Below are 72,089 nucleotides of genomic sequence, written 5' to 3'. Positions count from 1 at the left end.
TTTGTTTATGATTACAAATGTATCATCTACATATCTCAACCATAAATCTATTCCTTTAATTTTTGCTATTATTTCATTGTGTTCGATTGAATCCATAAATATGTCGGCAAGGATGCCCGATATTGGGTCACCCATTGCTAATCCATTCTGTTTATAAATATTATTGTTAAATGTGAAGTAGTTATTGTCTAATACGAACTTTAACAATCTAGTGAATTCTTCTACTTCCATTTTACTAAGATTACTGTGTTTACAAATATTATCATGAATGATATTAACAGTTTTATCTGTCGGAATATTCGGGAACATATTCACTACGTCATACGAACACATCATCTGGTTTGGAAGTTGACTCCGCCCCTTTGTCAGCCTCGTCACATTTGACTCCACCCATCCTCTCCTCCCTTCCGCACTCCCCTATTCCTTCCCCTCCGAGTTCGCTACCGCCTCTGCAGCACAGTTATAACACCAGACTTAGAGCCAACAGACGGGTAGCAACCAACTCAACAGTAGTTAAGAAATAACAACTTCCACTTACATGTAAGTCCTCATCTGTTTCAAAATTATGTAAGACTGAATTCTCTCCTTACGTTCAATTTCTTATTTCTTCTTTTCCTTTTCTTACAGAAAACTTATTTCTGCATCTATTGACATTTTCTGGCAAGGATTCAGCCATTTTATTACCTACCGGTGCTAACGGCCTCTTACAATTTTTCAATAGATGCTTCTGCCTTACTTACTACGAATTTCATCAACGGCCTTGAAAAGATTGTATTCATGACAATCAAGTTTATGCTTGTGTACACGCCCTCATGTCGTTGGCTTTTTATTACTACCACTTTGATTTTCCAATATTTTATATGAACTGTTTTAATTCGAATTTTAATAGAAGTTTTAGTCTCTGACAAGATTATAGTTTAATCATAAGACAGTTTTCCATTAGCATCTTTTTATTTTATCATTTTTCACAATTTTATTGTTCTGAATTTTAAGAACAGACTAAACTTTTAACTTCCACTTTTTATTTTAGTTGTATTTTTGATGATTGTATTTAACGTCCACTTTTAATTTAGTTGTATTCTTGATTATTGTATTTAGGCTGAAGATGCCCTTAATTGAGGGCGAAACATGTCCCATGTAACTAAGAATTTAATTATGTAACAACTATACGTGATAATATAAGTATTGAATAGGTGGAATAAATTAAAACACCTTTATCATTGTTGAACTGTTAAATTTTCAATACGGACCTAAAATGAGGTTTATAACATGTAAGTGGTATGATCCGAGCTGTCAGCGGAGAGATGGCGTGGAATGACATTAGTAGACGAATAGGTTTGAATGGCGTTTATAAAAGTAGGAACGATCACGATATGAAGATAAAGTTGGAATTCAAGAGGACAAACTGGGGCAAATATTCATTTATAGGAAGGGGAGTTAGGGATTGGAATAACTTACCAAGGGAGATGTTCAATAAATTTCCAATTTCTTTGAAATCATTTCGGAAAAGGCTAGGAAAGCAACAGATAGGGAATCTGCCACCTGGGCGACTGCCCTAAATGCAGATCAGTATTGATTGATTATTGATTGATTGATTTGAAAAATGAGAGTAATGGTTTTTAAGCGGTATGTTCCGAGATGGTGTGGAATGACATTAGTAGATGAATAAGTTTGAGTGGTGTCTATAAAAGTAGGAAAGATCACAATATGAAGATAAAGTTGGAATTCAAGAGGACAAATTGGGGCAAATATTCATTTGTAGGACGAGGAGTTAGGGATTGGAATAACTTACCAAGAGAGATGTTCGATAAATTTCCAATTTCTTTTCAGTTGTTTAAGGGAAGGCTAGGAAAACAACAGATAGGGAATCCGCCACCTGAGCGACTCCCCTAAATGCAGATTAGTAGTGATTGATTGATTGATTGATTGATTGATTGATTGATTGATTGATTGATTGATTGATTGATTGATTGATTGATTGATTGATTGATTGATTGATTGATTGATTCCAGTCTGTATGTTAGAATTAGTACACGATACCAGTATTTCGTGCAATGTGATCTTCAAAGCTTGAGGAAGTGTGTTATCCCAAAGTAGTTCACAAATGTAGTGGTAACATTTTGATGCTGCTTGTATCCTATTGTCTATTTCTTGGTTTATGGTATTGTCAGAAGAAAAAAATCTCCCTAAATATTTGAAGTTATTAATAATATCTACTTCTTCATTTTGCACTCGCAGGTAGACTGCTTGAAGATTTTGACTCATAACCGAACCTGATCAGTCCTATTCTTTCAAATTATTCTTGCCAAAGCTCTAGTTTAGCTTATACTTCTGCTTCTGTCTCACTCCATAGCATAACATCATCAGGAAATACAAGTGCATTTGTTATTTGAACCTTCCTTTTCACTGCCTTTATAACCTCATCCAGAAAATATGGACTTACTCTAAAACCTTGTCTTTAAGAATTATTGGTGAAATTCACTTGCCCAATTTTTTTTTTTTTTTTTTTTTTTTTTTTTTACAAGTTCTTTTACATCGCACTGACACGGATAGGTCTTATGGCGATGATGGGACAGGATGCGGCCGTGGCCTTAATTAAGGTAAAGCCCCAGCATTTGCCTGGTATGAAAATGGGGAAACCACGGAAAACCATCTTCAGGGCTGCCGTCAGTGGGGTTCGAACCCACTATCTCCCGAATACTGGATACTGGCCATACTTAAGCGACTGCAGCTATCAAGCTCGGTGCTTGCCCAATTTGAAGTGTGATTATTCCTTTGTGCCTTTCTTGCAGCTGTAGCTTCCAGATAAGCTACAGCTGCCTGTAATCACATTTTGTCTTAACAGTGGTATATCTGAAAATATAAATGGAAAATGAAATAATTGTGAAATTTTCTGCTCCTTCCTGGAAGATACCAAAGTTCCTGATTTGATAGGAAGCACAATAGGATAGGCACAAATATGGTAGATGCAAGAGAAGAAGTATTTTAGAAGTATATCTTCATCAGTCTGAGAAAATGAGTCTTGTGAGAGTTCCAGAAATGTTTCTGCAGTAAAGTTGACTTTTAACATAAGAAATGTCATCTTTTTTGTCATCCGTATTGAACCGAGATCACAAATACTTATAATGTTTGGTATTGAATAGGTGGAACCCCTGAAAAACTTCAAGTTTTTATAATGTTGACTGTCATAACATAATTCTAAAATCTTTTATTAAAAATTAATTTCTAACAATATGTATCACCTTAATGAGGTAAATTGTTATGCTTTATTGTACAAATTTTTATTACTGTATTTGTTCTTGTAATTCATACATTATTTTTATTTTTAAGAAATAAATTATATTTTTCAAACTGTTGTGTATTAATAAGCCACTAATACTAAAAGACCAATAAATATATATATTTAAAATATTAGACTAATTTTTGTTACAGTGAGTTTGAGAGAATGGCTGAACCAATTGACATCGTCAACCATTCTGACAAAAGCAGATTTGCACAAGGTGAAAGCTAGCTACTTCAGTTTTCTACAGATTACTACTGAAGGTGAAAGCTAGCTACTTCGGTTTTCTATATATTTCTTGAATTCCTTGGAATTAAGGGTTTGCCTCCACATATTCTTATTCTAAAGAAAAATTTGAGCCATAGTTATGTTCCTCAGAAATTTGAACGTTTCCCAATGGCTCCCAAACGGAACCAGATTAGGGCCGTATGTAAGAAGTATGTACAAAAATTGTTTAGATTTGGAAATAATAAGTGAAATAAGCTGGACAGAGAGCTGTAATTCCTCAAATTGACAAAACAACATCCGATAAAACACTTCCATTTTCTTTCAAGAGGCATCAATTTCCTATTTTTGCTTGGCATTTTATATCACGATCAATAAATTCCAATGGAGATGAAGGTCTCTATTTACCTCAGCGAGTTGTCAGCTATGGCCAGTTCAATGTTCCAATGTTCAAAAGAGCGATATTTTAAATTTGCTGTAGTGCCAAAAGGTAATTGTACAAGGAACACACCGAACAAGTGGCTGCGCTATCAGCTTGCATTCGGGAGATAGTTCATTTGAGCCCCATCATCGGCAGCCCTGAAGATGGTTTTCCATGGTTTCACATTTTTACTGCTTTAATTAGGGCCGCGGTCATTTCCTTCCCAGTTCTAGCCATTTCCTATCCCATCAGTGCCGTAAGACCTATCTGTGTTGGTGCGACATGAAGAAAATTGTAAAAAAATTAAGTACAAGGAATGTCGTATACAGGGTGAAGCGAAATTCGCGCACTCGGGCATCGCAGCGTGACTCCTCACATACCAGCAATAAAAAAAATGTCTGTCACAAAAGTTTGTCCTGCAAGTATATCCGGGAAGAAAAGGACGTTGAAAAGTGGCAATCTGGCAACAATGGAACCACATATAGGGGAAACTACCTCTGTCAGCACTTATTAGTCATGCTGTAAGCTCAATAGCTGCAGTCGCTTAAGTGCGGCCAGTATCCAGTATTCGGGAGATAGTAGGTTCGAACCCCACTGTCGGCAGCCCAGAAAATGGTTTTCCGTGGTTTCCCATTTTCACACCAGGCAAATGCTGGGGCTGTACCTTAACTAAGGCCACGGCCACTTCCTTCCAACTCCTATCCCTTTCCTGTCCCATCGTCGCCATAAGACCTATCTGTGTCGGTGCGACGTTAAGCAACTAGCAAAAAAAAAAAAAAAAAAAGTCGTGCTGTACAGTTGGTGCAGTGGATAGAGTTTTGGGTTAGCATGCAGGAGGTCAAGGGGGTCGATCCTGGTTTGAGGCGTATGTTTATTATTTCGTAAATATAGTCCAGGTGGTATGGTATCTGGCATCTTAATCGTCAACAGCAATTGCAGCGCGTCCTCTAGAAACCATTTGCACTTACATACTACGATCCTAGAAATACACGAACATTTGTTTTCATTGGTCAGCTTTGAAAGACGCCCTTCCCACGTCGTGGGCGTGAATTTATTCGCACCACTTCATCTACTAGATGCGTTACAACATGTTCAGAGTCACTAAATTTTGTAAATGTAGAATACATGTGACCTAAGAAACGGTGTCTTACTGTATTACAGTATGTAATGTCCGATGGAAATTAGAAAATAAAAAAGTGCGCCTCAACCCAGGATCCAATCCTCGACCTCCTGCATGCTAACCCAAAACTTTATCCACTGCACCAACTGTACAGCATGACTCGTATGTGCTGACAGAGGTAGTTACACTCCATGTGGTTACAGTGTTGCCAGATTGCCACTCTTCAACGTTCTTTTTTCTGCCGGATATCCTACTCGCAGGACGAACTTTTGTGAGAGACATTTTTTTATTGATGGCATGTGAGGAGTCGCGCTGCGATGCCCGAGTGCACGAATTTCGCTTCACCCTGTATAAGGAAATCCTTCAATAAATATTTACCCCATTGACTGTCATGTCTTGACGGATTTCAGCTAGTTAACTTTTATTTCGGCCAGAAAATGTCACAGGCACTCTTTGTTTGAGTGTTATCAATGGCATAAATAATATGAAGTGGGTATATCATATGCATCATATGTATATGCATTCATATTTTAAAGAAAGAATAATACTGAAAATTGACCATGAAAGGAGGAAGATAAGTTATAAAAGGAACAAATATTACTGAATCATATTAATGAAAAGTTGAATGGACCATATTCTACATTGTTGTTTATATCCTCTCTTGTTGTAGAACTGGGATTGTCAATATCTACTTCATTCAGGTTATTTGAAATTGAGTTTTTTTTTACATCTCAATCAGTGGGCCCTCGAACTTTATTCTATTCCATTCCAGCTTACTATAACTTTCTGTTTACCTTCTGTTCCATATGTGCAACTGAGATTTATCTTACCAGCCCTACTGCTTGATTTTCAAGTTTTTGTGAATACAGAACTGCTTCCCTTTTTCCACACTAAATGAACGGAAGGTTTTTTTTTTTCAGAACTTACATTACTCAAAAGTAGTTGGGTTATACGAAGACAATGAACCGTGAGACTGCATCTAAGTTTTCTCTATTTATTTTACGTCTCACGCTGACAGTTCATTTGCAATGATTGGATGGGAAAGTATAATACTGGGAAGGAAGCGATTGTAGTCTTAATTCAGGTACAGCCCCACCACTTGTCTTGTGTGAAAATGGGAAACCACGGAAATCAAACTTCAGGGCTGCCGACAATGGGGTTCGAACCCACTATTTCCTGAATGCTAGCTCACTGCTACATGACCCAAACCACATAGCCAACTCGCCCAGTAAACTGTGCCCTAATATTAAATATAATGACCAAGTCAGTATATTTCATAGTAGAACAGAACGTGCCAGTCTGGCTAGTTCAGGCAGTAGAGCACTGGTCTTTTGAGCCCAGCAGGTTCGATACTGGCTCAGTCCGGTTGTATTTGAAGATGTTCAAATACATTGGCCACATGTTTGTAGATTTACTGGCATATAAAAGAACTCCTCCAGGACAAAATTCAGGCACCTCAGCATCTCTGAAAACCAGAAAATGTAGTTAATGAGAGGTAAAACCTTAACATTATAATTATAGACATAATGGTTTCATTGGTCACTTATGGCCACACATCCATATGATTGTATCTTTTGTATTTAACAACTATTTCAACTGAAGTAAATATAAAACTTGTTTAACAACTGTTATTGTCAACCAGAAATTATGAATACTTATCATGGAAACAGATACTCATAGTCACCACTTTTGGTTAAGCTCTCCAAGCTAAAACTGCTGTTAGCAAAGAATGAAAAACATCCACTGAATCTGTACGTTGGTTCACGTAACTCATTGTGGTGTACGGTTAAGAATTGCTATGGGCTGCTGCTCCACATTTCAGCAGATAAAAAGAAACTGTATTACTTTAGTACCTCATGTGCAAAATTTTAACACACATGATTTATTAAACTCATGGACAAGTTCAAGTTGAGCTCACAGAACATTAGTTTGGCTTCTGCAGAAACGGAGAAATGTGCGATGCAATTCTGACTGAACATATTATTTTAAAGGACAAAATACAGGAGAGCAAGACCACTTTCATGGCACTTATTAATGTGATAAAAGCCTTTGATATCATTGATTGATCCAAGCCCTTTTAGATTCTGAAGGTGATCAAATTGTAAACCGAGAAAGAAGGCATACCAATAAAGTTGGTCCATTATTGGACATTATAAATTTTCCAGCTTCCCAGCGTTTCACCCGAGTGTGCTAAGTTGGGCTCATCAGTTGGTAAATAGCACACCTACCAAGGCACATGGCTAGTGCATACCGTGGAGGCCACTGCGTAGGCTACTTGGAGCCACCGGCAGTGCCAATGCACTATGAGAGACTTTGTCTCATTTTCAAAAATTGATGCCTGGCAGGCACCAACTAAATTGGTGTTATAAATTATAAATTTACTCATTCGGAACAAATATTTCAGGTTCCCTATGGGAATCAACATCTTTATCATCTGATGGCCAGGCAGGCATCAATTTTTGAAAATGAGACAAAGTCTCTCATAGTGCGTTGGCACTGCCAGTGGCTCCAAGTAGCCTACGCAGTGGCCTCCACGGTATGCACTAGCCATGCGTCTTGGTAGGTGTGCTATTTACCAACTGATGAGCCCAACTTAGCACACTCAGATGAAACGCCTGCAAATAGGAATGAGTTAGCTGGAAAATGTATAATGTCCAGTAATGGACCAACTATATTGGTATTATAAATTTACTCATTCGGAACAAATATTTCAGGTTTCCTATGCGAATCAACATCTTTATCAAAAGAAGGCTTATCCGTAATCTGTACAAAGATCAAACTGCAATGATAATCAAAGGATATGAAAGAGGAGCAACTATCCAGAAAGTAGTGTCTTCCCTTGCTTTTTAATGTTTGAATAGAGAAGGCAGGGAAGGAAATCAAAGAGAAAATTAAAAAGAAATCACAGTTCAAGAAGAGGAAATCAAAACTCTGAGATTTGCCAACAGTACTGTTATTTATTCGGGAGAGAGTGGGTTTGAACCCCACTGTTGGCAGCCATTGTCAGTGCTATATAAAGCAAATAAGAAGTTTAAAAAAGTATTATTTTATCTGAGTCTGCAGATGTTCTGGAGAAATTTCTGAATAGTATGGATACAGTCTTCAAGGAGGAGTCTATCTGTTGAGTCTTCAGTCCAGAGGCTGTTTGGATCCTCAAATGCACCACCAAAGATTATGTGGTTATAGGGAAACCATAAACACTGATGATGGTTCCATAATGAGGCATACAGGACATGAGGAGGCGTGAGATAGATTACCATTGCTGTCCTCATTGGGCAAGAAAGTGTTACTGTAGCACGTCCAGTCTGATGAATAGCATCTTTCATAACATCCGGATGCACTAATCATGCTCTGGATGTCATTACTCAGCATCACCCATTCCTCAGCAGCATCCATTGTCACAGCCATAAATGAACCAAGACTTTGTTGGAAACTATATTTTGCTCTGGCCTCTGTCAAGAGACAGATGACCGGGGGAGTTGGCCGAGCGGTTAGTGGTGCGCAGCTGTGAGCTTGCATCCGGGAGATAGTGGGTTCGAACCCCACTGTCGGCAGCCATGAAGATGGTTTTCCGTGGATTCCCATATTCACACCAGGCAAATGCTGGGGCTGTACCTTAATTAAGGCTACGGCCACTTCCTTCCCATTCCTAGGCCTTTCCTATCCCATCGTCGCCATAAGACCTATCTGTGTCGGTGCGATGTAAAACAAATAGAAAAAAAAAGAGACTGATGCAAAAATTCTGCATCCATAAAGAAATAGCAGCAGGCAAACAAAGAGGAGTGTATGTATGTAGAGTATTCATCCTAAAGACTGTTTTAATCCTCTACAGCTCTACCAACAGCTGTCATAGATAGCCTAGGTTTCACTGAAGAGGCATACTAGGGGTATGAGGAGTGAAGTAATTTCCCGTTGCTTTCCTCACCGAGCCAGAAGTTGCTATTACATATCAATCTGCCAAGCCCACTGAAATGCGTGCATTAACCAACCCAATGAGTGATATTTTCATACCATTCATAACAGGGACTGGCTGCATAAAGAATAGTATTACTAGCATATCCCTCATACCTTAGTCACTTTCATATTGTTACGTGCCAGTCCCGCGGTAGCCTCTTTGGGTACTTCCAGCAAGGGGCTAGTGACTCAGACGACCGGGGACCTCCCAGCCAGGTTGTGGGGTGGGGCCGGCCTTTCAGTGTATTGTTCTCGTTGGCTGGCTTACCTGTGTGCTGGAGATTCAACGAGAATGTTCCACCTCTGGCCACCTCGCGAATTTTCTGGTTCCCATCACCCGAGCTATAAAAAGGGTGGCTAGCTGCGGACAGTCAGTGAGGGTTGGGCTCCGTGTTGGAGCCACAGTCAGTGTTGGTGTTGGACTCGGAGTCAGTTCTGGACTCCGTAGTGAAGTCAGTGAGAGATTCAGGGTGTTGGGGTTCAGTGGCTGGGCTGAGGGTGACAGAAGTTTTGGCTGTCGCTAATGTCTTACCAAGGTCTGAACCAGGAGCTATTATTGTGGTGTTGGAGAATCCAGTGAGTAGGTGGGCTGGAGATGACTGAATGGAAGATGTGTACTACCTGAGAGTACTGTGTGTTTGTGTATTTCTGTGGACTGAGGATCGCCTTGAGTCAGCGAGAGAACCCGCTATCGTGAGTGTGAGGGTAAATGGACCTGTGTTAATGTTCACTGTTGTATCATCCTGCTGTTGAATAATGTTGAGCATTTTAGTTGTTCACTGCATGTGACTCTGTGAATTACTAGACTGTCTGTGGAGTTGAACCGATGAACAGTCATTATCGAGTGGCCTATAACCCTGTGTTCAGATCCAGCTGTCTACACACAGCTGCTGTATGAGGTGACTGGACATGTGGAAGTGAAAGTAAGGATTAAGTGTCCCCAGGTATAGCAACGGGCCGGACCGCCTGCTGTGCCGTAAGGAAGAGAGACTTCTATTTAGTAAGTATGGTCATTCATAACTGTGTAGAATTTGTGTGTGTGTGTGTGTGTGTGTGCGTGCGTGCGTGCGTGCGTGCGTGCATTTATTGCATCATCCGGAAATAAATTAGAGTAATGAAACAGACAGAGTTTTTTTCATAACAATATTGTCAAAGCCAAGGATGAAACTGAGAAAGATCAATGAAAGTAACAAATTTATTCTAGCCCATACCAGAAGACATATTGCACTGTAAACATTACATCTCACCAGTAAAGGTATACAAGGAGGAGTATAAGATGAAAATAAATAAATATGCATGCACTGGAATAAAGTCAGGTGATGCAGAAGTATCAGATTAGAAAAGGAAGTAGATGAATATTGTTATTTAGGTCGAAGAATAACCAGTGATGGTAGAATAAATAAAGACTTTCGTGTGGATTGTGGCACTGTAAGCAAGTGAAATACTGTATGTATAATAATTAGCACAGGAAGAAAAAGGTTAGAATCTTTTTTAAATGTGGTGTTACGAAAGAATGCTGAATTGAGATGGGTAGGTCTGATTGCCAATGAGGAGATCCTGAATCAAGTTGTAACAGTTTGTTTGTTTGATGTTAATAAATAATAATAATAATAATAATAATAATAATAAGGTAGAAGACGATAATCAAATAATCATAGTGACAGATAAAATTTTGCTAATTAACAGTAACACTCTGGTGAATGAATAGTTTCGTTATTGAAATGGTAACCTTGTTGAAGTTCGAAAAGGAATGGTAATACTAATATGCTGGGGAAGCGACTGGAAATTTACGAGTTTCCATGGAAGGTACATAGATGGCACACAAAGTAAATTGAAATCACGATCTTTAACAAGATAGTTAACAACATGTATTTAGAATCATTGAAATACAATGCCAATAAGTGCAGGGCCAAAATTTAATATAACAACAAGAATCATTATTTGAAGAAAACAGTGATTTGAGCCAGCCACTGAATTACGATAAATTTTTTCACCACAGCAGAGAATTAAATACACAGTTTACAAATTTGAACAACTAATTGACACCTGGAAAAGAATAGAACCCTCTGAAGTAAAAGGAGAGGGGTCACTCTGTAGAAATGTGGTATAAGGGATTCATCCTGCCAAGAAAACTCCAAAAGGGAAAAGACCTAGCTGAAATAACCATTTACTAATTGATGGAAGGAGTTCCTCAATGTTCCAACCACCTGCCATTGCCGAGTCTCCAATATTTACAGTTCAAAACATAGGACGACTGATTCCTAGCACTCGCAGAAACTTCATAACCATTGGTTCATATAAAGAAAAGGAAAAAATGGGAGGCAAGATGTCAAAGCCTGAAGGGCTGTGGGAATCAAAGTCCAAAAAACAAAGTCTTTACTCACCAAATGTGCTGTTTCTGAGTTCAGGTGAAAGGATGGTAATAATTGCATGCAATAACATGCCGAGTAGCTGGATGCTCTGCCCTCCACACACACCACATTCGAATCTGGACTGATTGTAAGTTGGGAGAACCAGAGTTTATATAGGAGGTGTGTGAAAAGTACTGGAAGCATTTAAACATACAGTTCATTCGAGAAGGCAACGTAACGTAGCGATGATATGGTGAGCAACAGTATAGAGTATAACTGCGTTCAGTTGAATGAAGGCTGCAGGTGCGAGCTGTTGGTGATGTTGCAGTGTTCAGTAGAATGAGGGCTGACGATGCGTGATGTTGTGGCAATGTGAGAACTGCATAATAAGGTAATTTAAATAAAGGTTACAGATTTCTTGTAAGTCTCTATTGAAATTTTTAATTTCATCGCTCAGTCTTTCCGGTTCACTTTGCAAGTATAATTGTATATCGTCAGGTGTCTGCAGCTGTTTACCAACAACTCATGAACAGTCACTCATCTGTTACTCAGGATGATATCATGCTCTTGTTCAATATTGGCATCAGTTACGGCTGCAGATGGACGCCCAAATGTTTCCTCATCCTTCACGCTCGTGCTACCCCTTTTGAACTCTTCAGTCCACAGGTAAACACTTTGCTGTGGCAAAACATTGTCTCTGTATTGTCCTGAAAGTCTTCAATGAATTTCCACTCCTGGTACACCCTCAGACCATAAAAAAATGGATTATGGAACACTGTTCTTCCTTGGTGCAAACAGAGTGTGGCGTGGCCATCTTTACATTGCAACAGCACAAGCTGTACTGATCTGATAATGCTGAAACCTACCACAGGTGTAGACAATGATGCTATCGAGTGACTGGTGAGCACACACCATAGAGCCAACCTAAAGATAATTAGAGCAAAATTGCAGATACTTATTGATTTGCCTGCTTATCTCGTTTTAACACGAGTGGAAAGATTTGTGCTATGTTTGGAAAAAATAATAAGTGCAAAGGAATTCACGATCCTCTGTGGTTCAGGTGGCACCATGCCCGTCTCTCACTGCTGGGTTCCGTGGTTCAATTGTCGGTCGCTCCATATGAGATTTGTGCTGGACAAAGCTGTGGCTGGACACATTTTTTTCAGGTACTCCAGTTTTCCCTGTCATCTTTCTTTCCAGCAACACTCTCCAATATCATTTCATCTCATATGTCAGTCCTTAATTATTGCCCTGGAAAGTGTGACAGGCTTCAGCAGCTGGCACAATTCCTGACCTCACCGCTAGATGGGGGCTTCATTCATTCCATTCCTGACGTGGTAGTATAATCGGTCCGTTACTTTTCTTAATATACGCAAATGATTTAGGGAACAATATAACATCGAAAATAAGATTGTATGCAGATGACATAATTGTTTATAGGGAAATAAATAACATTGAGGATTGCTCAGAATTACAAAGGGACCTTGAGAGTATCCAAGAATGGGTTGAAGAAAATAATATGAAGATTAATGGAGACAAATCAACTGTTACAACATTTACAAACAGGAGCTTTAAAACTGAATTTGAATATACTTTGGATGAGGTAGTTATCCCTAAAGATGGCAAGTGCAAATACTTAGGTGTGATATTTGAAAGTAATTTGCACTGGAAGGGTCATGTTGATGACATTGTTGGGAAAGCATACAGATCGTTACATGTCATAATGAGGCTACTTAAAGGATGCAACAAAGAATTAAAAGAAAAAAGTTACTTAAGTATGGTTCGTCCATTATTGGAATATGCAAACAGTGTTTGGGATCCTCACCAAGAATACCTAATAAAAGAACTAGATGGTGTGCAGAGGAAAGCAGCAAGGTTTGTAACAGGGGATTTCAGGAGAAAGAGTAGTGTATCAGAAATGCTAAAGGAACTTGGTTGGGAACCTTTAAGTAAGAGAAGGGAGAAAACTAGACTTATAGGATTATATAGAGCCTATACAGGAGAAGAAGCATGGAGAGATATCCGTGAGAGGCTTCAGTTGGAAAATAATTATATTGGTAGAACTGACCACAAGTACAAAATTAGAAGGAATTTTAGCAGAAGCGATTGGGGTAAATTTTCATTCATTGGGAAGGGCGTGAAGGAGTGAAACAGTTTACCAGGGGTAGTGTTTGATCCTTTTTCAAAATCTGTACAGATATTCAAGAAGAGAATAAACAACAACAGAGAAAATAAATGAAATGTTAGAGGGCATTCGACCAGTGCAGGATATTGTAAATAAAAAATGTGTGTGATTAAATTAATTCCATCCCCTGGTCTATGGAGTTTGGACAGCCCAAGTAGGGGACTGCCTGTAGGGGTGAAGTACAGTGGGGACTTCGAGGGCCCTGGGACCGCTACGGTAGCTGTGAAGGCCCTTCAGGAACTCTGAAAAGTGGTGGCAAAAGGGGCTCTGGTTAAGATGCAGCAGGTCGTTATGCTACTGATGTTCCAAAATGGGTAAAATATAAATATGTAAATAAATTCAATGTTAATTTTAATCTTATACCAGTTGTATATTATTATCAGAAGTAATTTCACATACTGTATATGAGTTGACTATGTTTGTAAGATATTATAAGTAGAATTTTATAAACAATATAAATTTATTAAGGATGATGTATGTGTTTAATAGAACAAATTATTAGCGTAAATTGTATAATATTGTATTCTAGGAAAATTTTCTTCGTCTCTTGTTAATTTAAAATTTAGTGCTTGACAATAATGTATTTTAGTGTACCATTTGCCACCGAGGTAGACACCTCATTTGCAAATAAAGAGATTTTGATTTTTGATTTTTTTGACTGGAAACAGGCTGAGGATTTTCAAAGGAACTTTTAGTCATTCTTCTGTTTCTCTTGTGACGAGAATTTAGTGTGTTTGTCCCAACACTCTCCTCTTCATATTCAGACAAACTGCACTACCAACCACCACAGAAACACACAATGGTGATTACATCCCTCCACATAGGGTTGGCATCGGGAAGGGCATCCAGCCGCAAGACAGGGCCTAATCCACATGTGCGTTACTGAGACAATATCAAGCATTTTAACTGAAGAAAAGGCATTTGTATATGGCTGATTATGAGTTAAATTACCACTTCTGGAATCCCATAATCCACTGTGAAGTGCAGAAGAAAATATGGATGACTTAAGAAATGTAAAATTTTTGTTAAAATAAGTTTTCTGTTAAAGCAATTTTCTCTGCCCTAATGTAACAGCAAGTATTGTTTGTAAGTAAAATTCTAATGATTTTTGAAACTAAATGTATAGAATTTCTTTCTAACAGTAGACTTCAAGTTAAAAGAAAAATAGATCAGCTCATAAATGTTAATTCACTGAATCACATATACAAGGAACATGCTAATCTGTTTATTGATAAGTGTCTTAATTTGATGATACAGTGTTTTAAATGAGTAAAAACAACAAATCTAACCATAAATATTTAGTTGTGAATTCTAATGCAAAAAAGAAAGATGAACCATTTTACGATAGTGCATTTAATATCTTGAATATATGTCTTATTTTTGCCTTTAAATAATAACCTGTCAAATAATTATTTTTCATGTATCCAGAATCACTTAACGATTTTAAAGATAATATCTTAATAACATTTTCTTTCTAGATGTTACTTGTTTATCCATTTCTGGAAATGAACTTGCTTTGAAATTTAAATTTGGTGCCAAGGTACTATGAGCGGCACTTGCGAATTGTCTCCCGTCGTAACAAGGGTAAAGCAGGAAGTGTCTGGTATTTTTTCTAATGTATTTGATGAGATCAACTGGAGAGCTGTCTGATATGAGAGACAGCAGATGCAGCCAAGGGAGCCAAACAATGTGGCGTTGATCACGTGGCACTCCAGTATCTTCAAGCCCTATGACTGCGCAGGCCAAGGCCCTACTGGACTGTTGCACTGTACAGCATTTCCTTATCCACTGATGACCCACACAACAACAACAACAACAACAACAACAACAACAAAAGAAACCTTCTTCTAAGGGTTGTTGGTGAGAATATAGAGCAGAACCTTCTCCTAGAAAGATAAAGTGTCCACTCTGTGAAGCTTCTAAATCCTCGGATGACATTTGAATACTTACAGCATGAAGCATACAGATAAAATCCAAAGTAGTAAAATTTTAAAAGAACTCATTTTAAATACACTTGAGTTGTTAAGAAAATAGTGTGCAGATTGTGCTAAAAAAAATATGATAGACTTCTTGTGAGTCCTTAGTTTTCTTACAATTTTCTCTTGACCATCTGGCAACTTTAAATTTCTTTCATTGTTTCCTGCAATATATTCAGAGTAAGGACCACACCCTTAAGCCTTGGTTAATTATGACACACCTGACAATGTAAACTTAAACAGTGACCTTTTCTCAACCTACCTACTCATCTGCAGAGTAATTAACATTTCATCCTTTACAGTCATCAAACAGTGAGACCTTAGCTGCAAGAATATTTAATGTAGATACATCTACTTATTTTAATCACTTTATAAAATGAGCTTTAACTGATTTGCAGTACATCAAGAAAGTAAATATGTAAACTGAAACATTAGTTCGTTTTTAATTTCATGTGGCTATTATAGCTGGATACAGACCCTCCAAAGACGGTGGGCAGTATCTGGCATGTATGGGAAATGGTTTATTACTGTGGTAAAGGATAATGTAGTGTGTGAGTTGCAGGAATAGTAGGGATAGCGCAAGCACCCAGTCTTCACAAAACGTGAGGTATCAAATCAAATCACCTTATTTGCAAATGAGGTGACTACCTCAAAAATACACAAAAATACATAATTATCAAACACTAAATATTAAATTAAATCGAAAAGACATTTTGCTAAAATACAGTATTATACAATTTACACTAACAATTTTTCTATACACACAGCTTATCTATATATATAAACTAACATGTACTGACTGACTGACTGACTGACTGACTCATCATCGCCGAGCCAAAACTACTGGACATAAAGAAGTGAAATTTTGGGGATAGATTCATATTAAGATGTAGGTGCTCGCTAAGAGAGGATTTTTGAATATTCCGTCACTAAGGGGATGAAAAGGGGGGTGAAATTTTAAAATGAGTGTATCTATATCTCAAAGCTTTAAAAGTTTACAGATGTAAAAATTGGTATTTAGAATCTTCTTCAAAAATAAGGAAATACATATTTTTTTGTTTTCAGCAAATCCCAATAGGAGGGGTGAAAAAGGGGTTGAATAACTTTAATCAGGATACCGGTACTAATATCTCAGAAACTGAAGATATTACAGACCTGAAAATTGGTATTGATCTCTTTTAAAAATAAAAAAACACGTATTTTTTTGTTTTTGGAAAATCCAATTAATGGGGGGGTGGAAAAGGGGTGAATTTTTTAAATGTGTGTATCTATATCTCAAAACGTTTAAAGTTTATAGATGTAAAAATTGTTATTCCGAATCTTCATTAAAAATAAAGGAACACGTATGTTTTTGTTTTCGGAAAATCCCAATAGGAGGGATGAAAAGGGGTGAAAAACGGGTTGAATGCCTTTAATTAGGATACTTATATCTCAGAAACTGAAGATATTACAGATCTGAAAATTGGTGTTTGGGATCTACTTTAAAAATAAACATGGCTTTTTTGTTTTTGAAAATCCAATTAAGGGGGGTCCAAAGGGGGTGAATGTTTAAAATGAGTGTATCTATATCTCAAAACTTTTAAAGTTTCTAGATGTAAAAGTTGGTATTAAGAATCTCCTTTAAAACTAAAGAAACACGTATTTCTTTGTTTTCGGAAAATCCCAATAGGAAGGGCGGAAAAGGGTGAAAAATGGGTTGAATGCCTTTAATGAGGCTACTTATATTTCAGAACCTGAACATATTACAGACCTGAAAATTGGTATTTGAGATCTACTTTTAAAATAAGGAAACATGTATTTCTTCGTTTTTGGAAAATCCAAATAATGGGGGGTGAAAAGGGCATGAATTTTTAAAATGAGTGTATCTACATCTTAAAACTTTAAAAGTTTACAGATGTAAACATTGGTATTTAGAATCTCCTTTAAAAATAAATAAACATGTATTTTTTTGTTTTCGGAAAATCCCAATAGGATGGGTGAAAAAGGGATTGAATTATTTTAATGAGGATACTTATATCTCAGAAACTGATGATATTACAGACCTGGAAATTTGTATTTGGGATCTATATAAATAAAATTGTAGGGGGTCCGCTGTTTGTTGGTCTGTTTGTCTGTTTGTCTGTTCCACCATCACGTCGAAACGGCTAGATAGATCTCAACCAAACTTCATATTTAGAGTATACTCATCCCGGGGAAGGTTTCGATATGCATATCATTTTAAAATATTTGAATACACGGGGGGTTTATAGGAAAACCAGAATGGTTTTTCCACCATCACGTCGAAACGGCTGGAGAGATCTCAACCAAACTTAATATTTAGAGTATACTTATCCCGGGGAAGGTTTCGACATGCATATCATTTTTAAATCTTTGAATAGACAGGGGTAGAATGGTTTTCCTCCATTTTCTCTTATACTATTGATTTTCCGTAAACTTCGTTTACCGTACGTGAAACGTCTCTTCATTATAAACAACTTTCGTTATGTTCATAATTTACCTTATTCTTCACATGACGGAGAAATTTACAGTTTCCCGCTGGTATCATGCTCTGCATTGAGTGACCGACAGACCGACAACGAACCTACAGGTTACCATGGCAACGTCTCTGACTGCATGCCAGCAGGGAAGTAACGTATTGACATTTTCCTCATTATGCTTTTACATTCGTGGTTGTTCCTTGGGTAGAAGGCAAGAGAGGCGTCAATCGGCCTATCCGAAGGATATTGGCGGAATATCGTTGGATGTTATAACCGCCCTCGAATAGATTAAGTAATAACACCATCAGTCATCTTATTATTTGTTTACCTAGGAATCAGTGGACCTAAATTTCTCCTCTGTTACCGCTTTATTATATACATAACTCACACTAGCATAATTTATTGAGGGGCATTTGATTTTCCAATACATTCACTTGGCATTTACATATTTGTCGTTATCCGGGTGTCCTCAGTTATAATCCATTTTCTATTACTTTCAACTTTCTTAACTGTATTATTTTCTCCCTTAATTACGCCGTATGTACGCGAGTGCTACAAACTACTGGATGTATTTCCACCAAGACTCATATTTAGAATATACACCTGTCCTTGATAGGTTTTAGGGCAAATATTGTTTCTAAATCCCTGAACTGACTGGAGGTTTATACGAAACCGAAACAGTGATTTTGCACTTCCACAAAATATACACAACCAAAGTTAATTTAAATCTACCTGCCTTGGTAGAAATTAATTTCTAAACCTTTTTTCTCATGTGCATCATTTCGATACGAGGATTAATAACGGAGATATCATTAACGGACCGTTTTTCAGTACAAGTCCCATCGGACTTAACTCACGAGCGGGTGCGTGTAAAGCGTAGCCTATTCCTTACAACTTGAAAACTACTGAAGACATTCAAACCAAAATTTATATTTAGCATCCACCTGTCCAAAGGTAGGTTTTAAACGTAAATAAGATTTCATGTTCCGGGATGGACTGGCGGTCTATAGGGAACCGAAATGGTGATTTTACTCTTCCACAATATATACAGAACAAGACCAACCTGACTGGAAATCGACCAAACGTGATGGAATTCCACCTCTAAACCTTTTTTCATGTGCATTTTTTCGTCAGGAGGATTAATAAGGGAGATATCATGAATGGTCAGTTTTGCAGGTTAAGTCCAGCGGACATAGCCCAAAAGGTGTTTTACATGGAGCAGATTCCTTATCAATATAAATCAAATCGTAACGACTGTGTGCCTCTACACTGACTATTTTGGCGAAATTTTCGTACAGCTTTCCGTTTAAGGGGTAATAATGACCATCTCCATAATTTTTGGTTTAGTTTCCTGAAAGTCCTAATTTTTACCCGCCTCGCCCAAAATCCAGATTGCGGCATAATTTGCCAGAAGAAAAAGAAGATAATTGAAATTTGACAAAATTATACGTTTTAGCCTGTAACGAACGGAAAACATCCAAGATCATTAAATTTTTCACTTTTTATCCCCAAAGAATATCGAAATATGCAGGCAATTTTTATGATGGTGCAGACCTTCGGAAATTCCTATCACATAACAGATTGCACAATCTCCGTTCAATTTGGAATGATCTACAACCTTGGTCTTATGACTTTTTGCCGTATCTGTATACATTTTACGTTTGATTTTTCTCTATTAATCGATGTTAAGTCAATTTGGAATTTTCACAGCATAATTCATACTTTCGATTACTCATATGAAATACAGAATCATCAAACTCTTCACGAAAATTGGCCCACCCAGTAGCCATATGTGAGCCACATGCTATGTATGTAGCTGTCACATAATTATCCGAAAAGTAATGTAATGTGAGATAATCTTACAAAAACGTTACCCTGTTCCACGTTTCTAACTCAATCTGACCCAAGAATAGATGACATATCATAGGACCAGCCATTTAGGCCACTAAATCCGGCGTGTCTTATGGTATAATCCTTTGTCGATATGACGTACGTTTAGTAGCAGTTGTGACGATTTATCGCAACAACGTATAGGTTGATTAAGATTCTTTGACAAGACGTTCAAGGAGAAAAGAGCTGGGACCAATTGGAGGTTAGTGGATGTAATAAGAAGAAGAAAAAAAAGTTAATCAAAACAGTATATTGTTTCTACAAAGGAAATCAATTTTAAATTTTACAACTCAAACTTTTGTAACCGGACACACACAAAAGAAAACACTCATCGTGAATGACGTACATAGGATAGAATCCCTAGACCATTTACATGTTATAATATTTGACTAATCAAATGAACGTGGTAACCTATAAGCCTCGGAGAATATGGACACAAATTTCCAAAAGGGTAAACAAAGAGAGAAGAAAGGCACGGGAAGGACCAAGGACGGGGATCACAATAATGGGAGTCGCCTGAGTATAAACATTGCCAAATGCAGGAACAGTTTTATGTGATAAGTTGTACCGTCCAGGCCACAAGTTCAATCACTCACCAACTCTTGAAATTGGATATTACTCAATGTTCATTTGTTAAGAAAAAGGTGTCACTCATATTAGACTTAAAAGAAAACCGGCCACAGCAATGAAGATAACTCCAAAATCCATAGGAGGAGAATAATAGTGGTAATTATAAAATAAATACTCTGTTGCTCACCCAATGCAGCAAATAAAAGAAGTGGAGTTTCCCAGCAAATACTGGGAAGTCCTCAGACGACCCTCCAACCACACTCGGAATCAGTGCTGGACTGAAGACCGAGTATGTGGGGGAAGCCTTTATACCGCTGCAGAAAGTTCCGGAAAAAAGTACACAAAACGTCGAGAAATATCGGACACTGACGTAGCAGATGACGTAACGCAGAGGAGACTCAGTGTGTAGTCAGCAGTTCACCAGGACGGATGCACGGCGCGTCAGCAGAGAAGGTCCAAGGCCGGTTAGATGGATGAAGTATCGGCGAGTATATGAACATAGATGAAGTTGCAGATGACGGTAGCCGAAAATAGGCGAGTGATCGTTACATATTCCCCCGCCGGCCAGGAATCCGAAGGATTCCGGAAGTCAAGATGGACCCGACGAATGGCGACAGGCGAAGAGGAAGGAAGAACAAGAGGAGCTGGAACAAAAACAGACTCGGCAAGAAACAAAGTTTAAATAAACATAATAAAGGCACAAGGAAGGGAAGGGGGGGGTATTAAAAATTTACAATAAACGAACACAATATGGTCTAGGGTATATATTTTTTTTTAACATACATAATATATAAAAAAATAAAACAAAAGAAGGGGAACATTCCCTAATGTTCGCCAAGATGGGAGAGTCCAGTTGACCCGGGTGGGGTTGAAGGGTCACTGGGTAGAGCAAAAGAGAAAAGAAAAAGAAAGAAATTACTGAAAATACTGTTTCAACTGCGAAACATGGGCCTTTTTAATAATGGAAGGATCATTTGCATCCTGTAATAAAACAGAAACCGGAGTAGAGAAGTGAATGATTGAAAAAGGGCCTGTCCAACGAGGGCAAAGTTTAGCAGATATATGATCATTCGCGGAACTTTGAGGATGATTCTTTAACAGTACTTTATCTAAAAGTTTAAATTTTGATGGACGGTGCCCACGGTCGTGAACCCGTCGATGGACCTCCCGTGCCTGGTGCAATTTAGTTAAGGCCCTTTTCCACTCCGCTTGAGTGACTTGATTGGGGGGGCAAAGGAGCAAAGAAGGTAGATCCCATGTTAAATCCAAAGGAGTTTGCAAATCTCTACCCAAAAACAATTTCGCCGGGGAAAAAGAGGTGGAGTTATTGATGGCAGAATTAAGTGCTAGGGCAAAGGCAGGCAATTCAGAATCCCAATGGCGTTGATCTTCGGAATGAAAAATGGACAATAGAACTTTCAAATTTCTATGATATCGTTCGACGAGATTGGCTTGAGGATGGTAGGGGGAGGTAAAGACCTTGTTAATACCATTCATAAAGCAAAAGTTATAAAAGGATTGTGAGGTAAAAATGGTAGCGTTATCCGAAACTAGGTATTTTGGTAGACCAATAATGGGGAAAATTTGGTCATTCAAAAGCCGAATAATAGTTTGAGAAGAAAGCGTACGCAACGGACGCAAAATCAAAAATTTAGAGAAACCATCAAGCAGAGTAAAAATATATGCATTGCCGTGGGAGGATTTAGTGATAGGTCCGACAACATCAATATAATACCTCTCAGCAGGATAAGTAGAAGGTGTGGCGGAATGAGCACCAAAGGACAATGCGTTCCGGGGTTTGTGTTTTTGGCATAAAGTACAAGATTTAACCCAAGTGATGACATCCTTACGCATATTGGGCCAAAAGAATTGAGATGCCAACCGAGAATAAGTTTTAGCGCGCCCAAAGTGTCCCCCTGTAGGAGATCCATGATAATACTGAAACAGCATCGAACGTAAAGGGGAAGGAATGACTACTCTAGGGATTGATTTAGGAGTTGGTTTAAAAACCAACAATTCATTATGGATCCGGAAAGGTCCGTCATAGTTAGTAGCAGAAAGAGAAATCTTAATATCTTTACAGTAAGAATCGGTAGATTGATGCTGATGACACGAGTCAAAAGATAATGGAAAATCAATAAGAGAAGAAATCGCATTGATTTCATAAGAAGGAAGTTGATCTAAAGTTGAAGAGGGAGATTGGTCAAAAAGGCGAGAAAGAGCATCAGCAACTGAATTTTGATAACCTGAAACGAATTTTACAGAAAACTTAAAACGAGAAAGGCGGAGCAGCCATCGACCGGTCCTGCCTATTTTAGGGGCATTGTTGAGTAGCCAGGATAAGGCCTGATTATCAGTTTGAACAAGAAATTGCCGATGGTCAAGGTATTCCGAAAAATGCTCAATAGTGAGGATTAACGCTAATGCTTCCCTTTCATAAACAGAATACTTACGTTCAGTAGGCGAGAGCAAGCGACTAAAATAAGCAATAGGAAGAAGTTTACCGTCTCGGTTTTGATGTAAGACTCCTCCAACAGCAACGTCAGAGGCGTCCGTAAAAACTTCAAAGGGTAAATCAAAGTCAGGCATTTGAAGAACAGGGGCTTTGGTTAAGGCAGATTTGAGAGAAATAAATGCAGTTTGTTGCTGTTCTCCCCAGTGAAATTTCATGCCTTTTCGTTTAAGTAAATTAAGTGGCTCAGATATGTGAGAATAGTGAGGGATAAATTTACTATAAAAACCAACCATACCTAAGAATGTTCGCAAGTGCTTCAAATTTTTCGGTGGAGGAATACGATCAACTGCAGAAACCCGATCCGGATCAACAGAAATGCCATTATTGGACAGAATATGGCCCAAAAATTTAATGGAAGTCTGTGCTAAAATAATTTTAGAAGGATTGACGGTAAGATTAACAGAACGTAATCGAGAGAGTACTTCACGAAGATGTTTGATATGAGTGTCAAAATCAGGACTATAAATCAAGAGGTCATCCACATATGGAAATAGATACTGATATTTTATATCAGAAAAAAGATTGTCAACGAATCTTTGCATGATTTGTGAGCCAAGGTTTAATCCAAAAGGTACTTTCGTGAATTGATACAGCCCAGTAGGAGTAATAAAGGCAGTATACTTAGAGCTACTATCATCTAAGGGTATCTGATTATAGGCTGAATTAAAATCTAAAAGGGAAAAATACTGTGCATTGGAAAAATGTTGAAACGCAGTTTGAACTTTAGGCATGGGGTAAGCATCGTAGAGGATCTTAGAATTAATTTTACGATAATCAACTACAAAACGAAAGGACCCATCAGGTTTATCAACAACGAACGCGGGAGAGGCGTAGTTCGAAGTGGAAGGTACGATGGTATTATCAACCAGCATTTTCTCTACAAGTTGATTAAGAATTTTCATTCTGGGCGGACTCAAATGATACGGGGGAGATCGAACGGGTGTGGTATCAGTGAGATCAATATGAGCTTGAAAATTGGAAACTGTTCCAAGTTTAGAGGTCACAACATCAGAAAATTCAAGTAACAAATTATCAAGTTGGGCAGATTGAGAACGATTACAATACACATAATCCTTACGAACCGAAGGAAGATGTGAAAGAGGGAAATCAGAACAATTCACTAATGGAATCCTAATATCCGAAAAGGTGAAATGAATAGAGGAAGAAAATGAATCAAGTACCAAACCAGTATGACGAAAAAAATCATATCCTAGAATTAATGGATATGATAAATTTTCTACAACATTAAAAGAATAGGTCCACGAAAAATGTTGAATTTTTAAGTTGAGCTTGACTTGACCAAGGGTCTGAAGTAGATTATTTGATGCAGAAGTACAACGAAGGGAAGACTGAGAAAGTTGAAGACGAGAAAAAATAGTCTGAAGAGATTGGAAAAGTTCTAAACTAATTAACGAAGTCGTTGAACCAGAATCTAAAAGTGCAATAGTAGGAATATTGTGGAGCAAGACTACAATCTGTGAAGTTTTGGGTAATGAGCAAAAAATGCGAGAATCATATTTGACGCTCGGTTTAGTGTAAGAAGATCGAAAAGTTTGCCGAGTGGTAAAGGTGTGATGGAAAGCAGGTATTTGATCAGGCAGATTTGCCCCGTGAACGCGTCCACTGCCTACGGACGAGGGTTGGGGGCGTTTCCCGAGATGGGGGAGGCACAAAATTTAGCTATATGTCCTGTACCTCTACAGCGGTAACAGATAATAGGTTTACTGACTGTAACAGAACGAGATGTTGGTAATGATAATGACACCGGGGGAGAGGTAGTAGCAGAAGGTAAGACTGGTGGTGGTAGTGGGACACGAGCATAGTAGGAAATATCTGCATACGAGTAAGTCGTATGAGCTTGTGCTGCGGTATACAATTGTAACAAAGAGGTAGGGGGGGAATGTATCTGAAGAAGTTGTCGGAAAGAAGGTACAGCATAAAATGTAACAATTGAAATTAATTCCGATGGATTATTAGCGATATTAAGAACATCACTAAAAGTAAGAAGTGAGTCTAAATAATCGTGTACAGGTTCGTCAGAACGTTGATGACGGCGGACAAATTCGAAACTCAATGTATGACGTACCTCATAAGGTAGAAAGTAATTATGGAGACATGTGCGAAATTGAGCCCAATCCTGAAAATGTGCCATATTTTCAAGCCAAAAATTCATTAAATGTCCAGTAGTTTTAGACGTTAATAAACTAATGAGTTGGGAAAATGGGGCAAGGTTAATTTTAAGAAATTTACGGACAAAAAATAGCCATATAGTTAAATTTCGAGGATTTGTATCAGTTAAATGAGGCACTTGTGTTAATGATTGTTTAATAATCTCTAAATTCAATGTAGAAATGAGTGGATTTGGGGAAATAGGCGATGAGGTGAGTGGCCTAGAAGATTCAGGATGTAAATGATAAGTGTTACTTGGAAGTTTTGGTTTTAGGTCTTGATCAGATAAGTCTGAAGTGTCAGAATGCGAAGACGAACAAATGGTGGATGAAGGTTCTGAGGACGAAGTGTCATCAAAAGTAATTAAATCCGTATAAGGTGGATTAGGTAGAGACCGGGAAATCGGGGGTAAATATAAAGAATTATCAGAAGAGTTTAATGGAAAATTATCGGAAAAAGTTGCCATGTTGAAAAAGAGAGCACAGTAACAAAGAGTAAAAAAAGAGAAAAATTGAAAAAAAAGACAACAGTAAATAAATCGGGTGGGTTACTCTGCTACCATTTTGTGACGATTTATCGCAACAACGTATAGGTTGATTAAGATTCTTTGACAAGACGTTCAAGGAGAAAAGAGCTGGGACCAATTGGAGGTTAGTGGATGTAATAAGAAGAAGAAAAAAAAGTTAATCAAAACAGTATATTGTTTCTACAAAGGAAATCAATTTTAAATTTTACAACTCAAACTTTTGTAACCGGACACACACAAAAGAAAACACTCATCGTGAATGACGTACATAGGATAGAATCCCTAGACCATTTACATGTTATAATATTTGACTAATCAAATGAACGTGGTAACCTATAAGCCTCGGAGAATATGGACACAAATTTCCAAAAGGGTAAACAAAGAGAGAAGAAAGGCACGGGAAGGACCAAGGACGGGGATCACAATAATGGGAGTCGCCTGAGTATAAACATTGCCAAATGCAGGAACAGTTTTATGTGATAAGTTGTACCGTCCAGGCCACAAGTTCAATCACTCACCAACTCTTGAAATTGGATATTACTCAATGTTCATTTGTTAAGAAAAAGGTGTCACTCATATTAGACTTAAAAGAAAACCGGCCACAGCAATGAAGATAACTCCAAAATCCATAGGAGGAGAATAATAGTGGTAATTATAAAATAAATACTCTGTTGCTCACCCAATGCAGCAAATAAAAGAAGTGGAGCTTCCCAGCAAATACTGGGAAGTCCTCAGACGACCCTCCAACCACACTCGGAATCAGTGCTGGACTGAAGACCGATTTTTTTTTTTTTTATACGGGGGGCCCCCGTAGCCCGCTCCCCCGCCGTGACCATCGACTCAATCTACATGGCCTCCGACATGCTATTAATTTCTAAGTAGAAAAGAGATAGCTGGGTAGAGTGGGAAGTGATACAAGGAGTATCTGCCGGTTTCCGAGTCAGACTCGCTACCACGGCAAAGTTTGTATTGGTTGGATAGTGTTAAGGTATGGTATTGAAGGGTCAGGGAAAAACCACATAGGCAGAAAGAAGAAAGAGCCTACATGTAAAACCTGACATCTTTTGATAGCACATGCAAGGATGTGGGCTGGAAAAAGACCAGAGGTTATGTTAGTTAGGAACAGGTAACATGCACAAAACATAAACCAATTCCTTGCAATTTTTGTTATTATGGGGATCAGTCCTTCTTGTCACTGCCGGGTCGGCTCGGTTCTGCTAGCGTCTGGGCTTTGGGCCACAGGTTCGTCCCATTGTCCAGCAGCCAGCAGTCCCTGGTGCCAAGTCTCCTTTTGGAGAGGGGGGAATTAGAGCCAAGCCTTGCATGCAAGGGGCTATCTTCTTCCTCCTGTCGATGTCCCTCTATGCGGTGTTGTTTGAACACACTTGTCACTGCAGATCTAAAACTAAGATTATTAATAGCATATGTATATACAAGTTCTCATTGGAGTGCCGGCTGTTTGCCTGCTCTCATGTCCAGCTTACAACCTAGATAGGAAAGAGATAACAGATAGATATTAGTGCTGTTTATAGGGCGCGGGCTGGTGTTCCGCTCCCATGTCTCTGTAGGGGGCGGGGGTGGATTGACACGTCCTTGGCCGTCTGGCTGCGTTGCCGTCGTCTTCTTAAGTTGTACTTTTTGTCAATCTTCCTCGCCTGGTCCCTGGGTCTAGGACAGCTGAAACATATTTACATATTTACATAGGTGTCTGCAGTGTGTGGGTGTATGTGATATATAGGTGTCAGCTTGGCGGGAGTGGGTTGGCTATCGGCCCCTCGCCCACCCAACCCTGTGGCTGAACAGAATGTTTTTCGGTGTAGGATACTTTTTGTACAGATCAACGTCGTAGCGTCCGATCCCGCTTATTAACGGGTTGATCTTATTACTCCATGACTTTCTGTACATGTTTAGTGTCTGTTTACGTATTTGGTGCCTTATTGAGCTGACTTTCGCAATACTGCGTAGTTGGCGTATTGGCGTGTCGAAAGGGAGTCTGGTCGCTGCTCGTAGGCATTTATTTTGTATTAATTCCAGCTTATCCAGGTTCGTCATTGCAGTGAACCCCCACGCTGGGGCTGCATACATGATTATTGGTCTGATTAAGGCCTTATACATGTTTATGGCTACTTCCGTTTTAATACTGGACTTTTTGTTCAGTATAGGATATAGCTGGTTAAGTCGTATGTGTGCTTTTCTTTGTATATCATTGATGTGGTGTAGCATGGTGAGCTTTCTGTCTAGGACTACTCCTAGGTATTTGACTTTGTCATGCCACACTATATCTTCGTTGAAAAGCTTTAGCGCTTTTATGTTGACTGGTTTGCGTGTGAGTCTGTTCTTCTTAGTGAACAGCACTGCTTGGCACTTGTCAACATTGACCTTGATGCGCCATTTCGTTAGCCAAGGCTCGAGAGTTCTTAGTGCTACTTGGAGCCTCTTTCGAGCGCACGCTAGTTGTGGATGTTGAACTGAGATAGCGGTGTCATCAGCGTAGAGGTGTGTGGTAGTGAGTTCTGTCGTAGGCATGTCGTTTGTATACAGGACGAAGAGGATTGGGCCGATAAGGGACCCTTGGGCTACGCCCGCTCTAATCCTGCGAGTACTTGACAGCGTGTTATGTACGTCTACTTTGAACTCTCGGCCCTCCAGATAAGATTTAATAAGTCTTATATAGCCTGGGTGGAATTCGTGGTCTATTAGTTTCGCTAGTAGGCCTTCGTGCCAGACTTTGTCAAATGCTTTCTGGATATCAAGGAAAACCGTTCCTGTGTCTCTTCGTTTGTTGAGACCTATGGTGGCTTGTTCTATGAATCGAGTGAGCAGTTGTGGGGCAGAATGTGCGTTCCTAAAGCCAAACTGCTCATTGCGAATTATACCTTTTTCCTTGATATGCCCTATTAACCTTTTCAGTAGTATTTTCTCGAATACTTTACTGAGGGCGTCCAGAAGGCTGATGGGTCTGTAGTTGTTGGGGTCTGACTTGTCTTTGCCTGGTTTTCCAAATACGAGGATCCTAGCCCTTTTCCATTGTTCAGGGTAGTATTGTAGTCTGAACATTGCGTTGAAGATGCTGGTAAGTAGTGTTAGGGCTTTGTGAGTTAATTTCTTAATTATTATGTTCTGGATCTCGTCTGGGCCTGGCGCCTTCTTGGAGTTAAGATGACCTATAATCCACTTAATTTCGTGTATATTTGTCCTCTTAACCTCCGGCTTAGGTGCGTTTTCAATGAATTCTGCTACCTTTGCCTCAGTTTGCCTGATGAAGGCTGGGTCAGATGGTATTTCGTTTGGGGTGAAAGCCGCCTCGATGGAGTCCGCTATGATTTCGGCTTTGTCACGGTTCTCGTATACCGGGCCGTTAGGTCCCTTGATGGTAGGGATGTTGTGTGGTTCTCGCGTGAAGTGTCTCGCTAAGTTCCACACTGGCCTGGTGTTGGTGTCGAAAAGTTTGAGGTGGTTGTTCCACTTTTCCGACCTGTATTCGAGTAGTTGCTTTTGTATTTCCGTGTTTAGTTCGTTTTTCATCTCGCGGTCTTCGTCTCTGTGATGTCGAGCCCAGTTACGCCTGTGGCTGTTGCGTCTGCGTATTAACTCTTTTATGTGCGCTGGAATCTCGAAAAGAGGTGTTTCTCTGTGTTTGCTTAGCGGTATGCTCGCAGTTGTGGCTGTTTGAATTGCTTCTACGAGGGTTTTGACTGCTTCGTCAATTTGGGCTGTGCTGTCTATTTGCATGCCTTCGCTTCCCTGTAGGAGTGTGTCTAGCTTGCGTTCGAATTTGCCCCAGTTGGCTGCTTTATAGTTGAGCCGGCGTTTGGGGTTTTTCTCATATTCCTCTGGGTTCGCATCTAGTGTAAATATCACTGGTTGGTGCCTCGACCCCAGGTCGTTCACTACCTTAATGCTATGCCTTTGAGGAATATGTCGCAATAGGGCTATGTCAAGTATGTCGGATACGTGATCGTTCGGTGCTAGGAACGTGGGCTCACTGGGGGCCGTTACCACATAGTCCTGGGTTAGCATGTGGTCATACAGCCTTGTGCCTGCTGGGTTTGGTTTCAGGCATCCCCAGGTGGCGTGTTTCGAGTTTAAGTCGCCTCCTAGCACTGTGTTTCGATTTAGCCCTAGTACTGTTTCTATGTCTTGAGTGTTGAGGCTTGTCGGTCTGGAGTATGCTGCTATTACATTTATGAGTGTTCCTTGCACTGGTAGGGCTATTCCACATGCCTCTAGCGTGACCAGCTCTGGTATGTCTACCTCCATGTGCTTGATGTCCTTCCTTACCAGGACTGCCACTCCTCCAACTTTGTTAGCCTTATCGCTTCTGTGCATTTTGTAGCCTCTTATAGTGAACTTCCTCCCCGGAGGCAGGAAGGTCTCTGTTAGGAGAGCTACGTGTATTGAGTTCGCGGCTAGGAAGGCTTCGAGTTCATATTTCCTAGATCTGACGCCCTGGCAGTTCCATATTAGGACTCGAAGCTCCTGCGTGTTATTGTTATTATTATTATTATTATCTTCGTGGGGTTGTTCAGCCATCCGGGGTTAGGAGTTCGGAGATTGCATTAGCCAGGTCCCTTAGCCAGGGGTAGGGGAGCATGTTGGCCATCATAACCCCAGTGGTTATGGCTACCGACAGGTTCAGGTTCGGAAAGAAGGTTTTCAGGATTTCTTCTATCCTTTCCCTGAACGCCTTTACTGCCATGTTCCCCGCTGGCTGTTGTGCCTGTATCTGTGTTGGTGAGATTGGTGTGGTGAGAGGTGAGGGCGAGGGGGGTGGTGGTGCGGATGCCGGCTGACTATCGGCAGGTTCTCTGCGGGGGGTGGAGCTGGCCTGGGGTGGGCCTTCTAGTAGCTCGGGAAGTGCTGGCGTGGACTTAACCTGCCTTTGTTTGGTTTCCTGGGGCTGGGCCTTCTTGTTGATCTTACTTGAGGTCTTAGCTCGGACGGTGGTGGGGGCTTGTTGGGCTGAGGGCCCGTGGTTTTGCTTGCCTACCGTCCGTACGGGCTTGAAATTTAAAATGCCTCCGCCTGATGGGCGCTGGTTGTCTGAAGGACCTTGCTTTTGGCCCTTTGTGCCTGACGGGCCTGCGAGACCTGAAGGGTCCTTTGTACCTGATGGGCCTGGGTTCTTCTTGCGTGAAGCGCCTGTGCCTGAGGGGCCTGTTTGGGCCTTAGGGTTGCCACGCTTATTACCCTTTGGCCCTTTGCCTTGATGGGCGGCTTCGTAGTCCTTGCGGCTAGGACAGTCTTTAAAGTTGGCCGCGTGTTTTCCCCCGCAGTTAGCGCACTTAGAGTACGCGGGGTCGTTGCCGTGGGGGCAGTCGCGGGACAAGTGGGAGGCGGCGCATCTGCGGCATCTGGGCTCCAGTCGGCACGCCGCCCCTGGATGGCCATGCCTCTGACACACTCCACATTGGGGGCCAGTGGCTGGGGGGCGGTATGGCTCGACCGACACCAGCATGTTCGCGAGCATCCGCATTTTCCGCAGATTGTCCGCGTCTGGGGTGTCCGCCACTGCAACTAGGAATAGGTTGCCCTTGGCTGGCCTATTCCCTGCCCGCATCCGCACAACGGAGAATGCGGGGATATCCTGAGCTTTCAATGCAAGCTGGATTTCGTCCGCATTACTTCCGTTAACGGGGGTCCTCACTACGAACCGCTTCATAGTGCTATTGGGCAATATTCTTACAAATGTAATATTCAGCCGTTTTAGCACCTCGATAGCGGTTTCGTAGCTCTCAAAGCTCGCCATGTGCAGCCGAATCGCTATATGTGCGTCTACTCTCGGCCTAGAGAAATAATATTTTCTCTCTTCATGCGGCAGCTTTTTGAGGAGCTCCGTTTCGAGTGTCTTGGTGTTGGTGGTGTATACCGTAAGGGGCGGGGGGGTTGACCCCTTACGGGTGATCTGTTTCTTTTGTTGTGGTGGTGGAGGTGGGCTCTGACGAGTCTGCCTCTTGTGTGTGGAGTGCTGGGGTTGGGTTGAGCCGATAGATGTTTCGGTGCTACTATCGACTCGGGTACTTGGCTTATTTCTCCCGCCTGCCTGGGCCTTGCGGCTCAGGGGCTGGGTTACTTTTCCTTTCCCCTTTCCCTTCCCCCTCTTCCTCCCTTTTGCCTCCCTGAAGCCGTCACCCTGGTTTCCCGGCTGGGTGGCTGGGACCTCGGGTTCGGTCACCCCGTGCTGGCTGGGTCCCTCTCCCTCGGAGCTCTCAGATTCGGCCTCCCGGGATGCGCCTGAAAGGTCGATCACCAGTGGGGCCTCGTCCGACTCCGAGTCCGAGTTTCCCGCTCGCCCGGGTGGGGGTTGGACTGTAGTTGGCGCCATCTGCCGAGTCCGTTTCCCCCTCTTATTCCTTCCCTTGTGCGCTGTTGTCTTCGCGCTCGGGTTTGCGGAACTGGGTCCCGCTTTCCCGGCGTCCGACTGGCTGACCACTGGGTTGGGTTCGAGGGTTCGGTTCGTGTTGGGGGGAGGAGTAGCCTCCATTTTGTTTTCGTGTTCCTCCTCAGCCGCTAGCTCAGTGGAGCCATACGACTGTTCCTTCCCGTGTTCGGGTTCCGGCACATCAGGGGCTAGCCCCGGTTCCCGGTCGCCCGAGCACAGCGTCACGCACTCCAGCTCCGCTTCCAGGCTTCGCCTGCTCTTATTTCGGGGGTCAGCCCTGTGGCTGGCCGGCCGATTGGGGAGCGGCTGCACTGGTATGTGCGAGCTGGCTTGTACTGACGGGGTGGTAATCGGAGATGTCGTGGTGTATGTAGTAGTGGTGGTGGTGGCGCACGCATAGTTACGCACAGCTTGCCCCGTCAGGTAAACGTTTCCCGTCAGGTTTATTTGCTGGGAGTCAGGGGTAAAGTCTGCTCCCAGCTCCTGCACATTTCGTTTCCTGCTCTCGGAGCACGCTAGGCGCTGAGTCACCTCCAGCTCCCGCTCGGCCCGGTCATTGACCCGAGCGAGGACTGGTAGCGACAAGCTATGCGCGCTTGTAGCATTCCACCCTGCAGACAAGTGCAATATATTATTATTAAACAATATATTGCCAGTTGGGGTATTTGGCGGGGGGCGGCGCTGTGATAACTGCGCTATGCCCTCCGCTGATGTACTGACGGCCGTAGAGTGGTCAGAGTGCCGTAATAACGACAGCTCCTCACTCTCCGTCATTTCTAGAAGTTCTCGGAGTTTTGTCTGTGTGGTTCCAGGCTTGCCGACAAATTGCTCTTTCCGAAGCGTGACATTGCTCTTTTCTGAAGTACAAGCCTGGTTCCGTGTGTGTAGCTGTTGGGACATACGAATTCGAGCTAGTAGACGCGGGATGATCCGTTGTTAAGCGGGTCCCTGGCCTACAGATTCCCTATCTAACCCTAGGTACCGAGAGGCGGTAACCGGCTGGGACAGGTAGTGTATTCTCTCGAAGTTCTCGGTGAAAGGAGAGAGAGAGCGCAGCGAGAGGCACGTACGTGCTTCCCCTACGACAGTCAGCTCGTCCTTACTGAAGACCGAGTATGTGGGGGAAGCCTTTATACCGCTGCAGAAAGTTCCGGAAAAAAGTACACAAAACGTCGAGAAATATCGGACACTGACGTAGCAGATGACGTAACGCAGAGGAGACTCAGTGTGTAGTCAGCAGTTCACCAGGACGGATGCACGGCGCGTCAGCAGAGAAGGTCCAAGGCCGGTTAGATGGATGAAGTATCGGCGAGTATATGAACATAGATGAAGTTGCAGATGACGGTAGCCGAAAATAGGTGAGTGATCGTTACACAGTTAATCTGTAAATGAAGGTCTTCAATATTGTAAACACGCATATACTTTCGTATGTCGATCTATATATATTCACTGATGTCGATTTGTAGCGATCGAGAAAGGGTGGGTCTGCTATTGTAATCAGTACTCCCCACACGCACTTTGACTGGCAGTATGAAAGGGTTCCTTCTCCAACTCCTGTGTAACTGTCATTAGTAAGGAAGGCCTACAACAGTAAGGAATAGTTCCCTTCTCGATTTGACTTGCAGAAGGCAAGTGAGCATGCAGTTTTGTTTATAACTCCCCTACCCGATTGTGTTTGGCAGTAGGCAAGGGTGCCCGCCATTATAAAGAAATGTCCTCATCTAAAATGTGACTGGCATTAGGCATAGTGGCCCGCTATTTTGATGGAAACTCACCAACTTGGTGTGACTGGCAGTAAGGTAGCTGGAAGTAGGAAAATGGACCTGGCATTATAATGATGACTGCACAACTCAACTTCGAGTGATAGTAGGGTAATTGCCTGCCATTATAATAAAAACTCCTCAACTGTAATCTGTCTGGAAGTAGGAAAGGGGGCTGCCATTTTAACGATACTCCCCAAATCGATTCTGTCCGCGTAGTAGGCAATGGGGCCTGCAATTATAATGTAAACTTCCCAACTCAATTGTGAATGGCAGTAGACAAGTGAGCCTGCCATTATATCACAAATACATAACAAACTTTTTACATTGGAAACAACGTACGGGGACCTCCCCATGCTCTTTCTCGGATAACGCTAAGAGACATGCAATTTTAAAACAATCTTATTTACTGCATGTACACTATTTATGTCGATATTCGAATACAATGTAGAATACCGTAGCGAAGCACGGGTACATTCGCTAGTCTCCTTTAAAATTAAAGAAACATTTTTTTGCTTTGGGAAAATCCAAATAGTGGGGGGTGAAAAGGGGGTGGATTTTTAAAATGAGTGTATCTATATCTCAAAACTTTAAAAGTTTGCATATGTAAAATAATGATACACTGACTGACAGAGCAAATGCAACACCAAGAAGGAGTGGTCAGAACTTTATGCTAATTGCAGGGTAGACTGACGTCACTGAGGTATGCTCATGATGTGAAATGTGCCGCTGTGCTGCGCACGTAGCGAACGATAAATGGGACACGGCGTTGGCGAATGGCCCACTTCGTACCGTGATTTCTCAGCCGACAGTCATTGTAGAACGTGTTGTCGTGTACCACAGGACACGTATATAGCTAAGAATGCCAGGCCGCCGTCAACGGAGGCATTTCCAGCAGACAGACGACTTTACGAGGGGTATGGTGATCGGGCTGAGAAGGGCAGGTTGGTCGCTTCGTCAAATCGCAGCCGATACCCATATGGATGTGTCCACGGTGCAGCGCCTGTGGCGAAGATGGTTGGCGCAAGGACATGTGGCACATGCGAGGGGTCCAGGCACAGCCCGAGTGACGTCAGCACGCGAGGATCGGCGCATCCGCCGCCAAGCGGTGGCAGCCCCGCACGCCACGTCAACCGCCATTCTTCAGCATGTGCAAGACACCCTGGCTGTTCCAATATCGACCAGAACAATTTCCCGTCGATTGGTTGAAGGAGGCCTGCACTCCCAGCGTCCGCTCAGAAGACTACCATTGACTCCACAGCATAGACGTGCACGCCTGGCATGGTGCCGGGCTAGAGCGACTTGGATGAGGGAATGGCGGAACGTCGTGTTCTCCGATAAGTCACGCTTCTGTTCTGTCAGTGATAGTCACCGCAGACGAGTGTGGCGTCGGCGTGGAGAAAGGTCAAATCCGGCAGTAACTGTGGAGCGCCCTACCGCTAGACAACGCAGCATCATGGTTTGGGGTGCTATTGCGTATGATCCCACGTCACCTCTAGTGCGTATTCAAGGCACGTTAAATGCCCACCGCTACGTGCAGCATGTGCTGCGGCCGGTGGCACTCCCGTACCTTCAGGGGCTGCCCAATGCTCTGTTTCAGCAGGATAATGCCCGCCCTTACACTGCTCGCATCTCCCAACAGGCTCTACAAGGTGTACAGATGCTTCCGTGGCCAGCGTACTCTCCGGATCTCTCACCAATCGAACACGTGTGGGATCTCATTGGACGCCGTTTGCAAACTCTGCCCCAGCCTCGTACGGACGACCAACTGTGGCAAATGGTTGACAGAGAATGGAGAACCATCCCTCAGGACACCATCCGCACTCTTATTGACTCTGTACCTCGACGTGTTTCTGCGTGCATTGCCGCTCGCGGTGGTCCTACATCCTACTGAGTCGATGCCGTGCGCATTGTGTAACCTGCATATCGGTTTGAAATAAACATCAATTATTCGTCTGTGCCGTCTCTGTTTTTTCCCCAACTTTCATCCCTTTCGAACCACTCCTTCTTGGTGTTGCATTTGCTCTGTCAGTCAGTGTAGAATGACATGTCTCATTCTTGAAAGAACATCATCAGATTCTATCAAATCAGGTTACTGTCACTGGCTTGAACTTTACTCTCCTCTCTGCTTGTCACTGCCCAGATCTCCGCTGGGTGTGTCTGTATGGGTGAATACAGTGTCTCCCTTACAAGCCCAGACCATCCAGCAGTGTTTTTACTCTCAGAGACCTAAACACCTCTACGGGAGGCGCGCGCATAGTTGATGACTTTGTAAAGAGCGTGCACATGTTCGACCTAGCATCAGTAGATAGTCTGAATCACAGCTGTTAACATGGTTAGACAGTTATTGCAACACCGTATTTTCGTATGTAAAAGTTATTTTAAGTTCGAGTCGGGTTGTTGGGGACGCGATGCATTTGTTCAGCAATTTCCTAGTGAATTTCCTTCATGAGCACAGATTCATGTAATTGTAAATAAATTTGAAACTGCTGGCTCAGTGCTCAATAAAAAACATGCACGCACACGAACAGTTTTAACAGAGGAAAAGCTTTTATTTTTTACAAGTTGCTTTACGTCGCACTGGCTCAGGTAGGTCTTACAGCGATGATGGGACAGGAAAGGGCTACAAGTGGGAAGGAAGCGACCATGGCCTTAATTAAGGTACAGCCCCAGCATTTGCCAGGTGTTAATATGGGAAACCACGGAAAACCATCTTCAGGGCTGTCGACAGTGGGGTTCGAACCTGCTATGTCCCGAATATGGTACTGGATACTGGCTGCACTTAAGCTTCTGCAGCTATCGAGCTCGGTGAGGAAAAGCTAGATGACATTGGTGCGAATGTTTAACAGTCACCGAATAAATCACTTACAAAAATAGCACAATGAGTAGGGGTTTCAGTTCCTTCTGCACACAGAGCTACAAAATTGCTACACATCAAACCGTACAGATTTACATGAGCCCACTGTTTAAAACCTTCTGATACCGCCACAAGAGTTAGATATTGTGAGTGGTATCTTGCATCATTGAATGATAATTTATTCGACCCACAGATTGTGTTTGGCCTGGTTTCATCTTAATGGTCGTGCGAACAGACATAACTCTTGCTATTGGTGTGCATAAAATCCTAATGGTGTTTATGAAGTCTCTCATTATGAAGGATGACACTTCTAGCATCTGTTATAAGGTAAGATTTGCTGTGTCGGTGCAACGTAAAGCAACTAGCAAAAAAAAAACCGTAAGATTTCATATAAAATTGTATAGATGCTTAAAGCAAGGTGGGTGCACGCGACATAAGTTGGGCTGAGGCAGCTGCTGTAGCGCAGAGTACAAATACTGTGCGCTCGGTCAGGGTTTATAAAAGAGACCCTGTAGTAAGTACTTCCTTATACTTCCTTAGTAACTCATTTTCCCAAACTAGATTCTGTACATTTTGGTTGAATGCATTCCCCTTTTGCATTCTTTTGCTAATCTCTATTTGCAGCCTTGCTTTTTGCATTAGTTCGCTTTGTAGGTATTTGAAGTTGTCCACTATTTCAGCTTCTCACCTCTGATGTTTATGATTCCTTTCCCTTCTCTGTCACCTGTTGTTATCACTGTCGTCTTGCTCTTCTCCACACTGAATTTCATACTGTATTCCACAATTCTCTCATTCAGTATGTGCAGTGTTTCTTGTACTCCCTTAGTATCCATTCTCCATAATATCATCAGCAACCATAATTTCCTCTTCACAAACTGTTTTCTTTGCTTCCTTCACAGTTTGGTCCATTAGCATTATAAATATTGGTGGTGACAGCCCAGTAACTTTCCTAAACCATTCTGTTCTCCCAAATTGGGTGTGGACACAGCTTAATATTTGCAGTACATTAGATGTTGAATTTCCATTGTATGCCAACTCCCTTTCTTAGCATTGTTCCCCATACTCATTCCATGGATACACTATCATAAATTATGTCTTTACTACTGTATAGGGAGAAATATCATCATTAGATCTTTGCTATAATCCCTATGTCTTTCCATCAACTTACTTGTACTAGGGGGAGATTCACCATCAATCTACCATTTCTAAAACCATTTTGCTCCTCTGCTAACAGTCCTTCCATCCTTCCTCTCAATCTCCTTTCTATTCTTTTGCAATTTGTTATACGAGTGTCATTCCTGAATGGTTACTGCATACTTTCTTGTCCCCCTTCCTAAACTGAACTAAAGCCTACCAAACCCCATGGCATAACAGCCGCAAAGGACCATGGCCTATGAAGGGTCTATACTCGGTCCAAAGGCCTGCAGATTACAAGGTATCGTGTGGTCAGCATGTTGAATCCCGTTGGCAGTTATTCTTGGCTTTCTAGACCGGGGCCTGCTATCTCACCATCAGATAGCTCTTCAATTATAATCACATAAGCTGAGTGGATGTTCGAACGAGCCCTCAGATCCAAGTAAACATCCCTGACCTGGCTGGGAATCGAACCCGGTGCCTCTGGGTAAGAGGCAGGCACACTACCCCTACACCACTGGGCCGGCCCCACTTCTTAAACACTAGTATTATTATTCTCTTTTCCCACTCTTCTGGCACCCATTTCTGTATACATATATATTTTCCCAATCTATGCAGCCATTGCAGACCAACAGGCCTTTATTATCTCCACAATTATTTCATCTATCCCAGCCAATTTTCCCATATTCATCCTTCTGACCGTTAGTTCCACCTCTAACATTGTTATGTCACTCTCTTCTCCTAAATCCACACCCTGTAGTTCCAGCATTTTTTTTTTTTTTTTTTTTTTTTTGCATGATTTTTCACATCCAGTAGTTTGTCAAAATACTATTTCCATCTTTTCCATATCTCTTCTGGCTGTGTTACTGTGTTAATAACACTCCACACTCTGCTTTCACCACTCTGTGTATAGGCCTACTCTTTATTTCTTCTTACTTGTTATAAGTCCACACATTACCCTTTTGCCCCCATTAATATCCTCTTCCATCTCTCATGTGATTCCCTCCCAACTTTACTTTCTTCAGCTACTTACCACTTTTTTACATCTATTTTTATTTTCCTGATATTTCCTTTTGCATTCTTATTTTTTGACTATTCCATTCTTGCCATGCTTTCTTCTTTTCTCCCACTGCTTCCTTTGCCTTCTCATCCCCCTTGCTGTCTCCTTTACTTTCACTTTTCGGTATGTTCTGTCACAGATCTTCCCTGCACTGCTTACAAGTGCCCTTTCAAACTTGGACCATTCTTCTTCCACACTTCCCATTTCTGTGATTGGAATGTTATGTTTTAGGATCTCCTAAAAATGCCCCTGAATTTCTTTTATCTTTTAATTTCCATACTTTTATTTTTCTTCTGCTCTTTGCACACAGAGCAGAGCTCCTGCACTGCAAATGAAGCGAAAGAGCTGGGCAGAGTTCAGTGGCCTCCGGACGTACTCCCACAATTTGGAGAAACTGAAGTTAATGGCTTTGTCACTGATTTAAAGTAAACTCTAGAAAGAATGTGTGTGCTCATCCAGATCTTGCAAATTGCAACAGAGTTCTTTAGACCTTGATTCCCTTAATAAATTGCACACAGTTTATCTTATGTTGTTCTACAGAATGTGAATATGGATTCATTCACATGAATCTGATTGTATCTCCAACCAGGACACTGCTTTTGATTTCACATGTTTCTTCTCTTACTTTTATAAAACATCATGGGCTATCCTTAAGAGACTGTGATCCAATACCATATGCAATATCTTGATTAAAGACACAAGAACTTGAGTAGCATGTGAGACCAAGGACTCCAAGGAGTATAAGGACAATCTATATGCTGACATGCTCCAAGGGGAAAGTGAAGGACTGAACACAAAACATATTGTGGCTGTTTAACCTTAAAACTTATAAGAATAAGAGGAATGTACCAAGCAAGCTGGCTGCATGCTTTGGGTCACATAGCTGTGAGTTTACATTCAGGAGAGGGTGGGTTCGAACCCTGCTGAAGATGGTTTTTCTTGCACGGTGTCCCATTTTCACACCAGGCAAATTTACCTGAATTATTGTACGAGAACCATGAAACTACTTGTGATTAGTACCACCACACGAGGAACACCATGGGTCGCTTTTACTTGTGTGTAGTACCACTATGTTAGGTACCAAATAGGTTTACGATTAGTAGCAACAGAGTGCATTGCCTGCTTCTACAGTACCTGTGATTAGTGCCACTTTAGGAGTGACACCATGGTTCTTGCTTGCCTATGATTAGTACCCACTATATGAGAAACACCACACGATAGTGCGGGTCCCTGTGGTTAGTACACGTATGTGATGAACACCATAGGTTTGTGTTGCCTGTAAATGGTGCCACAATGTGCAAAACACCATAGGTCTGTATTCCATGTGCAAATTTCATTACCTGTGAGTAGTATAGTACCATACTGTGTGGAATACCGTGAGTCTACGCTACTTTTGATTAGTACCACAACATGACAAAAACCATCATTCTACTTTCCTAGCAATAAGTACCATTATGAGGGGCCGATGACTTGGATTTTGAACCCCTTTAGACTAAAAGCATCATTGATTCAGTATTATGTTATAGATGCAGTCCCTTGGTCAGTAATACTATTGTTTCATGTCAGTTTCTGTGAATATGTGGCATTTTCATATACATCCATTCATTCTTCGTCCTCACATTTTGAATTCTGGTCAGTGGAGGATTTTGGACTGTTACATCATTTCATTTCATCTCATTTCATACCATTAGGGGCCGATGACCTAGATGTTAGGCCCCTTTAAACAACAAACATCATAATCATCATCATTACCTTAATTGAGGCCATGATCGTCTCCTTCCCATTCCTAGCCCTTTCCTAACCCATCATAACCATAAGACATGTCTGTGCTGGAGCAACGTATAACAAGTAGGAAAAAAAGAATGAGGAATAAATATAAAATAAGTAATGAATTAGGTACGGTTGGGCCCCATTCGTATGTTGTCCAGTTGACTCTATCAAAAAACCTTATTTCAAATATATAAGGTGTCTCCGTAAACCATAAAAGTTGTTGGTGGGTCTAAACATCAATAATATTATTATTCAAATATACATTGTACATTCAAAATATAAATACCGTAAACTAACACACATTCCACCTCATGTCGCAGAGTTCTTTGTTTTGATCAAAAGGATCAGTACATGTGCCAGTGTGGATAGTGTTGTTATTGTAAAATACATAACATTTTTGTCATTATACTGTATTATGTTCAGTTATAAAGGCTATGAATGTGAATTTTGCTTCATCAGATAGATTTCACCATTATCATTCCTTCCAATTACCTCCTGCTTACTGCAACTGTCAATGCACAACCACCTCTTTTACACACTCACAAGGTATGGAACCGGTTTTGTTCATTGTGTTATACACAAATGTGTGTAATTCTGTGCAGTGCCCTTAAGATTACTTCATATAAAATCTGGAAAGTATCCTCACCAGTTGTCCTAGATTCTCTGTTAAGATGACACTTGTATGAAGTTCATTTCTGTAATGGCACAAAAAGGAAAGATTAAAAAGAAAACACTCTTGCAAAAATCTTTAATAATAAATAATAATAATATTATTTGTTTTACGTCCCACTAACTACTCTTTTACGGTTTTCGGAGACGCTGAGGTGCCGGAATTTAGTCCCGCAGGAGTTCTTTTACGTGCCAGTAAATCTACCGACACGAGGCTGACGTATTTGAGCACCTTCAAATACCACCGGACTGAGCCAGGATCGAACCTGCCAAGTTGGGGTCAGAAGGCCAGCGCCTTAACCGTCTGAGCCACTCAGCCCGGCACAAAAATCTTTAGAAGCCTCTCAGAATTATTTTTAGATGCAGGTATTGTGTTACAAGAAATAATTAATTAATTAAGTACCTTATCGTTTCAATACAGCAAAACAATAAACTTAATTAACCATGACTGAAAGATATAAATATGAATGATATTGACTCAAACACGTTATTTAAAGCATCCAAACTGAGGATCAATAAATGTAAACAGATCGTAATTTCTCAAAAAATTATGAAGTTTGCAAAAGATTTGTTACTTGTGAAATTCTTGATCGTACACTTCACCTTTGCAATACAAATTGCCTGTCTTTATTAGTACAACATTAAAATTCGATACATGTTTCGTCTTTTCATCTTCAGTTGAAAAATAAATGTACAGACAAGGATATTGAATATACTAAATATAAAAATTCATTGGCGATTGCATCCAGCTAAAATGTGATGTATGAAACATATTGTCATAACAATACTAAAATATCAGAATTTAAAGTAGCACAGATGAAAATTTTAGGTGAGCCTGTCTGTGTAATGAATGAATACTTGATGCACTCATTGTTGACTTCTGTGTACGGTAATTGTCTGTAATGTGTACAGACTGTTGCAAGCATTCATTGCTTTGTAAGCAAATTTACAAGGAGGTGGAATATTTGACTTGAACTGCGAATATTTCTTTGAGGGATGTGCCAGAGTAATGAACAGTACAAAACAGTACCGAATTTTAATGTTGTCTTAATAAAGACAGGTGATTTGTATTGTAAACATGGAGTGTATGATCAAGAATTGCACAAGTAGTTACTTACGACAATACAGGCTTTACGATGAAATTTATTTCTTATAAAATATTTGTTGTTGATGCTACAGATGTAGAAACAAGTTAATTTGTTAAAGAGGTGAGGTTTTTCATTAAAGAACACTATTACAGAGAAGATAATGAATATCAATCCAGATACAATAAAGATTTGCATTGAGGAAGAACTCTTGCCATTAAAGGAAACAAGGTGATCTTCGGGACCATGGGTTCAACTGAAGCAACTTCATATTCATGTATCATAATGCTAGTTATTTTATGAACTGAGGTGGTAACAGTGTGCTTGGTTCATTTGGCATAAAGTGGGTTTAGTACTCTGTCAGAAAGTTGTCAAATTTAGAAACAAGGTTTTCACTTTCTGAGACGCTCACTCCACTCCAAAAATGAGTACCAGGTTAATTCCAGGGGACAAAGGTGGACAGGCATAGAACTAACCTCTCTCTCCTACTTAGAGGTAGGGTTACAAATAGTGGAAGCCTTTACCTCCAAGGTCTCTGAGGCCTGTAAGGAGATGGCTTTGCTTTTTTGCTTTAGTTATTGTATGACATGGTGATTCGCCATACGTTTATTCTTGTCTCAGAGCCCACTGTATAGTTTACAGGTAACATTGCTACTGAATTGCTTAATATGGAAACATACGCATCTGACTCCTTGACTGAATGATCAACATCAAGGCTGTCAGTTCAGAGGGTTCCAGGTTCAATTCTCAGAAATTTTGGGGAATTAAACCATCTCTGGTTAATTATTCTGGCTTGGGGACTGGGTGTTCGTGTTTGTTCTAGTACATTCCTCTTCATATAAACATATCACACTATCAACCACCACAGAAACATGTAATGGAGACTATATATCCCTCCACATAGGTTTGGTGTCAGGAATGGCATCTGGTCGTTGTAAAAGAAGGCCAAATCTTGCATGTGCAACACAGGTCACATCTATGATCCCACCAGAATGTGGGAAAAGTGATAGATGTAAACATATGCAGGCAACTTAGTGTATATAACCAAATGTGATATAAGAATGATTTTGGAGCAGGTATTGTTGTCAGATTTACAGGGTAGTTGGTGATCTTGTTCTTTTTTTGTAGTTAACTCCTGGTCATCAAACATTGGTAATGCACTTTATGAGACAGTTCCTTAAGGTGTTCAGTTCTCTCCAACAGGTACAGAACTGCTAAAACCAGGTAATGTTTTCTTCTTTAATCCATCTTAAAAAGTGATGAAGTTCTTGAAAGATAAATTGATACTATATTCCAACATTCAAATTTGGCAGACAGACTTCTATCTCTAACTTCAGTCACCTACCTGTACATCTCCAGTTTCGACTAATAAATTCAAAAGTAAGGTCCAATTTCCTTTCTTCAAGCATGTACATTCCAGTGGTCATCCAGGGTCATTTCAAAATCCTTCGGAGTATTGTATTGTATTGTATTGTATTGTATTGTATTTTATTTCGTCCAACTGATCATACAATGATATGGGACACGTCAATAATCATATTTACAGTAACAAAGGATAAAACAGTAATGTACAAGCCAAGATAAATAAAGAGAAATATACAATGTTGTTTCCTTAAAGTGAACTTGCAGAAGTAAGGGATGCCTATGTCTTATTAGATGAGCTCAATGCAAGAAATGTTTCTGCTGACTATTTTTCAGTTGAACTTGGGTGTTCTGAGAGACTACATGTAGTCAGTCATGACTACAACTTGGCGCATGTAATTCATCCATGGAATAGCATTTTATTAACCCAGTTAATGATACAGTACCAAGTGAGTTGGCCGTGCTTTTAGGGTTGCGCAGCTGTGAGCTTGAATTTGGGAGATAGTGGGTTCGAATCCCACTGTCAGTAGCCCTGAGGATGGTTTTCCATGATTTCCCATTTTCACACCAGGCAGTTTTTGGGACTGTACCTTAATTAAGGCCACGGCCGCTTCCTTCCCACTTCTAGCCCTTTCCTACCCTATCGTCGCCATAAGACCTACCTCTGTCGGTGTGACGTAAAGCAACTTGTTAAAAAAAATGATATAGTGTGTGTTTTCCTAGAGATAACGTTTTCCAGATGGAGTGAACATGGGTGGGTCTGTTGCTCTCAAGGACAGGATTGATTTAATGTATAAACAATAGGTGAGTTTTGCATGTGGGAACGTATGTTTGCATGTGCAGTCTGAGGGATGAATAGCCTGTTTAATATACTAGGAGTATAATTGCATTTTTTATCATGGCTGTAATCTAGGAGAGTGTATCCATTTTTCTGTACAGCTACAGAGTAGTCTTGGGTTTTATTCTGACATAGTTTAAAAAATTTCCCAGGTGTATTAGCTTGGAACGGCATTCGTTCAGTCTTGTGATGTCAGTTGATATGATATAGAAAGCTAGTGTCTTGGATGTGATAGCTGACATAAGTGACATTAGATGCCATCAGAGTGCTGCCTTCGGTTGTCTTTATAATCTTTAGTATAATAACAATTCCTGGACTTTTTTTCAATTAATTGGAGTCAACACATGATATGGATTTGCCCAGTTTTACAGCCGGATGCCCTTCCTAATACCAACCCTATGTGTAAGGATGTATTCCTTTATTGCCTGTTTCTGTGATAATTGGTAGTGTAGTGTGTTGTATGTAAATGAAGAGAAGTTTATTAAGACAAACACAAACACCTAGCCCCATGCAAGAAAAATGAACTATTCACATTTTAAATACTCCACCCAGCCAGGAATCAAACCCAGGGCCCTCTAAACCAAATTCCAGTATGATGAATATTCAGCCAAGTACTTAGATGATGATGATAATAATAATAATAATAATAATAATAATAATAATAATAATAATAATAATAATAATAATAATAATGATGATGATGATGATGATGATGATGATGATGATGATGATGATGATAATAATAATAATAATAATGTGGTTGAGCCCCCTTCATAGGCATTTTTGAACTGGGATCTTGACCATAGAAATTTGTGTCACTGAACTTTTTTGCCAAGGTGTTTACTACTATCATTTTATATGTGATTCTAAGTCACATACGGTTAATATTATCTACGTCTGAGTATGAACTTCTAATCATTTGAACATAAATTTTTGTCAGGTATAAAAGTCTGAGGCTTGTGGCCTCTGTCTAGTCCTGCCCTCTTCTGTGGTCGTCCTAAACTTATCGACCTTTCCTCAACCTACTGCGCAAGCTATTAGTGCATGTTCCTCGCAGCGAACCTACAGATGCTGTATGTGCTCGAGCCAGCCATTGTGATTCTGAGTGCTGGAATCGTGGAGACCAGCCATGTTTGGCTTTCACGCAACGCCGTAGCTTCGACTTAATGGATCCCGGATAGATCCATTAATCCTATGGGGTTAATACCCCAGAAGTTTGTTTCTTTGTTTAGTAAATACTGCATACATCCTTGTTCTCCAACAATTTTGGATTAATTTAATATGCCTATCTTCAAGCCTCATGGTCGTAAGTAATGGTAAGTAATGTGGTAAAACCATGTTCTGGTATTCCTGCAAGATATTCAAGACTGTAAGTTCAACTATCTATCATTATTATTATTATTGGATTTTCTTCGCCATATATCATCTCATTTTTAAACAAAATTTTAGCAACCTTCTGGATTGTAAGCTTGGGTGTGAACTATGGAAGTTCAAAAATAAAAATCGTGCCCACTATATTCTTGGAACTGGTGTTTTCTGGCTATTTATGCTTATGGCTTTCTATAAATATGATGTAATTCGTTGTTTCCAAAAGTGCCCGTATTTACGGTGAAGTTAAATTCTTTGCTAACTCATGTTCGAGACTGGATTTTTACTACCTTATTATTATTATTAATTTTAGGGAAGCATTTTACCCCATTAAGTACCGTATGTCTTAAAGTGGTATTATGGAGGCTTATTAAACGAGGCAGTTTTCACAAGGATTTTGAGATGTGGGCTCTTTCCCTCCCCCCTCTCTTATTTTTCTTTGGTTTATTCATTTCAATTTCTTATTTATCTTAATTTTTGAGACTTTGACTATTCTGATTCTCTTTTGTCCCTATCATGTCCTGGTATTGTTGTACTTCAGCCTTACAATTGGCTCTTCCCTTTATATATTGGCATGTGTTCGTTTCCATAGTGATGCTTATTGTTTTGAGTGGAGATTGAATTGTTGTTGATTGAGGATCAAAAGTAATTGCTTTTCCTGACTAAGATTTGACCTTGTTTCTGTTATTACACTTTTGATCCCCTTTAGTATTTGGGTGTATTTCTCACCTCCTTGCATTTGTTTTTTTCTTTTCCTTTGCGCGGCCTGGTAAATTAATCTTTTACTGGCAAAACAGGAGTTTATGCTTTCCTTGTGGGAACTCCTTGAGTAAAAATTTCTCCAAAGGTTTAAGTTCTGTTTCACTTGTTTCATTGGTATGAATATCTTATCAAATTCCAAGCAAAATGAAATGTCAGGTAAGGGACGTCAAAGATTGAATGTACTTGAGAACGTGGTATCGAGGTCTATGAAGATTAATTTACTTTGTGAGAGAAATTGTAACCTGTTTGTTCTTTGTTTATTACTCGTGATCGGCCGATCGTTTTATAGGTATTTGTTAACTTAATTAATTTTTTAAATTATTGTTTCCTTTTTTAAACAAGGATGATCATTGTGCAAATCTTTTGATTAAAATTACCTTATTATTTTAAAAAAGAAGGTGTTGTCTTTCTTGGGTTGTTTCTCAAAATTCAATACAGTGACTGGGTTCAAAGTTTTATCCATGGGTTTGATATCACCTGCACAGCTTGCGGTAAGTAACTTGTTCTTTCTTTATATTTGTTGTGCATTTATGTTGATGTACGCTTCCATTGTTTTGTCTGCACTGCCTTATTGCTCGTTAAGTCAGTGTAATTTGTGCTGGCAGTCTGGGTGATATTGGGTAATATTGCACGGCATTTGCAAATAATGATAATAATAATGATAATAATAATAATAATAATAATAATAATAATAATAATAATAATAATAAAAATCAAATAGGCTGAAACAATTTATCTTTGGAAATTTGTTTTATTTTCCTTGGTTATGATCACATCTAAGACTTACAGAAATTCTTTCATTTAATTGTCAGGGCATGAGCTGCCACTGCACCCTAGTACAAAGGGCTAATGTCTTTAACCCCCTAAAATGAATCAAATCCAACACCTATCTTCATACTGTCCACAGGTACTAATCAAGTAAAATTATTCTTCAATTTAAACTGTTCAAAATGAGCATTCTGTGATTATGTATGTTTGCATCTGTCTCTTGATATAGGCCAGAACAAAGTGTTGCTTCCACCAAAGTCTCAGATTTATGGTTCTATTGCCTAGGTGTAAGGTAGTGCTGAGTAATGTAATTCAGAGCACAACTAGTGAATCTGGATGTTATGAAAGGTGCTACACAGGTGGGGTATACTGGGATCAAGATGTGGACTACCACTAGACTTAGGTGGTTTATTGAACGGTAAGCATTAAGCATTTTGAGCTGCAGCCAATTGCCAATGGAGAAGCTTGCTCTGTTGTCAAGGCTGTTTCACAAGCTACTGCCTTGGCCTCTGCTATTGTCAATAGTCAACATGTGATCAGTGGAGATGGTAGCCTAAGGTGCAATTTACCAACACACTTGTGGCTAAATGGATAGAATGCTTGCCTTTGGGCCGAGGGCCCCGGTTAAATTTTCAGAATCAACCCCTCGTACTCTTTAATTCCCCTGGCTTAGGGACAGGGTGTTTATAACATATTCGCCATTCATTTTATAATACCAATACAAATGGTCTGTTATTAGACATTACAAATTATCCTCATTAGGTCACCAACAAGCCTATACAGATGCCATGCACCATTATTATTATTATTATTATTATTATTATTATTATTATTATTATTATTATTAAATTAAAATTTTGAATTTTAGAGTATTGCGAGTAGTCGTAACCATTGTTCATTGGTTTATTAGCTTCCTCGAGAGATCAGCGGTGGTGTCCGACGCGTGATCATGGGTTCTATTCCAACCAGCAAAAGAGAACACTAAACCTGAAAGATTGCATTTTAATTTAGCAGCATTACCTATAGAAAGAAAACTATATTATTCCTATAACAGCAGCCCTGTAATGTCTTCTTACAAAGACGTAGAAGTAAATGGGAGTGAAATACCATCACTCTGTTATCTATATAATTAAGTCAGAAGTATGAGGTGAGGAAGTATATATGATGATAATGCATGGTTGTTGTTAGCAGTGGCAATCTGACGGAGCGAAGCCTGGCACGACTATCCCCCCCGGACCCTGCACCTACTGGACATTCAGCAGCAAGCCCCGCGAGGGAGGCGAGCAGAGAGGGACGCAGCGCTTGGACTGCAATATCAGACTCCAATGCCTTACTCTCAGAAATATGTGCAATGTTTTTTCTCATTGCTTTCAAGTTTTGTAAATGGAACAATGTGTTGATTGCTTATATTATAATATGCTCTAGATTTGCATCGTTCTCATTAGAGGTTTGTGTTTCACTGATAACCTTGGTAGCCCTCAGTATACGCCACTGGTGCTACACATATGGCAAGTAATGTTATGAAAGCACCTTCTGCCCCAGTGAAGAAAGCAATGACAAACTGCCATAGTCTTTATCATGCGTTGTAAGCCTCATCATGGTGCTGCCATTGTTTTTTGTGATTTCCTTAAAGCTGCATAACCTTTAGTGGTGCTGTTTGAGGATCCAACCAGCTTCCAGGCGGAAGACATTCCAGACAGTTAACTTATGCAGCATTCTCGAAATTCAGTTAGGAGGTAAAACAGTGATATGTTTGGTTTAGTGATTTTCTTCTAGCCTGAGGCTTTGAAATTTGTACCCGTTTACGAAGATATATACACAGTAATGTTACATGTCCGGTTCCTTGGCTGAGTGGCCAGTGCCAAGGCCTTCAGTTCAGAGCATCCTGGATTCAATTTCTGGCCTGGTCGGGGATTTTAACTGCATCTCGTTAATTCCTCTGACTCAGGGACTGGGTGTTTATGTTTGTCCTTATACACTCCTCTTCATTAATACACAACACACTACCATCCACCACAGAGAAACACACATCCACTGCAAAGGGTTGGCATTAGGAAGGATATCCAGCCTTCAAACAGACATTAATCCACATGTGTAACATAGTTTACAACAGGCACTTTTTAAAATTGTTGTAAAGGGCACCTGAGCCATGGCTCATAGAGGTGCAATACATATCTGATATACATGTAGCAGGATTAGGAGATACACAGAATCTTAAATGTTTTACATGAGAATAAACGGAAAGTGGGTTAAACTCATTATAGAGGTACGATACATTTAACGTGTAGGCCTACATATTACATAGTCAAGATATCTCAGATGTTCATAGCATCTTGCGTAAATACTAGCAAGATACCCATGCTTCGCTATGCTCCAGAACATTATTATTATTATTATTATTATTATTATTATTATTATTATTATTATTATTATTATTATTATTATTATTATTATTATTATTATTATTATTATTATTATTATTATTATTGATGTTCTGGACCCCACAGCAAGATGTAAGACCGCTACTTAGCGGTAAATTACATTTGCTGCCATTGTCATTGCTGACAATGTGACCAGCACCATCGTCGCGCGTAGGCAAGTGCGCGAGATTTCTGGTGACAGGAATGATATACTTCCATTCATTATTGACCTTATTATAAAGGTGAACAGTTGCACGGTCAATTTCATTCCTATCATTTATTTCAAATGTGTTTAAATTTTTATATATATGCCAGGAGAATCTACTGTAATCTAACTTTTAAGTTCTCCAAAGAAAAATATGGCTCTTGAAAACGAACCCAGGAAAGATTAAAAGTGATCAGTTTATGATCAGAATAAGTACATTATGAACAGTAAATAAATTGGTCACAACTCCTTTTTCACCCCACTGCCGTAAAGTTGATTTACCCCCAACCCCCAAAAAAGAAAGCGTGTTACTTAATGTTTAAAGGATATTCCAAATACCAATGTTCATGCCTGTTACCTTCAGTTCTGAGATATAAATATCCCCATAAAAAGAATTAACTTTTTCTCACTTCCCTTCACACTGCCCCCCCCCCCACCTTTAAGTGAAGTTTCTGGCAAAAAGTACTTGTTTCTTTAATAGTAAAGGATCTTCTAAATACCAATTATCACAACTCTAACATCTTCAGTTTTTCAGATATGTGTCCTCACAAAACGAATTCAACTCCTTTCCACCCCTGCCCCCAAGGTGATTTCTCCCCAAAAACGCTTTTTTCTTTGGTTTTAAAGAAGATCCAAATACCAATTTTCACGTCTGTAACAACTTTAGTTTTTTTTAGATGTAAGTATCCTCATACAATTAATTCTATTAATTTTTCAATTCTTTCACCTCCCCCCCCCCCTCATTGGATTTTCCGAAAATACATGTTTCTTTAATTTTAAGGCAGATTCCAAATACCAATTTTCACGTCTGCAAAATCATTCCTTTTTGAGATAATAGTATCCTCATACAAATTATTTAACTAAATTTTCAATCACCCCATCCCCGCATTTTGGGTGGTGTTCCGAAAACAAAAAATACGTATTTCTTCATTTTTAAAGGAGATTCCAAATACCAAATTTCACGTCTGTAACATCTTCAGCTTTTGAGATGTCAGTATCCTAATTAAAAGAATTCATTCCCATTCTCAGTCACTTTTACCCCTCCACCCAAGTGGTTTTTCAGAAAACAAAAAATTTCACTCCCAAAAACAAATCACCTATGTTTCTTTACTTTAACAGGAGATTCCAAATACCAATTTTTACGTCTGTAACATTTTACGTTTCTGAGATATACTGTAGATATAGTCTTTTTTAAATATTCACCCCAAATTGTCACTCCTATTTAACCCCCATTAATTGGATTTTCCAAAAACAAAAAAATATCTTGAACTCATGACCTTTGTGCCCTAAGAATATTATGTATTAAATTGTCAATTGGGATAAGAAGTTCGATTTCTTGATAGCACGGTAGTGACACGTGGCATGGGGTGGCTACCTTCTGTCCCACGCTCTGGGATACGTGACGTCATTCGCACGTGTCGACCGCGGAAGAATCTAAGTCATTTCGGTTGATTATTTCAGAAAGAGCGCGTGTGTATGGCGTACCCAAGCCAAGTCGACAAAATATAGTGCCTATCAAATGAGGTAATTTATCCAGATAATTGAATATGTATAAATTTTAAATGTCCATGAACACTACCGCCGGCAATGTAGCAAGTATGTGGTTACCTTCAAAACTCTTGTAATTACAGTTCAGTTAAGTCAGAAAAGTTACGAAAATTTTCTTGGCGGCAAAGTAAAATGCCCGGAGAGAGGGGGTAGTTTCTATAAATCAGAAGGGACGCCATGATGAAGCCCCCTGCATTTTGTATCACGAGGCTGAAGACAGGGTTGAACTGCTCAGTAAATCGAACGACAAAGTAGACTAAGTCCAACCAATAGATTTTAGTTGATGTGGCTGAGGTCTTGACTCCATGTGGAGACAGTTTTTCTTGAGTGGAAGTAATTGTACAAAAAGGACGGTCAAGGTACCGAATATAGTTGCCTTAATTTGTGTGTAGTAAAGAAAGTAATTCGTGTGCTGGAATAATTACAGTCCGTCGTGTGCGATCAACAAGAACGACAAGTCAAGGGCATTTTCTTTTTTTAATGCTTTATTTCCAGGAAACCGGAAGACAAAAATAATCTGTACAGCCAGAAATGTAAAAATGTCTAAATAAAAATGCCAGGGTCACAGGTGAGCCCTATGATGAATGCTGGCGTGAGTTACGGTATGTGACTTACCACCTATTATATCTTGTTTCATGATGTCTAAATTATATGTATTTGAAGGGGGTATATACGACGCAGTTGGTCGTCCCTATGTGTTTTTTTAATGTCAGAATACGACGAAAAAGGGTCATTTGTATTATTTTCCACTTGGATAAATTTTTGAAGTCTTGCGAGTGCCGTGAGATGTTGTAAAAAGGTTATTAAATAGGGTTTCGAAGGGATATCGCGTCCAATGTAGATCGTCATTTCCGTGTGTTTATTGCCTATATTTTGTGATGTCAAATTAAGATGTTCATTCGACGTAAAAAATTTCTGTCTGAATTTTTGACGTAAATAATATAAGAAATCCATGGTTACCCATTTTTCAATCGAGTGGAAGCGCGCTGTCGGGTGAGAGTATAGAGTGATGAATTTGGTCACGGAGTGAAACGTTTTTTAGGCCCATTTAAACTGTGTCCGACTGACAATAAAAAAAATAGTAGAATTTTCCAGTCGCTTTGCAAAGTCCAGTTTTGGAAATGTACGAGATCATTATGCGAAGTGTTCATTAGTAAGGTATTTGTACGAATTAGGCGTCGTGGATTTCCAGTAATTTGATTCCAGTCTTGTTTGTCAGTGAGAGCCGTCCAGTGGAGACGAGAGTTCAGAGTTGTATTGGGTTGAGATGGAATTTGTGAATACGAGATAATCATAAGCCCGAGGAAGATTTCGTATAATGTTTGGGATGGAAGGTAGAAGTAGAGAATCCATGCCGGTATTAATTTGCGACGTGTACAATTAGTGTGGGCATTTTGAAGTATAATCTATGTGCATTTTGTTGGTTAGAAACATCGTATTTGTTTAATTATGTCAGCAGAGTTTAAAGGTTGCATTCTGAGAGGCCAGTCAGATAGAACGAACACATGTCTCATATCACTGCCAAGCGAGGGTTGGGGCGAAATGCCGTCAGCTGATAGGGGTTCGCCGCTCGAATAACGGAACATGAAGAGTGTGTTACGCATTGAATTGAGATTGCATTTCTCGGCAGGGGATAACGTTAAATGTTGGATTTAGTTGAAATTTCATCCGGGAATAACGTGTGTGTTATTAGATACTGTAAATTTGCTTAATTGAGATCGTAATGTACATTTGAGACCACGAACTTAGAGTATAATGAGTAAGGTTAGCCAATTTCAGGGTTGTCCAAAATATAGAGCTATGGTAATGATGATCGTTTATCTGTGAGGGGTGCGCAAACTTTATGAAATGTTATGACGAGATATGACATCGTAATTGGCTTACATTATACGGTGAATTACTTCGGTTTGTCGTAATTATTAGGGTTATCCAAGTGTTAATAATGGCTAGGGTTAGATTAGATTTTAAAGTGTGAGGTCATGAAACAAGATGTAAACGGGACATGAATGATGTAATATTTCTTTCCAGCAATAGGAATCAACAGATAAACATCAAACATGATAAAAATGAACTACGCCAAGACTTGTGAAGAAACCATTCGTCCGTGGAAATAGAATTTGTCGTTCTTTAAGATTTCATTAAATCATTTAAATTTATTTAATTTATTTAATTATTAAATTCAGTGAAAACCGTATTTTGAAATAACTTTAAATCAAGCGAATAACTTGGAGATGCATTCTGGAAATCTTAGTTTGTTTTCTGGGGAATGTGTAAATGTTAACGTAACGATTAAGGGGACATATCCGAAGGTAATGGATTTTACTGCCACAAATATTGTGATCATTGTTGTTGTTGTATTATTTAACTTTGATTGATTGAGCAGTGAATGTGCTGGGGTTAGTAAAGTGGAAACTTTGGTCATCAACCGATGTAACTTAATTGTGTTTAGCTTTCAACTTAGAAACTTGGATGGTCGTGGGGTCATCAACCTCAGTGACTTAGAGTAGGGCCATATGCCACTGTAGCATCATTTTCCTTGCGGTCATCATCCACAATGACTTTAAAGTAACTTAGAAGTTTAGATGTCGGTCCATGATATAATCGCAGGTCACATCGATTCAATTAAGGGTTCATGCCGTATAACCACTGTGTGGCACACACCGATTGGACTGCCTTAATTATACCCAGAGTTCGTGTTACGAGGTCTGGACCATAAAGAATCACTATGATGGTACATGTAGTCTCACATGGAAGCCGAATTTAAGGATTTCCAGACTTTCCTTTCTTTAATTAGTAATTGATACAATGGTTTCTAGTAAGAATTCCCATTAGGCAGTTGCGTCAAAGGCTCACACCAGTGTTCTGACCTTCTATGTAAAAATGATTGTCCAGTGGACACGATTGAGTTAAATGATACCGTTCATAAATCATAAATGCTACAGGAATTACTTGAATAAATAGGAACATTTTTAAAACAAACCTTTCATTTGAGTAGGTAGATTAGAATTACTGAACCCTACCTTTACCTCAGCAAGTGACGAAGAACCCGATACGACCCAAGAGATAGATCTCATGAACTTTTGCTGATAGGTAAGAAGGTAGGTATCCTTCCGTATGGACCAAAGAGTTCAGTAAGTTTCTTTATTTTCAAAGGAGATCCCAAGTACCAATTTTCAGGTCTGTAATATCATCAATGTCTTCTGTTTCTGAGATATAAGTATCCTTATTTAAGGCATTCAACCCTTTTTCACGCTTTTTCACCACTCCTATTGGGATTTTCCGAAAACAAAATATATGTGTTTCTTTATTTTAAACGAGTATTGTAAATACCAACTTTTACAACTGTAAATTTAAAAGTATTGAGATATAGATACACTCATTTTAAAAATTCAACCACCCCCCCTTTTCACCCTCCCATTAAACGGAATTTCTAAAAACAAAAAAATACGTGTTTCTTTACTTTTAAAGGAGATCCCAAATACCAATTGTCAGGTCCGTAATATCATCAGTTTCTGAGATATAAGTATCCTCATTAAATGCATTCAACCCTCTTTTTCACCCCTCCTATTGGGATTTTCCGAAAGAAAAAAAATACATGTTTCCTTATTTTTAAAGGAGACTCTAAATACCAATTTTTACATCTGTAGACTTTTAAAGTTTTCAGATATAGATACACTTATTTTTAAATTTCATTTCATTATGTCCCGTAGTTTTGGCTCGGTGATGATCAGTCAGGAAGGAAGGAAGGAAGGAAGGAAGGAGATTAATTTTCTGCTTAAATACAGTAAATGAAGCAGCCTGTCAACTCAGTATGTTCAGGAAGTGAGTTATAGACATGTGCTGAGTAGTACCATACAGATTTGCTGCCATATTTAGTTGAGTTAATTCAATCTGGATTTTATTGATGCCTCTTGTATTGTATGAATGACTATGGGTAATTATTGGTGGGGGGGCATGATTAACATGAACATATGCATGTGAAATGTGGAACAACTATTAATGCAGACATTCCTATATATTGACAATATTCACAAACATAAAAAACAGAACAATAATATAGCTTGTTTCTCAAATATATTTATGAATGAGTCGAATGTACAGAGTTTTCAATAATATTCACAAGCAAACAGAAAAATAGAAATTGATTCATAAATAAATATGTTGAACGAATGTCTTATGTATGAAGCTATCAAAAATAATCACAAGTAAATAAAAAAGTAGAACTTCATAACTACATTTACTGAATACATGTCCTATAACTGTACATTGTTCATTTCATAATAATAGCTCTACCACCAGATGTACGACCTGAACAGTCTCCATTGGGAAATGTAGTTCTTTGAAGGAATGCCCGCTTTCTAATCTCATTCCTTGATATCAAATCATCTACCAAACCCATTGGGGAGAGCTCACCAGATTCTCTGTGTATAACCCATCAGCGCAGCTCAACCCATCCCGCAACAGACCTGAGAGAACCCACCTTAGGACTTCCTTCTCAGAACTTGTTATGCTGGAGTTCTCGACTTGGGGCTCTGAAGGCTACCGAAGTCCACATTTTAAGGGGATTTAACATCTAGGAGGAGAATTTGAGGGGGGGGGGGGCAAAATGGCTTGGTGCAAACCCATGGCACTGACTTCTGTGGGGGGGGGGGGGCATAGTGCCAGGGTGAGGTCTTTTGTAGAAGCAGAAGAAGAAGATACATGGTAATGTTATTTGTCAAATATCATTTTTAATTTCTGGCTTAGCAGACACAAGGATGTTGGAAATTCATCTCACAGAGTTTCTTAATGAACTGGAAGCCAGCAATACAGGATAATCACTTTTAAGTACCCTCAGGTTACACTGACCTCATCCTGGATCAAACCCACTATCGTAGAAGCAGAAGACGAACCAACTTACTGATTGTGTCCCTCTGAAGCTGGCATACAGTGTTTTCTACTTCAGTAGCTACATACATACATTTATACGTACCTACATGCATACATACATACATACATACATACATCTTCATATATCTTTTCACTGCTAGCTAGTCATGCTATGCGCCTGGAAATTAACCGTTCGCAGCCTGTGCAGAAGGTAAAAACTAGTAAAGTGGCCACTGGGCTGAGTAATTTTTGTCGCAACCTTACCTTTGCAAATGTCCGTAACATTCTTCCATGGAATAACTGGAAGAAACTGAGAAAGCTACCCAGGCCAATTGGTACATTAATACTGCTTCAATCATTCAGCAAATCAATCAATAAATCGATCGCCACTCATCTGCATTTAGGTCATTGGCCCAAGTGGCAGATTCCCTGTCAGTTGTTTACCTAGTTGTTTCTTAGATAATTTCAAAGAAGTTGGATATTTATCAAATATCCCCCTTGGTAAATAGTTCCAATCCCTAATTCCTCTTCCTATAAACAAATATTTGCCTGAATTTCTCTGCTTGATTTCCAACTTTATCTTCATATTGTGATCTTTCCTACTTCTGAAACACCACTCAGCTTTAATCATCTACTGATGTCATGATAAAGATGTTGATTCACATAGGAAACCTGAAATATTTGTTCTGAATGAGTAAATTTATAATACCAATATAGTTGGTCTGTTATTGGCCATTATAAATTTTCCAGCTAACTCATTCCTGGTTGCCAGCGTTTTGCCCTAGTGTGCTAAGTTGGGCTCTTCAGTTGGTATTATAAATTTACTCATTCGGAACAAATATTTCAGGTTCCGTACGGGAATCAACACCTTTATCATCTGATGGCCAGGCAGGCATCAATTTTTGAAAATGAGACAAAGTCTCTCATAGTGCATTGGCACTGCCGGTGGCTCCAAGTAGCCTGCGCAGTGGTCTCCACGGCGTCGGTAGATGCAGAGTGAGTCTCGGCCTATAAGTGGCCACGGCTGGTCCATGGTCCGACAGCTCTGCACTGTGACTGGCCGACCAAGCAGAGGAGGGGATGGCCACGGCTCTACCGTGGCTCTACGTCTCTGCATTTGGGAGACGGGCCAGGGCTGGATTTCGCGGCTTGCCCCAACCATCGGCTGTCTTGAGAATGGTTTTCCATAGTTTTCAATTCTCCTGCACTAAGGGAATGCCAGGACAGTTCCTAGTATAGGCCACGGCCGCCAACCCCCTCACCTTTTCCGAGCATCTCCTTCCCCTCAACAAATCTCCCGGCCTGAGAGACGGCGTCACTGTCTAAGAGGCCCGCCTCCCCCTTCAGGGGAGGAATGAAAACGCTTTTAGTAGTAGTAACCCTCCACGGTATACATTAGCCATGCGTCTTGGTAGGTGTGCTATTTACCTTCTGTTAAACCCAACTTAGCACACTGGGGCGAAATGCTGGCAACCAGGAATGAGTTACCTGGAAAATTTATAATGTCCAGTAACGGACCAACTATATTGGTATTACTGATGTCATTCCATGCCATCTCTCCACTGACATCTCGGAACATACCACTTACAAGGAGAGGCCACGACGTTCAGATCATGGATTATTTTCAAACTTTGTACATTTTTAGTAGTCCATTATGACAACATAATGTGCAAGAAGTAAGGCGTACTTGAGAAAATTGCAAGAGAAGTTTTTGCGTTGAATGTGTACTGGTGCAATGCGATCATGAGCATGAGGTGGCGGCAGTCAAGTGGTTAACATTCAAGCCCTGTAATCGCTGAAAAAAAAAAAAAAAAAAAAAGTGAACAGGACTTGATCCAGCGATTACGAAGCTTGAACGCTCACCACTCGACCGCCACAATCTCGTGCTCATGATTGCAATGCACCGATACATATTTGACGCAAAAACTTATTTTGCGATTTTCTCAAGAACTCCTTCCTACTTCCACATTATTTTGTCCTAATGGAATACTAAAAGTGAACAAAGTTTGAATATAATCCATGATCCGGATGTCATGGCCTCCCCTTGTTAGTCAAGCAGCTTGTCTCCTTACTCCTAAGTCTACCCAGTTTAAAGTTTGAAACATTTTTGTAACTCTACTCTTTGGTCAGAAATCATTCATAACAAATCGAGCTGCTTTTCTTTGGATTTTCCCAGTTCATGAATTAAGTAATCCTGGTGAGGGTCCCATACACTGGAAGCAAATTGTTTCTGAGAAAAATATACCCGCAAGGAACTTTTACAATACCATGCTCTCATTCTTTCTTTGAGCAACTGTGCATCAGTCTAGCACACCATTCTGAACTTTTCACAAAATCTTCCATTGTGTGCTGTGTTTGGCTTAGCTTCCACACCTGTCACCTCTACTTTGGAATCCAAAAGAAGCAGACCCTTAGTCTCTTGCCTATCGATGGCTTGAGACAGGAACGAGTAATGTTCTCTCATGAAATAAATTTAATTTTGGATCCGTATTGACAGTTATGTTATATAAGTTGAAAAACTAGTATATTGGTTCCACTTAGTTAATACCTATAAGTTTATTTACAATTCAGAGTTTGTAAAAAACATCATATTAAAATAACAGGACATGTTTCAGCCTCATTAGGCCATCTTCAGCTGTCTAGAATTAACTTAAAATTAATATACTAAAAGTTACCAAACAATAATAAAATTCACACTCGTATGATATGCGGTACTTGTAAATTAAAATAAGTGTATGTTGAATCATCATTAGATGAAGAATATGCTTGATGTAATGTGATGAAGTCAGAACAGGTCTATGTAATAAATGACTATGATGTAATTAAAAGTTTCTTCTACCGTATTCTTAAAATTGGTTTCATGCAAAAATATTAAATTAAATTTATATCAAGTGGAACAACAATTTTACTGAATCAACTGTCATTATTTTTGCATGAACGAATTTTAAGAACAGAGGAAACTTTTAGTTACATAATTGTCATTTATTATGTAGAACTGTTCTGACTTGATCACATTACATCAAGCGACTTCTTCATCTGATGATGATTCAACAAATACTTATTTTAATTTCCAAGTACCACATATCATATGAGTGTGAATTTTATTATTCTTTTGTAACTTTTAGTATATTAATTTAAAGTTAATTCTAGACTGCTGAAAATGGCTTCATGTGACCTAAACATGTCCTGTTGTTTTAATGTGATGTTTTTACAACTTTGAGTTGTAAATAAACTTACAGGTATTAACTAGGTGGAACCAATATACTGTAGAGTAATGTTCTGCCATAAACACTAGACTCTACTGCAGACCAGACTTCTGGAGTATTTCTTGGCTCCTATGTAAGCAAGGTACATCCTCTGCACAGAAGGACATTAGAACCTAGGAAATCATCTGTAAGGGAATGATCCTAGTCTGCAGGTGTATGCTGATTCTTACTCGCGGAGCTGGAACCAAGCTATTTTTATCCAGTTTTGAAGATCATTAGAGCTGTCAATTTTCTCTCCCTGAATGGCCAGCTACTGTACTGTGAAACTACCTACTTCTCAGGAACCATATCACCAAAGAATGTTAGCCACCTTCCATGAAACAAACAGTATGACAGTCCAGTACCTCAAGTTTAACACAATTGCCATACATTGCAATTGGCACAAACCATGAATTCCTTGACCGACAGTAATACATCATTTCATGTCATAAAGATCCGCTTTGTACATTTCAAAACTCAGTGGATGCTGACGTTGCACCTGACGAAGCCAATGGGGATTGTTTACATATCAGTTGTGCATGTTTCGGAGGTTTCATTGGCCATGATTTGTGAATATTGCTCAATCACTAAACAAGATACACGATAAATCTGGTTTATCTTGTCTTAATGGTGATGTACAAAAGCTAACCCAATTCTCAAAATCATTTCCATGCAGCTCTTGATGGAGAGAGACATGATATGGATGGAACTTATGATGGTGGAGGAAGCATAATACACTTCCCTGACTCATGCCACTTCTTCGTGCGAACGCGCAGGAACTAAAATGTGGATCTACAGCAACAAAAGGTAGAATATGAATTTTACCCTCTTCTCCAGTCACTCGTTTGTTTCCATTACACTTTCTAGGTGTTACACTTATATTCTCACATAATTGGTTAAAGAGTTTCACAAATAATTGTTGAGACGAATGACATCTATTGGGATATCGATCCACGTGCAGAGCACAGCACAAGAATGAACAACATTCTCCCTACATTCTCCATACATCATTAACATGTCAACTTTTTCCACCACTTGGGATATTGTTCCACGTACAGAACACAAGAACAAACATTTTCCATACACTACTAACATGTCGACTTTTTCAGCAACCACATCTTCTTGACACAAAGTAACTAACAAGGAGGTTGCAATGCAATCAGTGTACTGTAAAGGAAACAAACATCAGAAAATCATACTCTCATCACTGAGCAGTTGATTGGAGCAGACAACTGTCCATATTTACAATTTTCAAATTATGATGGCTCATCCTCCTCTGCGAACCATATGACCTTGCCACGGTGGGGAGGCTTGCGTGTCCCAATGATGCAGATAGCCGAGCCGCAGGTGCAACCATATCGGATGGGTATCTGTTGAGAGACCAGACGAACGAATGGTTCATCGAAAGGGGGGTAGCAGCCTTTCGATAGTTGCAAGGGCGGCAGTCTAGATGATTGACTGATACGGCCTTGTAATAATACTCAACATGGCTTAGCTGTGTTGATACTGCTACACGGCTGAAAGCAACGGGAAACTACAGCCGTAACTAACTCCCGAGGACATGCAGCTCTCTCTGTATGAATGATGTACTGATGATGGCTTCCTCCCGGGTAAAATATTCCGGAGGTAAACTAGTCCCCCATTCGGATCTCCGGGTGGGGACTACACGAGAGGGGGCAATCATCAGGAAGATGGATACTGAAATTCTGCGAGTCGGAGCGTGGAATGTTAGAAGTTTGAATCGTTGTGGTAGGTTAGAGAACCTGAAAAGGGAGATGGATAGGCTAAAGTTAGATGTAGTTGGTATAAGTGAAGTACGTTGGCAGGAAGAACAAGATTTTTGGTCAGGCGACTACCGAATTATCAACACAAAATCAAACAGGGGAAATGCAGGAGTTGGTTTAATAATGAATAAGAAAATAGGGCAGCGGGTAAGCTACTACGACCAGCATAGTGAAAATTATTGTCGTCAAGATAGACACCAAACCAATGCCCACCACAATAGTGCAGGTCTATATGCCTACTAGTTCAGCGGATGATGAAGAAATCGAAAGAATATATGAGGAGATAGAAGATTTAATACAATATGTAAAAGGTGACGAGAATCTAATTGTGATGGGAGACTGGAATGCAGTGGTAGGCCAAGGAAGGGAAGGTAATACAGTAGGAGAATTTGGATTGGGACAAAGGAATAAAAGAGGAAGTCGGCTGGTTGAATTCTGCACTGATCATAATTTCGTTCTTGCCAATACTTGGTTCAAACACCACAAACGACGGCTGTATACGTGGACGAGACCTGGAGACACCGGAAGGTATCAAATAGACTTCATTATGATTAGGCAGAGATTCAGAAACCAGTTGTTGGATTGCAAAACTTTCCCAGGAGCAGACGTGGACTCTGACCATAACTCGTTGGTCATGAAATGCCATCTGAAGTTGAAGAAATTAAAGAAAGGAAAGAATGCAAAAAGATGGGATCTAGACAAGTTGAAAGAAAAGAGTGTGAGGGATTGTTTCAAGGAACATGTTGCACAAGGACTAAATGAAAAGGCTGAAGGAAACACTATAGAGGAAGAGTGGAGAGTCATGAAGAATGAAATCAGTAGGGCTGCTGAAGAAATGTTAGGAAGAAAAGATCAACTAAGAATCAGTGGATAACTCAGGAGATACTAGACTTGATTGATGAACGACGAAAATACAAGAATGCTAGAAATGAAGAGGGCAGAAAAGAATACAGGCGATTAAAGATTCAAGTGGATAGAAAGTGCAAGGTAGCTAAGGAAGTGCAAGGATGTCGAAGGCTGTATGGTCCTGGGTAAGGTAGATGCTGCATACAGGAAAATCAAGGAAACCTTTGGAGAAAGGAAATCTAGGTGTATGAATATTAAGAGCTCAGATGGAAAGCCACTTCTAGGGAAAGAAGACAAAGCAGAAAGATGGCAGGAGCATATCCAACAGTTGTATCAAGGTAAAGATGTAAATAATTTAATTGGTTCTGGAACATGAAGAGGCTGTTGATGCTGATGAAATGGGAGACCCAATATTGAGGTCAGAGTTTGACAGAGCTGTGAGTGACCTCAATAGGAACAAGGCACCTGGAATTGATGACATTCCCTCTGAATTACTGACTGCCTTAGGAGAAACCAGCATGGCAAGGTTATTTCATTTAGTGTGCAAGATGTATGAGACAGGAGAAGTCCCATCCGATTTTCGGAAGAATGTTGTTATACCTATTCCCAAGAAAGCCGGTGCTGACAGGTGTGAAAACTACCGCACCATTAGTTTAGTATCTCATGCCTGCAAAATTTTAACACGTATTATTTACAGAAGAATGGAAAAACAAGTAGAAGCTGAGTTGGGAGAAGATCAATTTGGGTTCAGAAGAAATGTAGGCACACGTGAAGCAATACTGACTTTACGTCTGATCTTAGAGGATCAAATCAAGAAGGACAAGCCTACATACATGGCATTCATAGATCTAGAAAAGGCATTCGATAATGTTGATTGGACCAAGCTATTTATGATTCTGAAGATGATAGGGATCAGATACCGAGAACGAAGAATTATCTACAATCTGTATAAAAATCAGTCTGCAGTGATAAGAATCGAGGTCTTTGAAAAAGAAGCAGCAATCCAGAAAAGAGTGAGGCAAGGCTGCAGTTTGTCCCCTCTCCTTTTCAATGTTTACATAGAACAGGCAGTAAAGGAAATCAAAGAGAAATTTGGAAATGGAATCACAGTCCAAGGAGAGGAAATCAAAACCTTGAGATTTGCCGATGATATTGTTATTTTATCTGAGACTGCAGAAAATCTCGAGAAGTTGCTGAATGGTATGGATGAAGTCTTGGGTAAGGAGTACAAGGTGAAAATAAATAAGTCCAAAACAAAAGTAATGGAGTGCAGTCGAACGAAGGCAGGTGATGTAGGAAATATTAGATTAGGAAATGAAGTCTTAAAGGAAGTAGATGAATATTGTTACTTGGGTAGTAAAATAACTAACGATGGCAGAAGTAAGGAGGACATAAAATGCAGACTAGCACAAGCAAGGAAGAGCTTTCTTAAGATAATAAATTTGCTCACTTCAAACATTGTTCGACTCGTTGGCTGAACGGTCAGCGTACTGGCATTCAGTACAGAGGGTCCCGGGTTCGATTCCCGGCCGGGTCCGGGATTTTAACCTTAATTGGTTAATTCCAATGGCACGGGGGCTGGGTGTATGTGTTGTCTTCATCATCATTTCATCCTCATCACGACGCGCAGGTCGCCTACTGGCGTCAAATAGAAAGACCTGCACCTGGCGAGCCGAACCCATCCTGGGATATCCCGGCACTAAAAGCCATACGACATTTCATTTCATTGATATCGGAATTAGAAAGATGTTTTTGAAGACTTTCATGTGGAGCGTGGCATTGTATGGAAGTGAAACATGGACGTTAACTAGCTCAGAAAGAAAGAGAATAGAAGCTTTTGAAATGTGGTGTTACAGAAGAATGCTGAAGGTGAGATGGATAGATCGAATCACGAATGAAGAGATACTGAATCGAATTGGTGAGAGGAGATCGATTTGGCTAAATTTGACGAAAAGAAGAGATAGAATGGTAGGACACATCTTAAGACACCCAGGACTTGTTCAGTTGGTTTTTGAAGGAAGTGTAGGTGGTAAGAACGGTAGGGGTAGACCAAGGTATGAATATGACAAGCAGATTAGAGCAGATGTAGGATGCAATAGTTACGCAGAAATGAAAAGGTTAGCGCAGGATAGAGTGGCATGGAGAGCTGCATCAAACCAGTCTATGGACTGATGACTCAAACAACAACAATGATGGCTCATAAACAACTTGTACTAGAATCCTGAAAAATAAACCACCATTGACATTCTAATTTATGCTACTTTTATTTTGTTAATGTCAATAGGCATTCTTCCATTTGAGAAATGTAACTTTCTAAAATAATACACACTCTAATAATTATTAAAATCTTTGTATGGGCTTCAAGTATGAATTCTCGGTTACACTTCATTTCTGTGAAAACAGCACATAAATAGCACCTTCCATTTCAAAAATACACTACCTGACAAAAAAAAAAATTGAAGCATCCAGAAGAAATGGCGAGAGTCAATGTAACTTCATACACGTACACACCGTCGGCGGGTATGTAAATAATTAGAGTTGCAATTCTCTGTTGCAGATAGAACAGCCACCAGAGTGCACTAGTGTTGTTACCAGGCCTGGTAGGGTATATAAGGGGTGTGAACAGCATCAGATGTTGAGTGATCACTGTGAAGGACACAGTTATGCCACGTACTTGTGTGAGACAGCGTTATCAGCACCTAACAGAGTTTGAAAGGGGCCTCATTATAGGCCTCCATTTGGCTGGCTGGTTGAATTGTGCAATGTCCAGATTTGTGAGAAATTCGGATGTGACAGTGGCCCGATGTCAGACTGCGTGGGAACATAAGGGCAGGCGTACTCGTCATCAAGGTTCCAGTCGACCATGTCTGACCACCACAAGGGAGGATCGCCGTTTTGTGCACCAAACACATCGTAAACCCTTCACAACTGCGCCTGCCATCCGAGAACAAGTAATGGACTACCTGCAACATTCTCTGCCTTCCTGCATCATTGGTCGGAGACTAGCAGCAGCTGGACTAGGAAATTACCATCCCATGCATAGACTACCGTTACCACCACAACACAAACAGCTATGTTTGAAGTGGCGCCGTGACCAAGAAGCATGGACTGTTGATGAATGGCATCGCATTACATTCAGCAATGAATCGCAGTTCTGCACTACTCCAAAGGGCCATCATCTGAAAGTATGGCAGCAACCTGGGGAGAGGTCCCATTTTTTCAATGTTTTGGAGAGGCACAGCAGTGTTACTCCTGGCGTCATAGTGTGTGGAACCATCGGGTATGACTTCAGGTCATGGCTGGTAGTGATTGAGGGTACTCTGATGCTATAACAGTATGTCACGGACACCCTGCGTCCTCATTTGTTACCTCTCATGCGACAGTATCGTGGTGCCATTTTTTAACAGGACAATGCTTGTCTACACATGGCACCTGTCTCTATGAACACTCTGGGTAAGGTTGGGGTACCCCCATGGTCAGCAAGATCCCTAGATCTGTTCCCAATAGAACATGTGTGTGACCAGGATATCAAGGACCATTTACAATAGTTGTGGGCTAACTTGCCTCAGGAGGGGATACAACAGCTTTATGATACCCTTTCCACCCAAATCAGTGCTTGCATCCAGGCCAGAGTAACGTCATACTGATAAGTGGGCTTGTACTGCCAAATTCTTTGTGAATTTGTCTTGATTTTGTAATCACTGAAATAAGATCACATACCCTCTCAACACATGAAGTTTCATTTCAGTTCCTCCTCCTCTTCTGAGGGCTTCAATTTATTTTCAGTGTATTTTTGGTGAAAATTTTATTTACTTGACCATGTATAAATATTTATTTTACTCTAAAGACAGCCGAGGTGATGTCCGGCATGAGAGAAAGTGGACATGGTTCAGAAAGCTAAGCAATATGGCTAAGGATGTTGTTACGCTGACCATGTGACACGTCATTACTTGCAGGCCATCTGGCTGGACAGCAATCATCTTAGTAGGCTAAGGTTCGTAATGAACTGGATGTGCCATGTTTTGTTTTGTTTTGTTTTGTTTTGTTTTGTTTTGTTTTGGAGAAGAGTGTTTTGAATAATTTCTGTACATTTGTTTTTAAAAAGTGCACTGTTCATTTCTGCAGGAGATAATTTACATAGATTTTACAATGTTTGTATTTTAGGTTATAATGATTATTCACGAAGATATTTTCTGGATAACAATAATACAGTCGAACCTCGATATCCCGAACCTCCACTCGAATTTTCAGTATCTCATGTAACTTCAATTTCCTGTCCGTTTGTCCTATTCTTCACGTGTAGGCCTACTTATCTTCCCATTCGGTTACACGAATTTCTCGACTTCTCGAAGCAAACGTTTCTTCCCTTGAAGCAAAAAATACTCTGTAACTCGACTTTTGTATCTCCCAGTCACGGATAAACTGTACATCTTGTACCGGGGTTCGATACACAAGAACTTTCAAATACCCTTGCAAACAAACGTGTAGTGGGTTTGGGTCCAGAGAACGTGCAGGCCAGGGAATTGGTCCACTTCTACCTGTGAAACGCATGTCAACACAAGGAATAACGTCGGTCGCATGATGCTGGGTCCTAATATGACGGGAACCGAAAACCTAAAATTTGTAATGATAGGACAATCGGCGAAACCTCGTTGTTTCTCGGGTGTGAATTCATTACCGGTCTCGTACGAAAGCAACCCCGGAAGTCGTGGATGACAAGCTTCATTTACGAATCTTTCCTGCGTGCTATTGACGAGAAGTTTCAACGTCCCTTTCGTAGACAACTGCCCTGCTCATCCCAAGATGCTCGTTCAGGAGTTGAATACGGTGCGGGTGGTATGGTTGCCACCGAACTTAACATCCAGACTACAGCCCATTGACCAAGGGGTGATTAAAAACTTGAAGCATTTCCGTAGGAAGAGCGCTGTTCAGAGAATTCTGAGGGGGAATTGAATCCGAGAAGTCATTAACAGATATTAGTCGACTACAGTCGATAAGAATGCTGAGAAAAATGTAGGCTGACGCGAAACAGGAAACAAACTGCTTCCGCAAAGTAGGATTCAGATCACGAAGGCGGGGAAGTCACTCCTATTACTGAAGAATGGGTGGAGTATCTGCAGCTTGTTAACTGCGAAGCTGATTTTGAGGCTTACATAAATGTGGACTCTGACGTTATAGTGGCCGATCCTCCTACGGATGTCGTCAACGCTGCTGCCGAGCAAGATGAAGAAAGAGTCCCAACAAGAAGAGTTGTAGCTGCCTTCTCCTGTACCGCCAGCAGACCAGGCGTTAAGTGCAGTGCCTAGTCTTCGATTGTACATACAGAGTCAGTCGAATGTACAGGACCAAGTGTTTTCGCAGCAATAAATGTTGTTGAAAAGTATGTGGAAGAAAAGAAGTAACATACAAAAATACAGACGAGACTTATAGGAGTTTTTCAAAAAGTGTTAACGGAGCCATGTTTCTTGTTTCACTACTGTATGTGCTGTATATTTCTAAATATTGTATTCAGTAAAAGGCCGTAGAAACATATGACTCAATTATTTTCTACACATGCCCATAAACGGTATTCTCTATATCTCGAAATGTTGATAACTCGAAATAAAATTTAGCTCCCTAGCTGATTCGAGATATTGAGGTTCCACTGTAATAGTCCAGCTCCCTGGCCGAGTGGTCCTTCGCCCTCAAACAATGCCTGTAACACGGAAACGAAAGCAAATAAACCATATGTTTACAGGACATGTTCTGCTTGTTGTCAGGTCCTCTATCGAATCCCCAGAACTTTCTCACATATCTAGTTACCTTCTGTATATACGTTTTTCTTCTAAAAGTGTAACGTTCCAGACGTTACAGTGTAATTATATTAATTTTATTATGTGTAATTAATTTAGAAATTTAACGTCATAATATTTATTTTGGTATGTAATTGTATTATAATTCATGTTTGATCATTTGCTCACTATCATTTCATTACTTTGTAACTACGACTTGTAAACGAGGGCTGAATATTCTAATATTCACTTAGATTCTTGCGACATTTGTTTAAAATTAACTTGCAGTAGATTTCCGCTATCTTGCCACATCACCGAGGAGGGAGAAAGGACTAATTTAGACACCAAGTTCTGGGAAAGCGAGCACGTGTTCACGCGTCCTAACGTAAGCTACCGTATTTCGACCAGAATTATTCAAACTATTCAACGCCTATATTTTGAAAGGAGCGTCATATTGCCATGGATACTGAGAGAATGGACCAATAGAAGAACAGTTAATATCAGAGATAAGACCCGTCAACTCTAATATCTGGAGTGGGGAGAGACATGTCATCTGATTGGACCACGTGGAGCGACCTGTAATTAGCACCAGTGAAGGTTATAAAAGGGCATGCTGGAGCTCTTGGCTTGATCTTGCATCTCTTCTACTAGATCTTGGATCTTCTACGTGACATTCTACTTGATTCTTCGTCTCGGTACTTAGAAATTCCGAATGAGGGGTGTAGAGCCACTCTCATCAGTAATTACGTACAGCACGGCTATAAGACCGGTTTGAACCAGTCTAAGTCAATAGATAGTATTAATCTAGATAGAAATGAAACTTCAGAGAATATTTTCAGTAAAGTTGGAAGGATTCTTAATTGAGTATCCTCTCCAAATAACCCAAGGTGGTTCTGCTAACTATGACTTAGGGCTTATCTCCAATATACGGGATGAAGCATAATAGGGAGTGCTAGTTTTGAAGTCATCTTCCAATTAGTGGTGGGTGCAATTTGAAAGGCAGGAATGGTACTTAGCTGCAGATGAAGAGATATCAAAGACGACCGATGATGTTCCCGCTACAAGGATGGAAGCTTCCCAAGGACCAGCAGAACATAACTAAATGGTGAGCAAGCGAGTTAAAGATATTGCAAGTTTTCGCGAAGTAGAGTCATTCAATTTTCTGTTAAATTCATTTTTTAATTTAAATTCAGTTCTCGTTAAACCGTCGTCATTTATATTAAATATAATAAATTGTATTTTTCTAGTTCACTTTAATTAATCTGCCTTAATTAGCCTTTTGATTTTTAATTCTCCTACTTAATGATTAGTGCACTATCACCCCACCCCTGTGATAAGAGTCCGTCCAAGCTTGATTATAAATTTTTATCTTTAAGTCCTCAACTTAAAGATTGGCGCCCTTAGCTTGAATGGTTGCATTTCTCATTTGATGATGTTCACAGAGAGGGGAAGTCACATAAATGCCGCTCCAACGTGTGGCGAGAAAATCATTAAGTACGGAGCAGTTAATGACAGTAACGATATCAGAATTCGTATTAAGGGCAAAATTTGGATATCCACGTTTCATTAGGAGTGTTTGATTGTGGGAAGGGTCATGGCTGATCAGACGAAAGAGGAGAGGATGTTGCGCAGTGGACGGGCGATAAAAGGTAATAACGTATTGAGTTCAGAGGAAGAGTTGTGTAGTCTAGTAGAGGAAATTGAAGATAGTAGTGTAAGTAGTATGGAGAGTGAAGGCAAGCAGAAAGAAGTCAGTATGGAGTCAGATGATAGTAGGATGGGGGGCGAAGCGGAAGTGAACACTAACAATGAAAGTTGCTCATGTTGGGCATAATTTTGTATCTATACCTCAAGATGAACTGAAATAACAGACAGTCGCAATGGTAAGCAGTCTAAGAGAGATATGATGGAAAGAGTGAGATATAATTAATTGTATGAAAATAATGTCGCTCGTTATGGGCAGGTAATTGAGGTATTTCAAGTTAATGTGGGAGTAAGTGTGTGAGTTCTCAACTCATATGATATTTGTTAAGAACTCATGGGGGCGTATGTAACGTTCCAGACGTTACAGTGTAATTATATTAATTTTATTATGTGTAATTAATTTAGAAATTTAACGTCATAATATTTATTTTGGTATGTAATTGTATTATAATTCATGTTTGATCATTTGCTCACTATCATTTCATTACTTTGTAACTACGACTTGTAAACGAGGGCTGAATATTCTAATATTCACTTAGATTCTTGCGACATTTGTTTAAAATTAACTTGCAGTAGATTTCCGCTATCTTGCCACATCACCGAGGAGGGAGAAAGGACTAATTTAGACACCAAGTTCTGGGAAAGCGAGCACGTGTTCACGCGTCCTAACGTAAGCTACCGTATTTCGACCAGAATTATTCAAACTATTCAACGCCTATATTTTGAAAGGAGCGTCATATTGCCATGGATACTGAGAGAATGGACCAATAGAAGAACAGTTAATATCAGAGATAAGACCCGTCAACTCTAATATCTGGAGTGGGGAGAGACATGTCATCTGATTGGACCACGTGGAGCGACCTGTAATTAGCACCAGTGAAGGTTATAAAAGGGCATGCTGGAGCTCTTGGCTTGATCTTGCATCTCTTCTACTAGATCTTGGATCTTCTACGTGACATTCTACTTGATTCTTCGTCTCGGTACTTAGAAATTCCGAATGAGGGGTGTAGAGCCACTCTCATCAGTAATTACGTACAGCACGGCTATAAGACCGGTTTGAACCAGTCTAAGTCAATAGATAGTATTAATCTAGATAGAAATGAAACTTCAGAGAATATTTTCAGTAAAGTTGGAAGGATTCTTAATTGAGTATCCTCTCCAAATAACCCAAGGTGGTTCTGCTAACTATGACTTAGGGCTTATCTCCAATATACGGGATGAAGCATAATAGGGAGTGCTAGTTTTGAAGTCATCTTCCAATTAGTGGTGGGTGCAATTTGAAAGGCAGGAATGGTACTTAGCTGCAGATGAAGAGATATCAAAGACGACCGATGATGTTCCCGCTACAAGGATGGAAGCTTCCCAAGGACCAGCAGAACATAACTAAATGGTGAGCAAGCGAGTTAAAGATATTGCAAGTTTTCGCGAAGTAGAGTCATTCAATTTTCTGTTAAATTCATTTTTTAATTTAAATTCAGTTCTCGTTAAACCGTCGTCATTTATATTAAATATAATAAATTGTATTTTTCTAGTTCACTTTAATTAATCTGCCTTAATTAGCCTTTTGATTTTTAATTCTCCTACTTAATGATTAGTGCACTATCACCCCACCCCTGTGATAAGAGTCCGTCCAAGCTTGATTATAAATTTTTATCTTTAAGTCCTCAACTTAAAGATTGGCGCCCTTAGCTTGAATGGTTGCATTTCTCATTTGATGATGTTCACAGAGAGGGGAAGTCACAAAAGCAATCATGCTGAACCAATGGACTTCATTTCTGCACTTAACACTTTGCGACAGTGATATTTTCTCAACAATACATCGAGTATTGAAACTGCTGTCTTACTACTAACCACTGTAACTCCAGAACGCTCTTTTTCATCCCTGAAATATGTAAAATGTTATTTACAGAATATGACTGCACAGCATGCATTGAATGCGTTAGCTCTTTACACAAAGAAAAACATGTGACCGTAGAAAATATAATCCACGAGCAATCTGAAAAACCCAGGAAACGCCTGCTATTGTAATCATCAATATGAACACAAATGGGTTCATGTGTAATTTTGAAAGTTGTAATTTAGTGTTACTAATTTCACAATATGCACCCAACATTATTTTTTAGAAGTCCTAAAGTTTTAATATTTAATACTCCCCTCCGAAAACAGTTTCTGCGTACGCCCCTGCTCGGCACTAAGTGGGATAGAGTGTTTAGCTCTGTGCGC

Source organism: Anabrus simplex, chromosome 2, assembly GCF_040414725.1.
Source record: "Anabrus simplex isolate iqAnaSimp1 chromosome 2, ASM4041472v1, whole genome shotgun sequence".
In the NCBI taxonomy this organism is placed as follows: Eukaryota; Metazoa; Arthropoda; class Insecta; order Orthoptera; family Tettigoniidae; genus Anabrus; species Anabrus simplex.
Note: the sequence above shows the minus strand (reverse complement) of the source record.